General features: G+C 44.5%; 2 protein-coding genes, 2 non-coding genes and 1 pseudogene across 5 annotated transcripts; 1 reads left to right on the top strand and 4 right to left on the bottom strand.

Annotated features, from left to right (window-relative positions):
* Positions 1 to 28,263: 28,263 nt before the first annotated feature.
* Positions 28,264 to 29,850, top strand: LOC136539696 (uncharacterized). Its single transcript, XM_066531660.1, has one exon. It carries the CDS (start codon positions 28,353 to 28,355, stop codon positions 29,559 to 29,561), a length of 1,209 nt encoding a protein of 402 aa, XP_066387757.1. The 5' UTR covers positions 28,264 to 28,352; the 3' UTR covers positions 29,562 to 29,850.
* Positions 29,851 to 33,665: 3,815 nt separating this feature from the next.
* LOC136539695 (uncharacterized) lies at positions 33,666 to 37,856 on the bottom strand. Of its 2 annotated transcripts, XM_066531658.1 has the most exons (7): positions 37,646 to 37,854; positions 37,006 to 37,171; positions 36,592 to 36,732; positions 35,691 to 35,799; positions 35,478 to 35,539; positions 34,562 to 34,662; positions 33,666 to 34,043 (listed from the first exon to the last, which is right to left on the bottom strand). In XM_066531658.1, the coding sequence occupies exons 2-7, from the start codon at positions 37,096 to 37,098 to the stop codon at positions 33,941 to 33,943; spliced, it is 609 nt and encodes a 202-aa protein (XP_066387755.1). In that variant the 5' UTR covers positions 37,099 to 37,171; positions 37,646 to 37,854; the 3' UTR covers positions 33,666 to 33,940. The 2 variants fall into 2 exon arrangements, with proteins under 2 accessions (XP_066387755.1, XP_066387756.1); XM_066531659.1 differs by lacking the exon at positions 37,006 to 37,171 and having other exon boundaries at positions 37,646 to 37,856.
* A 5,044-nt stretch (positions 37,857 to 42,900) lies between these two features.
* On the bottom strand, positions 42,901 to 43,009 carry LOC136540961 (small nucleolar RNA R71). The gene has a single exon (XR_010780078.1). It is a non-coding gene; the product is annotated as a small nucleolar RNA R71 (small nucleolar RNA).
* Positions 43,010 to 44,407: 1,398 nt separating this feature from the next.
* Positions 44,408 to 48,329, bottom strand: LOC136539694 (uncharacterized; annotated as a pseudogene).
* Positions 48,330 to 53,370: 5,041 nt separating this feature from the next.
* LOC136540972 (small nucleolar RNA R71) lies at positions 53,371 to 53,480 on the bottom strand. The gene has a single exon (XR_010780089.1). It is a non-coding gene; the product is annotated as a small nucleolar RNA R71 (small nucleolar RNA).
* Between the last annotated feature and the right edge of the window lie 18,609 nt (positions 53,481 to 72,089).

The raw sequence follows: 72,089 nt of genomic DNA, 5'->3' as shown, positions 1-72,089 counted from the left end.
AAGGTGGCGAAATCGACCGTTACAAACTTTCCGAGGCACACCACAATCTCTCGGGTGCTCTTCGGCGATGCCTAACCATCTAGGACCAAAGAGTCCAAGAGTAACAAATGCGAATCACAAGATTGACAATATGCACAAGTGCTCAAGTGGTTGGATTGCTCTCATTTTGAATTTCTCTCAACCCACTAATTGATTTGGCAATTTGGATCACACACTCACTAAGAGAGGGTTTATGAGAGTTAGCAAGGCTCAAAAACGTGTATAGCAACCAGCAGAATCAGCAGCCTTCAAAGATGGAGGCTTGGGGGTATTTATAGCCCCCTTGGAAAAACTAGCTGTTTTATAGCCGTTGCCATACCGGACACGTCCGGTATGACTTACACTGCGCCAACGGTAACTAAGTTACAGTGACAATGTGAGGCGTCGAAACTCCCGATGAATGTCGAAACTCCCGATGAATGTCAAAACTCCCAATGACCGTCGGAACTCCCGACTCACGTCGGAACTCCCAACCCTCAGCATATTTGAAAACCATGTAACTGAGTTAAAGTATGTGAGGTGTCGGAACTCCCGACTAATGCCGAAACTTCTGACCATCGAAACTCCCGACTTATGTCAGAACTCCTGACTCTCAAGGCATTTGAAAACTAGCCGTTGGCCTCTGGTCGTCCATACCAGACACGTCCGGTATGACCACCACAGTGAACTCTCCAAGTCAGTTAAAGCGTGAGACGTTGGAACTCCCGACCATTGTCGGAACTCCCGACCATCGGAACTCCCGACGAACCAACCCGAGAACAACAATTTTACCATTGCTGGGCAAATACCGGACATGTCCGGTATTGCCAAACTAGCAAGGAATCAGTTAGCTCTTTTGTCTCTCAAATACTCAAAACTCACATGGGTTGGCTTAAACACTTATGAAACATTATGTATCAACATGATGCATCCCTCTTAGTAGTACGACATACCTATTAAACTCAAGATTAAAGAAAAAACAAATTTATACCATTTGAGTTGACCTCTTTTGAATTAATGCTGTCTCTTTCAATCTTCATCAAGTAAGGGTGCCAATATGTTGATATTGATCTTGTCACTTGAGCATAGCCATCTTGAGCACATGACTTGATTCCATTCATCAAATATGAATAACTCCAAATGCATCAAGTCACTTCAAACACTTTGTCTAATATAGATTTGATCCTCCACATCAATACAACCATCATAGCTTGATTAGTACCTCAACTAAATGCAAGTACTTCCTTCTTCACCCTAGCTAGGTTCTTCGGCCGCCAAGCCGTCGCTTGCCCTTCACCCTTGCTTAGTACCTCGAAGCCTTTCCTTGCTATCTTCACCATCTCAAGCCATCATGTCACATCTTGTGTTGAATCAACCATTCATTTGTATTATTATCTTTTTCATTTCAATTTAGCAAGCTTCAAATATGAGACCATTCCATATGCAATCCCTCATGTCTCATTAATTAATTCTTACGAGCTTGCTTTCACACAGTACATGGAAATCCCACAATAAATAAGCCTTTGCATGAATTCCATTTGCATTGTTGTCTTGTGCTAGGACTAGATTGTTTATACAACAACACATCATTTTGGCTTTCATTAAGTACCTGTGAGATAACCTATTAGCTATGCACACTTAGCAAATTGGTTAGACCTTTAATCACGTCATCATTCAATCATCCAAAACACACTCAAGGGCTAGATGCACTTTCAACTGTCCTGCAGGTGTGCAGGGTACGGTCCTTGGTATTACGGTTGACTTGAGAGCCTTACCTTATCTGCTCTGCTAGATTTCTTGGGTCCTCACCGAGCGAGCATCCCTGGTCGGTTGCTCCCGATCAGCTCTAACCATGGGCGATTTGGGTAGAATCGTCTGGGGGATTTTTTGACTTACCAGCGGGTGCGCACGAGCGCACCCGTTGGGTGTAGTCCCCGAGCCTGCATCCGACTGGTGAGTCAGTTGGAGGCTGAGTATCTTGGCACTCTTTCCTAGGGCCACAGACTCATGTGTTTCTGCTATTTGGGGTGTTTAGCCGTGTTTGTCCCGCCCATGGCCTACACGGTCGGTTGATTTTCTCGAGTCGGCGTCGGGCGACCTGAGCCCCTGAGCCTCGTTGGGTTCGGTAGGGGTTGGTCTAGTTCCGTGTGTTACCCCATTCATGGTTTCTGTAACCAAAGTGGCTGAGCTAACGTTGCTTGCCTCGATGGCTCGAGTGATGGGCTCAGTGAGCTCACTAACGGGTGCATTCGAGCGGAATTCGAGTCCATCGTTCGTAACAGGATCGACATAGGCCTCATGTGGCATTTCACTGCTCCTTAACCCGCATCCTGGTAGATGCCTAGGTCATTCCAGAGACTAACTCAGGTGGCTCGCTGGCCTTCCCTCGATGGGGATTCTATGAGCATGGCTCGAGGTTAGGATCAAATGAGAAGGTCGAGATGACCCTGTATGCTTCTGAGCATACCAGGCGAGGGCTGCTAGGGCTCATCGGTGTTTTCTCCCCTAGCTCTGTATGACACGAGGCAGCCTTGAGCCCTTCGTGGGCCAGCCTTCGAACCCTGGTCGGTCATTGCTCATGTTGAATGAGGCAACTACCGCTTCGTGACGCAACACGAAGCATTATGATGCATTAATTACATATGCGATGCTTTGGATGTATGGGATGAATGAATTATTGTATGAATGAATGTGTGAATGCGTGTATGAGAAAGGACGAATGAATAATCATGCATCAGAAAATAAAGTAAGAAGGTTTAGTAAAGTTACCTTGATGACTTGAGTGACGGGTTCGAGGAGCTCTTATCGGATATGTCCGAATGGGGTTCATGTCCGTCATTTGTGACGAAGTCGGCATAGCCCGCATGGGGCATCCCACTGCCCCTTACCTGTCTCTCAATAGTCACCTAAGCTGTCCAATTGACTCAGGTATCCCATTGGTCTCTCCTCGACGGAGGAGCCTACGGAGATGGGTGGCGACATGAGCACCTCTGAGGATGATGGAGACAGGGGTGTCGTTGCGACCTCGGTGGAGCGTCGTGTGCCTGCAGCCATGTCCGTCGGTGATGGGTGGGATACGGAGAGGCACAGTAATGTTCCTGCATCAAGGGAGAGTGCCGCGAGCTCGGACGCCACCGTTGAGCGAGAGGCAAAGCGGGCGTGGTCGCCGCGCCCTTCGGAGGCATCGTTGGCTTCGCCCCCCTGCTCCGAGCATGGTGGGGCATGCTGGCCAGTCAAAGGATCATGCTCATACCCCCGCATCTTTGGGGCTGGTGCATGCACGTGGCCCACAATGGGGAGATGCCCCGTTAGTTTCCTCGGCAGGCGCACCACAAGCTGATAGTCATGGTGACTCGCGGGCCAATCGGGAACCGGCCGAGTCAGCTCCTCCCTCGGTTGATGTGAGGGGGCACGGGTCATGACCCATGAGTGGTCCTCATCTAGCGGGCTCGTTGCCAGTGGGTCAGAGCTTTAGAGCCCTGTCGCTTTCATCTAGGTATGCATCTTTGTTCCTTTTCGATCTCACAGTTGAGTTCTTTGAGCGCGACTGACCTATACTTTTTTGACAGCGGCCAGGGACTGACGGGACTAGGCATCGCCCCACCTCCCATGTGGGAGGAGTGGAGGCCCAACCTACAGCGAGTCACGATGAGCAGTGGGGAAACCAGATTGGCGGCGGTGTGACCTTCCCTTTTGGGGGTCGCGCCCTCCTAACCAATCGTGAGTACGACGGTGGTGGTGATGGCCATGATCCCCGTGGCGACAACGGAGGTTGGGTCAGAGGTGACCCTTGTGATCCCTCCTCCAACAGCCATGGTGAAAGAGAGGAGGGAGACCGGGCTCCCTACCTCGCCCGATGGAGGAACACATGGCTCACCCTCCTAGTCAGAGTTGGAGGGGTCGGGAGGAGATGCGGCCTGGCCAGAGGCAGAACATCCACCGGCGGGCCACGGAGTCAAGATAGTGGAGATCCCCTACCCCGATGAGGTAGGAGCTAGGGTGGAGCCACCGACCATCCCGCCGTCGTAGGAGCTAGCGGTGGTCTAGTCGTCGCACGATGTTGCGGTAGCTAGATCTTCCAGCAGGTTGGGGGCGACCCGCAAGCTGGTGTGGCCCTACCCCAACAACTCGAGGAAGGCTCAGTTCAACCTTCATGATGAGGAGGAGGTGGTGCTCTGGCACTTCTAGGAGGAGAGAGGACTATCGATGGAGTCCAATCTCGCCCAAACCAAGGCAAAGCTCAAAGAGGCCTTGGAGCGGGTTGAGCTCGTCCATCAGGCAATCTTAGTCAACCTACCATGCATCGCTAAGGTAAGCATTCTATGTTTTTAGCATTTGTCCTCGACTCCTTGGTCTTCCACTAGTTTGTCTCAGCGTGCTTGCTTCTCGCTTTATGGGAGTTAGAGGCGACGTCGATCCACAAGTCCTGTTTCCTTCGAGAGTAACACGGTCTGATGGAGCGAGAAGCCACGATGCCATGGTGGGTCAATGAGCTTGAGCGCCATCTGGAATCTGTCAGCCATGAGTCCCAAGAATGGGTGACTGATGCGACGGGAGCACGGGCGATGGAAATGCTTGTGGCAGAATAGGCGACTGCTGCCGAGTGGGGACTCAACGTAGTGAAGGCCCACCTGGTGGAGACAAGGCAACACTCTAGAAGTCCTTGGAGGCTCTAGAGACGGAGCAGAAGGCCTAGTCATAGGTTGATCGAGAAGTGCTTCCACTCTAGGGGTAGGTGCTTGGGGTGGAGGAGTAGAACGCTCGACTGCTCGAGAAGGTCACCCAGCAAGAGGACAGGCTCTCCATCCTCGAAGGCACCTGCCTCACTATGTACCTGTTCTGCCTTTGGTTGATGTATTGGTTTTTTCTTTTCCTTTGCTTCTGAACTTGTTGTCCTTTTTTCTAGAACTAGGTGGAAAATTTGGTTCTCTGGAGCAAGAGCTGGAGGCAGCCAAGGCGGTGATCGATCGGAGCACAGAGGCACTAGCCAAGTCTCTCAAAGAGCAACGTGCTCTCAAGGGGAAGATCAACCAGATCTGCAACATTGCCTGGGTGGTCGTTTCTGAGGTGTTCGGGTCGGCACCGAGCACCAGCACGCCCGCTGTCTAGCTGGTGGAGGTCCCGAATGAGGTTTGGGCGCTCATCTCCGATGGGATGTTCTATAGGACGTCGGGGGTGCTAACCTCAGTGGCGATGCACCACTCGAGCCTAGACTTCGCCGCCATCTATAGAGGGTATGCCAATGGCTGGAGCGTGGATGCCATCCATGCGCTCGTTGAGAGCTTGGTGCCATACACACAGATGGTGGCCAAGCAAGTCTCCGTGCAGTAGGTGATGGAGGCTCGCCGTGCGAGCATGGCTGAAGGCGTGCGCTAGGAAGACATCATCTAGCCTGTGGATGGAGTGGAGACCAGGTCGGAAATGAGCATCGTCCAGCCTCTAACCAAGCCGAACGTCGCCCCATCGGCAAGTATATATGGCCATCGGGCTGACCCGGCATGCCCTGGCCCGAGCATGGGCCAGGCATGGCCCGCAATTTCTCGGGCCGGCACGGCATGTCGTGCCTACGGGTCGTGCCAGCACGGGCCTCGTGCCTGGCATTCGGCCCAAGCACGGGCCTGTGGGCTAATTTTCGGGCCATGCCAGCCTGACCAGCCCAGCAAAAATATCAGGACATGCCAGCCCACAGCCCGCAATTCTATAAACACACCAGCAAATTCAGCTCTAACTTCAGTTTTCAAATTTGGAATCAAATTTCATAGAAAACATAAAGGATAAGAGATCACAGATTCACAATCACAAGTTCACAACTAGACCGGATTCAAAGATAACAATTAACAACTAGACCATTGACCAGTGACCAGTCACAACTCACAAGTATGAAGTATCTTAACAGATTCACAACTCACAATCACAAAATAACAATGCACAAACAAGACTTAAAAAGATAATTGAGCTGTGTGCAATGCTGCCTCATTAAAAACCTTTCTAGGTAAAACTCACCCTTGTGAGAAACCCTAGAAAGGAAAAAAGAGTGCAGCACAGCTCTTATAATGATAAGTTCAAAGTTCAGATACAAATGTCACTCTCAGTTTCATCTCAACTCTCATCTCTCATCTCTCCTCTCAATCTCAAGTTCTCAACTCACTCTCATCTCTCATCTCTCATCTCTCAACTCTCTCAGAATAGAGAACACTAAGTACCAGCAGAAGTAGATGCAGAAGCCTCTGATGTACCAGCCGAAGGAGCCCCGGATGCACTCTGAATTTCTTCATCAAGATATTGATGCTCAAAGTAGCTTGCCAACTCTTGGTTGTCTATTGAATGCTGCAGTCTTTGTTCTCCCAACTCCCAATCCTTGATGCAAGCAAGCATCTCCACATGTTCTGGCAACAAGCATCGGTGCCGCTCTTCAAGTATCCTTCCTGTCAAGCTGAAGCATGATTCTGAAGACACAGTAGACACTGGAATAGACATTATATCTTTTGCCATTATAGATAAAACATGAAAGGTTAGTTTGTGGTCATGCCACCAGAGAAGCAAATCAAAGTCATTTTTATATGCAGTGACATTGTCACTGTCCAGGTAAGCTATGAGCTCACAACCAATAGATGCAGTAGATGAAGTTGGGGTAGGGGATGGACCAATAACACCAGAGGCTCTAGGGCCTCCAAATATTCTTCCCCAAGCCTGTTTTCTCTTACCAGTTTGGCCTGCAGGATGTGCATCCCTTCTATTCTTAGCTGCACCAAACTTGCTGTCATACTTGGCAAACAACTTATAAAGTTTAGTTTTAACAGATGCATAATATGAACTGTAATCAACACCAAGGTTTTCTTTTAGAATTACCAGGACATTAAACAGACCTCTCATCTTAGCTCTTGGATCAAGAATGAAAGCAAATGAATACAACAGAGGTATATTTTCCCAGTATTTAAGAAATTTTAGTTTCATCAGATACACAACAGCTATCAGATTTTGATCCTTTTCACTTTCATGCAAATGAGCAGAAATCTCAAGCAGATGATGCAAAACAAGAGGGCTAGTTGGATAGTACACACCAGAAAGAACAACCGTTGATTCATAAAATACTTCCAGGAATTCCAATACCTTTGCAGCTATATGCCAATGCCTTGGAGTTAACAATTCAGCCCCAAAATTAGCATTAATGAACACAAAAAAACTTCCTTATATGGCAGCAGGTGTTTAAGCATAAGGTATGTAGCATTCCATCTAACATCCATATCCAAACCAAACTTCCTAGGTCTTAAACCTTGAGCATTGCAGTAGTTCTTAAACATGGCAATTCTATGATTAGAAGAATTCAAGAAGTTAATAGCAGTTCTAAAATCTTCTGTGTAAGGTTTGAACCTCTTTAAACTAGATTTAACAATTAAATTTATGATATGACAAGCACAATGTTAATGAACAAGGTGATAAGTTCTTTTATTAGGATCAGAAGGTGTAGGGGCTGGATTAGAACCCAAGTATCCTGCAAACAAAAGTGTCAAAGTTTCCATTGCTTTTGCATTAGAAGAAGCATTATCTAGAGTAATAGAAAAGATCTTGTCAATCAAACCAAATTCCTCAATCACAGAACCAATTTTTTAGCAATGTTCTGACCAGTATGCTTCACCTTAATCAATCTCAACCCAATTACCTTTTTCTGTAGCTCCCAGTTAGCACTCACAAAATGAGCAACTACACTGATGTAGTCCTCCTTAGCATTACCAGACCAAATGTTAGATGTCAAACTAACAGATGAAGCACCACGCAAAATATGATTCTTAAGCATATTACGACGTTCAGTGAATAACTTACTTAGGTCTCTAGTGGTGGCCTGCTGGGAGACCCTAGTAAAAATAGGGTTATGAGCATGTTGAATGTACTCCTCCCATGCATCAGTGTCACCAATACCTAAGGGAAGATCAAGCCTAGCAATCAAGCGACACAACTCCTGTCTAGCTACATCAGGTTTATAGTCCCAGTTGCGCAAACCATCAGGATTAAGCGCAAGCCTAGACTGAACAGCAGCATGTCGATTAGTTTTTTCCATACATGATTTCTGGTGCTTCTTCAAGTGCCCAGTTCTAGAAATAGATCTAGCAGACAAAGTAGCCTTACACATTTTGCAAACAGCTTTAGTGCAAATTCTACTGCCATTCACATCCTCATAGATCTCATCAAAGTTAGCCTAGACATGAGATTTGCGCTTACCAACTCTAGTTGCATTACCAGAAACAGATGGAGCAGAGCTGTTGGTGTTGGAGCCAGTCCCAGCTGTCGTCGCCCCTTCACCACCACTGCCGTCCAGATCGATCGGAGCCTAGCTAGCTCCGAGATCGACACCGAACAAGGCAGCTGCGTCCTCTCGGAGGTCATCGTTGTCCTCACCCTCAGGGGCCATGCCCGATAGGACGACATTGTCATCTGCCATGGCAGTGACCGCTCTAGCCCCATTCCTCGACGGTGTGGGTGGCCACCGAGCTTGCTCTACGCCATAGCTAGAAGAGGAAGCATCGACTATCGACCTGCAGATCAAGAAACACATTAGATGACAGAATTAGATCAAGAAAGAAGATGCTAGGGTTAGGGTTAGGGTTTACCTACACAACCGGAGCTCGGTGCCGGAGAAGAAGACGACCCCCGCAGAGAAGACGATAGACCGTTAGCAAGGACGGCGAGCGGTGGAGGAGGGATGGCACTGATAGGAACACGAACTCACATATCAACAAGAGGGGAAGGGAGAGGGGGAGAGGAAGGAGATCAGGGAGGAGAAGGGAAAGGTTGGCCAGTGGCGAAAGGCAGATCAAGGTCACCAGAGTCAATGAGGTTGGACGCCGAGGAGATGGTGGCACGGCAAAGGCGAGGCGAAGATGAGAGCGGTGTGGGCGCTGCGTGGCGGGTGGAGTCAAATGGATTAGCCGATTAGGGTTAGGTGAGGAGAGGGGGCGGCCAGCGGCCATGGCGTGTCCCTTGTATATGAAGGCAGGGGCCAAGTGTGGGCTGATGATGGGCTAAAATAGCCATTGGGCTGGCGCTGGCAGGTAGCCGTTGGGGGGGGGGCTGGCTGCCTCGGGCCGCTGTCGGGCCTCCCTCCATTTCTCGTGTCGAGCCGTGCTGGCCCATGGGCTTGGGGGTCGCCCAAGCACGGCCTGAGCAACGGGCCGAGCTAGCCCAGGCCCGAGTTTCATCGGGTCGTGCCAGGTTTGTGTTGGCCTTTTTTTCATGCTTCGTGTCATGCCATCGTGCCTCGTGCTGCATGGCCAAGTATATCGGCAAGCGAGCAGCCCTTATCCTTGTCGACCATGCTGTCAGCCGATGCCACTAGGCGGCCACAATAGAATTTAGAGTAGAAACAGTTAGTAAATGTAAAGGATAAGTTCATGGGGGAGCCCCCGTGTGAACAATTTTTTGTATCCATGAATACTTCAGTTTTGTTTTGTGATGGAATCACTTCATATGGGGAAGTTTGTCCCATTTGTTCCTTGTTTTTACCCTAGCATAGCTTTGTTTTTTATCCTTTCTTTTTCACACCTACCCATTTGACCCATAGGCCGCAACCTTAAGAACCTAGGCGTGGCCCACGAGGCTCAGTTGCTCGTAACCGTAGGTCGTGGCAGGGTGTAATCGGTTGGGAGTTTAAAACAAAGTTACGTAGGGTAATTAAAGGAACGGACAACCCTTTTCATTTAGGTAAAAAGTATTTACTATATGATAGTAAAAAAGAGAGGTGGTATCGCATCCTCGTGGAGCCCCTAAGTGACCTAGGCTAAGAGTGCTCGGGCTGGGGTGCTTGTAGGAGCAAACATTGAATGAAAGAAGGCGGTAAGACCGAATTTTAGGGGAAGAAACAACGTAACTGTTTGATGTTCCATGTGTTGGTGAGAACGTTGCTGTTGTCATCCTTCAGTTGATAGGTGCCTAGTCGGATCACCTCAGTCACCGTATAGGGTCCTTCCCATGGTGGAGAGAGTTTGTGTTTCTCCTTGGTTGATTGGGTTCTTCAGAGCATGAGGTTTCCAACCTCGAGGATCCTCCCTCTGATTTTTGTTTCATGGTACCTGCGAAGAGTTTGCTGGTAGCGAGCGAAGCAGATGACGGTCATCTGGCGAGCCTCCTTGAGTAGGTCGACTGCATCCTGCTGAGCCTCCGTGGCTCAGTCTTAGTCGAAGGCCTTCACTCTTGGGGCACCGTGATCGAGGTCGGAGGGCAACACTGCTTCAGCTCCATAGGCCAAGAAGAAGGATGTGAACCCTGTGGATCAGTTCAGGGTCATTCTCAGGCACCAGAGGATCGCTAGGACCTCTGCAACCCATCGCCCCGCGTACTTATTGAGTCGGTCGAAGATGCGTGGCTTGAGTCCTTGGAGGACCATGCCATTGGCCCGCTTGACCTGACTGTTAGTACATGGATGTCCAACCGAGGCCCAGTCGATCCTAATGTCGTATCCATTATAGAAGTCCAGGAACTTCTTCTTAGTGAAGTTAGTTCTGTGGTCAATGATGATACAGTTAGGAACACCGAAACAGTAGATGATGTCGAGGAAGAACTTGACCACCTCTTCCGAGCGAATGTTGGTGATGGGCTTCGCCTCTATCCACTTGGTGAATTTGTCCACCGCTATGAGTAGGTGAGTGAAGCCGCCAGGGCCCTTTTTGAGGGGGCCTACCATGTCGAGGCTCTGGACCACGAATGGCCAGGTGATGGGGATGGTTTGGAGCTCCTGTGCTGGTAAATGAGTTTGCCGAGCGTAGAACTAGCATCCCTTACACCTGTAAACGACCTCCTCTGCATCTCACAGTGTAGTGGGCTAGTAAAAACCTTGGCGAAAGGCTTTTCTGACTAGTGACCTTGGGGCCACGTGGTGTCTGCAGATTCCGTCATGGACCTCAAAGAGGAGCTGTTCCCTTGGTCAGTAGGGATGCAATTCATGAGTATTCCTAATAGACTTCACTTGTAAAGTTTGTTACCGAATGTGATGGATGTCTTGATGTGTCGAGCGATCCATCGTGCTTTAGTCCTTTCAGGTGGGAGAACCTCCTCGAGGAGGTAGGCGAGTAGCGGCGCTCGCCAGTTGGCTTGATCGAGTGCTACCATGGCGTCGTCGGCGGGCGACATCATCACAGAGGCACCAAGGTTGGAGTCCCTGAGCACTAGGTTGGCATCAGGGTGTGTCTAGATCGAACCTTCTAGGACGCGGGCAAATGGCTTGTGAAGGTCATTGATGAAGACCCCATCTAGAGATGGAACCTGCCTGGCAGCCAATTTTGTGAGAAAATCGGCGACATCGTTGTCCTTTTGGGGGACATGATGTAGTTCGATCCCCTAGAATTTGTCCTCGAGCTTGCGCACCTCCTGGTAGTATGCTACCATATGGGGGCTTTTGCAAGAGGACTCCTTTATGACTTAGTCGACAACCAACTCTAAGTCATCGTGGATGTACAGCCGCGTAGCACCGAGCTCGATGGCGATACGCAGTCCGTTGATGAGGGCCTCGTATTCTGCGACGTTGTTTGAGGCCAAAAATGGAGGCGGATCGCGTAGTGGAGCCTGCTCCTATCTGGGGAGATCAGAATCACTCCAGCCCCGAGCCGAGTGCCATTATGGACCCATCGAAGTACATCATCTAGTACTCGTGGGTGTCATCTAGGGTCAAGAGTTGGACCTCCGTCCATTCGGCGACAAAGTTCACGAGAGCCTGAGACTTAATAGCGGTGCGGGGGTTATACTTGATGTCGTGGCCCACTAGCTCAAGTGCCCACTTGGAGATTCGTCCCACAGCGTCATGGCTGCAGATGATGTCTCCCAGCGGGAATGAAGAGATGACCATGACTTTGTGGTCGGTGAAATAGTGTAGGAGCTTCTAGGTCGCCATCAACAAGCCATATAGAAGTTTTTGTACCTGGGGTACTAAACCTTGGTGTCAGTGAGTACCTCCCCAATGAAGTATATGGGTTGTTGGACCTTAAGGTGGTGTCTCGGCTCCTCCCTTTCGATGACTAGGGCGGCGCTGAAAGCTCTAGTTTGGTTTTGGTGAATTGATGAAACCCTAAGTGCTAACCTAGTTTATCAAGTGTTCATGAGATAGGTAGCACATTTCAAGTGGAGAAGCTAATGAAGATCATAGCATGGCAATGGTGATGGCATGATGATGATCAAGGGCTTAAACTTGAATGGAAGAATGAGAAAAACAAAAAACTCAAGGCAAAGGTATAAACCATAGGAGCTATTTTGTTTTGGTGATCAAGACACTTAGAGAGTGTGATCACATTTAGGTTTGATAGCCGTACTATTAAGAGGGGTGAAACTCATATCGAAATGCGGTTATTAAAGTGCCACTAGATGCTCTAACTCATTGCATATGCATTTAGGATCTAGTGGAATGCTAACACCCTTGACAATGTTTGTAAAAATATGCTAACACATGTACACACAGTGATACACTTAGTGGTTGGCACTTTTGAGCAAGGGTGGAGAAGTTAGAAGTGAAAAGGAGTTAGTCATGAAGACACTGGCATCGGTCAACTGACCGGACGCTGGGTCTGAAAGCACCGGACGCTGGCTGCTTGCATCCGGTCGAACTGGTAAGACGACACAGTGCCTAGGGTTAATCACCGGACGCTGGACTGTGTCTGGTCAAGGTGGACCGGACACGTCCGGTCGAAGAAATACGCCTCGGGGAGCTTACTAGAAATGACCGGACGCTGGGGCTTCAGCGTCCGGTCAGTTTTGTCGGATCATCCAGTCAGCTTCATAGCCGTTGAAATCTAACGAACAGCATTTGAAGCTGGTGACACGTGGCGTCCATCGGGCGACCAGACGTTGAGGGCTAGCATCCGGTCAGTCTGACTGGAGCGTCCGGTCACCCCGTGTTGTGCCTAGTGAAGGGGTACAATGGCTCTATTTCGTGGGGGCTTCTATTTAAGCCCCATGGCTGGCTATGGCTCACATCTTTGGCCATTTTTCATTGACATAGCAACCTTGTGAGCTTAGCCAAAGTCCTCCCACTCATCTCCATCATTGATTCATCATCATAGTGAGATTGGGAGTGATCCAAGTGCATTGCTTGAGTGATTTCATCTAGAGGCACTTGGTGTTCGTGTTTCGCTGCGGATTTTGCTTGTTACTCTTGGTGGTTGCCGCCACCTAGATGGCTTGGAGCAGCGAGGATCATTGAGTAGAGGGTGGTGATTGTCTCTAGCTCCGATCATGGTGATTGTGAGGGGTTCTTGACCTTTCCTCGGCGGAGAGCCAAAAGGTACTCTAGTGGATTGCTCGTGGCTTGTGTGATCCTCATCTTGTGTTGGTTGTGTGGCACCCTATTGAGGGTTGACGTGTTAAGCCAATTAGCGCGTGAACCTCCAAGTGAGTGAATCACCACAACGAGGACTAGCTTGCCAGCAAGCAAGTGAACCTCGGTAAAAATCATTATGTTCATCATTGATTCCGAGGTGATTGGTCTTCATTGTTATTCATCCCTGTGATTGATTGATTTCTTCATCTACACGGTGGTATAACCGTCTTAATCACTCTCTTTATTTTATCGCAAACTAGTTGACAAGCTCTTTTGTGTAGCTAGTTGTGAGAGCTTGCTTGCTTGATTGGTGTGGCTCTTTAGTTAGCCTTTGAGAGCACACTAACATAGGGTAGTGTCGTAGCTATTGTGTGAATTGACACTATCTAAACTAGAATTATGGTAGGTGGCTTGCATTTTGAGTAGGCTAGCGCAACACTTGCTTCGCCTCATAATTGTCTAACCATTTTGTTAAGTGTTGTTGTAGAAATTTTTATTAGGCTATTCACCCCCCCCCTCTAGCCATTAGGACCTTTCAAGTGGTATCAGAGCCGAGGTCACCGTGATTTGAGGCTTAACAACCTTCGGTGTAAAAATGGCTCAAATCAACAACACCAAGAAGCCACCCCAATTTGATGGCACAAATTATCCCTATTGGAAAGCTAAGATGACAACATATATCAAGTCAATCAATAGTAGAAAGATTTGGAAGGTGGTAGAAACAAAAATTGAGATAGAAGATGAAGAGGCTCCCACCGCCGCCGAAGAATTGCTACCCCAAAACAATGACATTGCTCTCAGTGCCATCCATGATGCTTTGGATGAGAGAACATTTGAGCAAATCAAGAACATTGAGAGAGCTCATGAGGCATGGAAGAAATTGGAAGAATCATTTGAGGGCACCAAGGCAATCAAGGGTGCAAAGGCATACATTCTCAAGGATAAATTTGCTAGTTTCAAGATGAAGGAAGATGAGAGTGTGCCTGACATGTTCCATCGGATGGAAGTGATTGTAAATGATCTCAAGGCACTTGGTGAGAAGATAGAGGACAAGGAGTTCTCAAACAAGTTCTTGAGATGCCTACCCTCAAGATTTGGTACATTGGTCACTATTCTAGTAAGGAGTGGTTTGGACACCATGACACCAAACCAAGTCTTGGGAGATATCATGACCGATGATGCCTATAGAGATGATGATGAGAAGGAAGAAAAGAGGGAGAAGAAAGATGAGAAGAAGGAAGACAAGAAGAAGAGTGTGGCATTCAAGGCCACATCATCCAAGGGCAAAGCAAAGCAAGAAACATCAAGTGAGGATGATGATTCATGGGATGATAGTGATGATGAGAAGATGGCTCTCTTTGTCAAGAGGTTTGGCAAGTTCATGGTGAAGAAAGGCTACCGTGCAAGAAGAAAGAAGTCTTCATCCAAAAACAAAGATGAGTCAAGAAGATGCTTCAAGTGTGGAAGCAAAGATCATCTTGTTGCTCAATGCCCATATAATAGCGATAATGATGATGACAAGAAGAACAAGAAGAAGGACAAGAAAGAAATGAAGGAGAAGAAGGACAAGACATTCTTCAAGAAGAAGAAGGGTGGATCATATGTGGTCACTTGGGATAGTGATGCTTCCTCAAGTGATGAGGATGATGATAGTGATGATCACAAGACCACCAAGAAGAAGGTTCTTGCAAGTATAGCAATCAATGAGAAGCCTTCTCTCTTCGACTCTCCATCATGCTTCATGGCTAAGGCCACTAAGGTACAAACTTGTGATGATGGAAGTGATAATGAACATGATAGTGATAGTGATAATAATAATGATGAACCTACTAAAGATGAATTAATTGACATGCTAGAAGATGCTAGAGAACACTTTGACATCTCAAGAAGGGAATGCAAAAGCTTGTGTAAGGAACTAAAAGCCCTTAAGCAAGCATTTGATGAGCTCAATGCATCTCATGAGAGGCAAGAGGATGCCCATGAGAAGCTTTGCAAAGCTCACAAAAAGCTTGAAAAGACTCATTCCTCTCTACTTGATGAGCAAACTAAAAAGAAGCATGTTGAAACTTGCAATGTAGGTTTAACTTATGATATAATTGATGGATCATTATCTATGCCTATCATTGTTCCTCCAACTAACCCTTCTTGTAGCACTTCCACTTCCACCTCATCTAGTAGTGATGGTCTCACTTGTGATACCTCACTAGTGGTTGAGAATGAGAACCTCAAGAAGGAGGTAACTAAGCTCACTCACACCTTGGCTAAGGCTTATGGTGGTGAGGACCGCTTGCTTATGGCCTTGGGTAGCCAAAGAGCTTCTCTCTACAAAGAGGGATTGGGCTATACCCCCAAGAAAGGCAAGGCGGCCTTTGCTCCTCACAAGACAAGTTTTGTGAAGAACAATGGTTGGTTTTGCACTAGTTGCAAGCAAGTTGGTCATAGAGAGCATGAATGCACCAACAAAAGCAAAAATGCTAATGTATCCTCCATTAAGCTTAATTCTTCCTATATGCTTGTTAAGGGTACAAATAGTGTGAAGGCTAAGTTTGTTGGCAAACCATGGATGGGCTCAAAGAAGAAAGGCATTTGGGTGCCAAAGAGCTTGGTTACTAACCTTCAAAGACCCAAGCAAGTTTGGGTACCTAAAAAGAATTGATCTTCTTTTGTAGGTCAATTACAAAGACGGAGGAAGGCATTGGGTTCTTGATAGTGGGTGCACTCAACACATGACCGGTGATGCAAGAATGTTCAACTCAATCAACACCAATGGCAATGATGGCTATGATAGTATCACATTTGGTGACAATGGCAAAGGCAAGGTCAAAGGGCTTGGTAAGATTGCAATATCCAATGACATGAGCATATCCAATGTGTTGCTAGTAGAGAGCTTGAATTTCAACTTGCTATCCGTGGCTCAATTGTGTGATCTTGGATTCAAATGCATATTTGGAATAGATGATATAGAGATCATAAGTGTAGATGGCTCTAACTTAATCTTCAAAGGTTTTAGATATGAAAATCTATACTTGGTTGATTTCAATGCTAGTGAAGCTAAATTATCTACATGCTTATTCACTAAGTCTAGCATGGGTTGGTTATGGCATAGAAGGCTTGGTCATGTTGGAATGAAACAATTGAATAGATTGGTTAAGCATGACTTGGTTAGAGGCTTGAAAGATGTTGTGTTTGAAAAGGATAAGCTTTGTAGCTCTTGTCAAGCTAGCAAACAAGTTGGAAACACCCATCCTAAGAAAAGCATAATGAGCACTAGTAAAGCATTTGAGTTATTGCACATGGATTTGTTTGGGCCAACACAATACACTAGCATCGGTGGAAATAAATATGGATTTGTGATAGTGGATGACTACACTAGATACACATGGGTATTCTTTCTAGTGGACAAAAGTGATGTATTTGCAACATTCAAATCATTTGTCAAAGGCATTCACAGTGAGTTTGAAACAACCATCAAGAGAGTTAGAAGTGACAATGGTAGTGAGTTCAAGAACACTAGAATTGATGAGTTATGTGATGAATTTGGAATTAGACATCAATTCTTGGCCAAGTACACACCTCAATCAAATGGCCTTGTTGAGAGAAAGAATAGAACACTCATTGATATGGTAAGGTCTATGCTTAGTAAGTACAATATGAGTCAATCTTTTTGGGCCGAAGCTATCAACATGGCTTGCTATTATAGCAACCGCCTCTATTGTCACCGATTGAAAGAGAAGACACCATATGAGCTCTTGAATGGTAGAAAGCCCAACATTGCATATTTTCGGGTCTTTGGTTGCAAATGCTATATCTTGAAGAAAGGCACAAGATTGGGCAAGTTTGACAAGAAATGTGATGAATGATTCCTACTTGGTTATTCCACTACAAGCAAAGCATATAGAGTTTGGAATTTGGATAATGGTATTCTTGAAGAAGTTCATGATGTTGAATTTGATGAAACCAAAGGTTCACAAGTAGAGGATGAAAACTTGGAAGATGTTAGAGGCATTCAACTTTCAAATGCCATGAAGAACATGGACGTTGGTGAATTGAGGCCTAGGCAAGTGGATGATGATGAAGATGATCAAGTGCAAGTGCTCTCTAACTCAAATGTGCAAGATAATACAAATCAAATTAGTACAAGCGGCTCTCATGATAATGAACAAGATCAAGTGGCTAGCACATCATCTCAACCCAATGATCAAGCAAGTGCAAGCAATCAAGTTCCAATCCTCCAACCAACCAATGTTGCAAGAGATCATCTATTGGATACGATCATTGATGATATTTCTAGAGGTGTACAAACAAGATCAAGATTGACATCATTTTGTGAACACTTCTCATTTGTGACATTCATTGAACCAAAGAAGATAGATGAAGCTTTGAAGGATGTTGATTGGGTAAATGCTATGCATGAAGAGTTGAATAACTTCACAAGAAATCAAGTATGGGAGTTGATAGAAAGACCAAAGGTACACAATGTGATTGGAACCAAATGGGTCTTTAGAAACAAGCAAGATCAAGATGGGATAGTTGTAAGGAACAAAGCAAGATTGGTAGCACAAGGCTATACTCAAGTTGAAGGTCTTGACTTTGGAGAAACATATGCCCCAGTTGCTAGATTGGAAGCAATTAGAATCTTGCTAGCCTATGCTTGTGCCCACAACATCAAGCTCTATCAAATGGATGTTAAGAGTGCATTTCTCAATGGCTACATCAATGAAGAAGTATATGTAGAGCAACCTCCTGGTTTTGAAGATGATAAGAAGCCCAACCATGTATACAAGTTGAAGAAAGCTTTGTATGGTTTGAAGCAAGCACCTAGAGCATGGTATGAGAGATTGAGGGACTTCCTCCTCTCTAAAGGGTTTACAATGGGCAAGGTTGACACCACTCTTTTCATTAAGAAGATTGGAAAAGATCTATTTGTATTATAAATCTATGTTGATGACATCATATTTGGATCAACCAATCAAGAATTTTGTGATGAGTTTGGAAAGATGATGGCTAATGAGTTTGAAATGTCCATGATTGGAGAATTGAGTTACTTCCTTGGTCTTCAAATCAAGCAATTAAAGAATGGTACATTTGTGAGTCAAGGAAAGTACATTAAGGACATGATCAAGAAGTTTGGCATGATTGATAGCAAAGTCATTAGCACACCAATGGGAACCAATGGCAACTTGGATAGTGATGCAAGTGGAAACATGGTAGATCAAAAGTTGTTTCGGTCTATGATTGGAAGCCTACTCTATGTGACCGCATCAAGGCCAGATGTCATGTTTAGTGTATGCATGTGTGTAAGATTTCAAGCCTTACCAAGAGAAAGTCATTTGAAGGCTACAAAGAGAATATTGAGGTACTTGAAACATACACCAAATGTTGGTTTGTGGTATCCCAAAGGAGCAAAGTTTGAGCTAGTAGGTTACTCCGACTCAGATTATGCGGGATGCAAGGTTGAAAGAAAGAGCACATCAGGCATATGTCAATTGTTGGGAAGATCACTTGTTTCATGGTCATCAAAGAAGCAAAATAGTGTTGCATTATCAACCGTCGAAGCCGAATACATATCCACCGGTAGTTGTTGTGCACAAGTACTTTAGATAAAGGCCACCTTGAGTGACTTTGGAATCAAGTTCAAGAAAGTACCATTGCTATGTGACAATGAGAGTGCAATCAAGCTAACCAACAATCCGGTGCAACATGCAAGAACAAAGCACATTAATGTCCGCCACCATTTCATAAGAGATCACCAACAAAAAGGGGACATTTGCATTGAGAGTGTAGGCATCGAAGATCAACTTGCCAATATATTCACCAAGCCATTGGATGAGAAAAGGTTTTGCAAGCTAAGGAATGAGTTGAACATATTGGATTTCTCAAATATGTGTTGATGCACCCCCACTCATATGGCATGCCTCTCCTTCGAGCAATCCAAGGTAAAAATTGATTGGCATGGCATACATCCTTGCTAAGGACATGTTTAGTGCATCTAGTCATATCTTCAATCTTATTAGGACCTTTCAAGTGGTTCTATTTTATTAGGCTCATTCATGAAAATCAAATGATTTTGATGTCTATATGGTATCACTATTGCTTCTATGCTTGACTTGATCTAGTGATGGCATATAACATGTTTGTGGGTTTGCAAACCTAGTGTTTGATCTAGAAAATGAGCTATAAGTATTTAACTCAACATGGTACAAGATAACCCTTATTTGGAGGTGTGAAGAAGCTTGTCCTTGGATCAAACCGAGTTAAATATCTTTGGGAAATAATCTAGATTGGACCAAATTTGGGAAAATGATCCTCACCCCATTGATTGACATTGATAATCTCAACCCTACAAGTAATACTATCTATATTTAGAACCTTTGTGGTCATTGATGACAAAGAGGGAGAGAAACAAAGATAATAGTAGAAATAGTGAGAAATATCATAGAGAAACAAAGATAGTAGTAGAAATAGTGAGAAATATCATAAAGGGAGAGAACCATAAAGATATCTTGATATATGACATAGGGGGAGAGATATGACAAAGGAAAGGGATCAACTAAAATTTTGAGCACACAAGTAGGGGGAGCAAGCTCATGAACTTGTATGGTGCATTTGAATGTGCATTTCATATGTTTGCTTGCATGGCATAAGTTCTAAATTTAAAATATCCATGCTTGTGTGATGTATGCTAATTATTAGATTGAATGATGAAATGAAATCACTAGATAACTTTCATTTCCAAATATTTCTAAGTGGTATTGAGCTAACCATGGTGCTAAGGATGGTATATTGGTGCACTCCGATTGGTATCACGCTTCAAAGGTCCATCTTTTATACCTTAGCATCATGTGGTAGACATTAACTCCTATATTTCCTATCTAAGTATATGTGCAAGCTTCAATCCAAACTCTTAGCACATATGTAGGGGGGGCAATTGCTACCACTTGGGGTTCATGAAACTTGTCCATATCCTTTTACACATGGTAAATATGCTTGGGCAAGCAACATGGATTCAATTGAATTTTATTTCATATCTTTGTATAAGGGTTGTCATCAATTACAAAAAAGGGGGAGATTGAAAGCTCTAGTTTGGTTTTGGTGAATTGATGAAACCCTAAGTGCTAACCTAGTTTATCAAGTGTTCATGAGATAGGTAGCACATTTCAAGTGGAGAAGCTAATGAAGATCATAGCATGGCAATGGTGATGGCATGATGATGATCAAGGGCTTAAACTTGAATGGAAGAATGAGAAAAACAAAAAGCTCAAGGCAAAGGTATAAACCATAGGAGCTATTTTGTTTTGGTTATCAAGACACTTAGAGAGTGTGATCACATTTAGGTTTGATAGCCATACTATTAAGAGGGGTGAAACTCGTATCGGAATGCAGTTATCAAAGTGCCACTAGATGTTCTAACTCATTGCATATGCATTTAGGATCTAGTGGAATGCTAACACCCTTGACAATGTTTGTAAAAATATGCTAACACATGTACACACGGTGATACACTTGGTGGTTGGCACTTTTGAGCAAGGGTGGAGAAGTTAGAAGTGAAAAGAAGTTGGTCACGAAGATGCTGGCGTCGGTCAACTGACCGGACGCTGGGTCTGAAAGCACCGGACGCTGGCTGCTTGCGTCCGGTCGAACTGGTAAGACGGCACAGTGCCTAGGGTTAATCATCGGACACTGGACTGTGTCCGGTCAAGGTGGACCGAACGCGTCCGGTCGAAGAAATACGCCTCGGGAAGCTTACTGGAAACGACCGGACGCTGGGGCTTCAGCGTCTGGTTAGTTTTGCCGGATCGTCCGGTCAGCTTCGTTGCCATTGAAATCTAACGAACAGCGTTTGAAGCTGGTGATGCGTGGCGTCCGGTCACCCCGTGTTGTGCCTAGTGAAGGGGTACAATGGCTCTGTTTCATGGGGGCTTCTATTTAAGCCCCATGGCCGGCTGTGGCTCACATCTTTGGCCATTTTTCATTGACATAGCAACCTTGTGAGCTTAGCCAGAGTCCTCCCACTCATCTCCATCATTGATTCATCATCATAGTGAGATTGGGAGTGATCCAAGTGCATTGCTTGAGTGATTGCATCTAGAGGCACTTGGTGTTCGTGTTTCACTGCGGATTTCACTTGTTACTCTTGGTGGTTGCCGCCACCTAGACGGCTTGGAGCAGCGAGGATCGTTGAGCGGAGGGTGGTGATTGTCTCTGGCTCCAATCGTGGTGATTGTGAGGGGTTCTTGACCTTTCCCCGGTGGAGAGCCAAAATGTACTCTAGCGGATTGCTCATGGCTTGTGTGATCCTCATCTTGTGTTGGTTGTGCGGCACCCTATTGAGGGTTTGGCGTGTGAAGCCAATTAGCGCGTGAACCTCCAAGTGAGTGAATCGCCACAACGAGGACTAGCTTGCCGACAAGCAAGTGAACCTCGGTAAAAATCATTGTGTTCATCATTGATTCCGAGGTGATTGGTCTTCATTGTTATTCATCCTTGTGATTGATTGATTTCTTCATCTACACGGCGGTATAACCTTCTTGATTACTCTCTTTATTTTACCACAAACTAGTTGACAAGCTCTTTAGTTAGCCTTTGAGAGCACACTAACATAGGGTAGTGTCGTAGCTATTGTGTAAATTGACACTATCTAAACTAGAATTATGGTAGGTGGCTTGCATTTTGAGTAGGCTAGCGCAACACTTGCTTCGCCTCATAATTGTCTAACCATTTTGTTAAGTGTTGTTGTAGAAATTTTTATTAGGCTATTCACCCCCCCTCTAGCCATTAGGACCTTTTAGGCGCTCACCATGTGGTTGCTTGCCACGACATAGAGGAGGAGGGGTTCTCCCCATTTAGGGGCGACGAGGATTGGGGCTAACGTCAGTGACGCTTTGAGGCTCTCCAAAGCCTGTTGTGCTTCCTCAGTCCAGACGAACGCATCTGTCTTTTTGAGAAGCATGTAGAGAGGCATCCCCTGTTCGCCTTGCTAGGAGATGAACTGGCTCAGGGTGGGCAAACAACCGGTGAGCCTTTGTACACCCTTAATGTTGCGTATAGGACCCATGTTGGAGATGGCCATGATTTTTTGGGGTTGGCCTCGATGCCATGTTTGGACACGATGTATCCAAGCAGCTTCCCCTTTGGAACCCCGAAGACACATTTTTCGGGATTCAATTTGATGTTGAACCTTTGGAGGTTCATGAACGTTGTGGTCAAGTTTGCGATCAGGTCACAAGCTTGAGCTGTTTTGACCACTATGTCATCAACATAGACGGCGATTGTTGGTTTTGGCCGCTCGACTTGGTCAGGCTGATTTGATCAACATAGCAGGTCGATTTGATCGGCGAAGCATTGCTGCATGCACCGTTGATTGGTGGCGTCAGCGTTCTTAAGACCAAAAGGCATGGTTACATAACAGTACGAACCATATAGGGTGATGAATGAGGTTGCGAGCTGGTCAGACTCTTTCATCACAATCTGGTGATAGCCTGAGTAGGCATCCAGAAAGGAGAGGATTTTGTATCCTGAGGTGGAGTCGACTATCTGGTCTATACGTGGCAAAGGAAAATGGTCCTTCGGGCATGCCTTATTGAGGCCAGTATAATCAACACACATTCTCCATTTCTCGGTCTTCTTTTTAACAAGAACAGGATTGGCAAGCCAGACGGAGTGGTATACCTCCTTGATGAATCTGGCTGCCAAGAGTTTGGTGACCTACTCGCCTATGGCCCTGCGCCTCTCATCGTCAAAGTGACACAGGCATTGCTTGGTGGGCCTTGAGCCTGGGATGAGGCATAACGCATGCTCGGTGACCTCCCATGGTATGCCCTGCATGTCAGAAGGTTTCCATGTGAAGACATCGTGATTGGCGCATAGAAAGTCAGCTAGCTCGCATTCCTATTTGGCCAGGAGCTGAGTCCTGATCCGCACTATCTTGGTTGGATCGGTGGGGTCGATTCCGACTGCCTTAGTTTCCTTGAGTGGGTGGAAGGCAGTCGAGGAGGTTGGCTTGTTGCAGTCTAGGACTGCTAGGATCGACGATTCTTCGAGCCAAGGGAGCTCAGCTAAGTTGATGACGGCAGTGGCGAGCTTGTAATGCTCGCGGTCGCACGTGTAGGCATGCGAAAAAGGTGCTACCCACAGTGATGACGCCGTTCGATCCCGGTATCTTCAACTTGAGGTAGGTGTAGTTGGGGATCGCCATGAACTTGGCATAGCATGGCCGCCCCAAGATGGTGTGGTAGGACCCTAGGAAGTCCACCATCTTGAAGGTGAGGACCTCCAAGCGGAAGTTGGCTCGGTCGCCAAACATGATGGGCAGGTCGATCTACCCGAGTGGGTATGCCTACATCCTTGGGATAATGTTGTGGAAGGGAGAGCTCACTGGGCGGAGCTCTGACCGGTGGATGTGCATGGCATCGAGGGTGTCGACGTAGAGGATGTTGAGGCCACTACCTCCATCCATCAGCACCTTGGTGAGGTGATTCTTTTGGACAATGGGGTCAACGATGAGTGGGTAGCGACCCAGTCTGGCGATGTGGCAAGGATGGTCCCTCTAATCAAAAGTGATCAGAGATTCTGATCAGCTAAGGAAGGAGGGGACGACTATTTTGGCGACGCATGCCTCTCTATAGCGCACTTTGTGCTGGCGCTTAGAGTAGATGGTATCAGATCCCTCGAAGATCATGAGGCATTCCTCGAGGTCAGGAAAGCCATCCCCATCCTTGCTCGCCATGCCTCCTTTCTTGGCCGCCGCCTCCTTGCCCTTTCCTTCTTTTGGTCCACCGGCCTGTCGCAGAAAGCGCTTGAGGAGTTTGCAGTCCTTGTAGAGGTGCTTAACGGGGTAGGTGTGGTTGGTGCATGGGCTCTCCATGAGCTTGTCGAAGTGGTCGGGTTGGCCCTGCTGGGGCTACTTGCCCGCACAATCGGCCACGGCGACCAAAGCGGAGTTGGCCGATCAACGCCGATCCTTCTTATTCTTTTTGCCCCTTTGCGTGGAGGGGCCCTCGTCTTGGTCATCGTGCTTGGCCTTGCCCTTGTCCTGGCCTCCACTAAAGACCACTCGAACCACCTCCTCATCGGAGGCATGGTTCATGGCGACGTCGAGCAGGTCACGGGTGGTATGGGGCTTCAGACAGCCGAGCTTGTGGATCAAGGACTCACAGGTTGTCTCGGAGAGGAACGCGCTGATGACGTCCACGTCAACGACATCAGGAAGGGAGTTGCATTATTTTGAGAACCTACGGATGTAATCTCATAGGGACTTGTTGGGCTCCTGCTGGCAGCTCTTGAGGTCTTAGGAATTCCTAGGGCGGACATACGTCCCCTGGAAATTCCCGATGAAGATCCTCTTGAGATCCGCTCAGTCGTGGATGTTGTCAGGTGGGAGGAATTCGAGCCATGCTCTAACATGCTCCCCCACGTAGATGGGGAGGTATTGAATGATGAATTGGTCATTATCCACTCCTCTGGCTTGGCAGGTGAGCCAAAAGTCTTCGAGCCATATACCGGGATTTGTTTCCTCAGTGTATTTGGCGATGTTGGTTGGTGGTCGAAAGCGCTATGGGAATGACGCTTTTTGAATGCGACAGCCAAAGGCCTGTGGTCTCGGGCCATTCGGGCTAGGACTCTGGTCGTCTAGTCGGCGACCATGCCCGAGGGTGCATTTCCCTGCTCCCCTTGATGGTCCGGTCAGGGCCCGTGCCGCCTGCTTTCACTACCCCATGATGGCTGTCATCATCATGGCGGGCTTGACACCGATTGTTGATGACGTTGCGATCATCTCAGTTCGGCCTATGGCATTCGCGCACAGGCGGTTGGTGTGGAGCAGGCGCTGGGTCAGGCCGTGGTGCAGCTGTGTCCTCCTGTTCCACGCCGACGACTATAGTGGTGAGCGGATGGAGTGGTTCGACTAGTGCACCCCCATTCCCCCGGTGGAGAGAGAGGCCGCAAGTCGGTGACGCAACGCAGAGCTCTCCACCTGTTGAACAGCGTGGTTTCCACCAACGCCCAGAGGTTTCGGTGGATCGCCTGCTCCTAGGGGTCGACAGGCTCTAGAAGGCCGCATAGAAGCATCGCCGCAGCGGCTATGTTTTGGCCAGCCCAAGCGAACTGTGGGGGATCGTTCCCCCATCCATGATGTTGCGCTGGACCTGGTAGGCGTGACCCCAGGCACCGCTCACTGGGTTATGCGCACGTGGCTGCTGGCTCTGCCGCCTCTATCATAGCTCCTCGCCATGCTCCTACGCACACGCGAGGGCCTCTACATGAGGGTCCGAAGGGGTGTGAGTCTGTAGGAACTCTGCTACCACCGGCGACTATCCTGGAGCGTCCGCCATAGCGTACTCCTAGGACAGATGGTGGCTAGGTGCCACGACGTCGCCGATGCTAGAGCCATCGCTTTCAACCTCATCATCCATGAGGTCGTGGAAAGAGGCGGGAGCGTAGCCCGCCATCCCCACGAATTCGGATGTGAGAGGGGGCGGTGTCAGTATCTTTCAGAGCCCCCACGTGTACGCATTCATGGGGGACGTGAGGCCATAGGGGAACCCGTTGCATGGAGGTCGCGGTGCGGACAATGGGGTCCCTTCAGAGAGTCGGCGGAAGATAGTAAATAGCGAGTAAAGAATAATATGTACGTTACTCACAGTGGGGTTTGAGCCTAGCATGGGCTCGGTGCGAAGTGCAGGTGTCTCGTCATTGAGGTCGACGGGTGTCCCGGCCCCCATCGAAGGGACAAGTGCCTCCTCGCGGAGGCGAAGCACGCCGAGCTGGTCGGCGACGAAGTCCAGACTTCCAAAAAGAAAGGCCTAGGATGGCTCAAAGATGGGAGGAACCCACATCCCAACAGGTGGGAGTGTGGGAAACTCTAGTGAGCCGAAGCGAGTCGTATCGCTTGAGCCCGCCATGATGAAGATGGCGGAAAGGTGGGCCATCCGATGACCAAAAGCGTGAACGTTCGGTGTTCTCCCCACGGACAGCGCCAACTGTCGGTGCAAAAAGTGACCAACATGTAAATATTTGTAGTTTTGTCGTACATTGTGATCGGATGTGGCCTAACATTCAATGACATAGGGTTTATACTGGTTCAGGCAACGTGCCCTACGTCTAGTTTGAATCAGTCGGTGACTATTCCTGAGCCCAGGTGCTCAAAGTTTGCTATGGGGTTACAAACGAGTGGAAATAAGATGGGGGTGTTAGAGGTCCGGTCTGACCCTGGACTGAAGGGCCGAGAGTGACGGGAGCCCCTATATGCGTTAAGTATTGGAACGTGTGCTCTGTGTAGCTTTAGAGTTCTAGAGCCGTGAAACTGTTCGAGTGCTCAGAATATCTAAAGCTAGCAGAGAGGGAGTCCGAATGATTCGTTTTGTGTTGGGAGAGAGCTCAACTCCTTTTATAGATGAAGGGGACGACCTTACAAGTTCGAGAGAGAGAGAGTGTGTTTTCTAGTCTTGTTACCGACGCCGCCGGATACAAGATAGTTTATCGGCGCCCACAATACTGTTGACGCCAGATGCATGTGGCAGGCTCTATCGTATTCTTCTGGTATGGCAAATGTTGACGCCTACCATACTGTATGATAAATGTCAGCGCCCACAACATTGTTCGTGTTCTGACATGTCCAGAAGGTTGCAAAGTATCCTTGTGGCATGACCTGATAGTACTATCCTATAGGTATACAGGGTACGGTCCTCGGTATTGCGGTTGACTTGAGAGCCTTACCTTATCTGCTCCGCCTGATTTCTTGGGTCCTTACCGAGCAGGCGTCCCCGGTCGGTTGCTCCCAGTCGACTCTGACTGCGCCGGTTGGAGAAGAGCCGTAAGTAGAGGTTCGGTGTATTCTCGGTCGGAGAAGCGGGTCGGTGTCGAAAGCGAGTGTTGTCCCATCTTTGGCCAGGCCTTTCGGTTGGAGAAGCGGGTCAGAGTCAGAAGCGAGTGTCGTCCCCTCCTTGGCCAGACCTTCCGGTCGGAGAAGCGGGTCGGAGTCGAAAGCGAGCGTCGCCTCCTCCTTGGTCAGGCCTTCCGGTCAGAGACTGGATCACTCTTCCGGCGTGTTCGTTAGGTATCTAGGCCAGCTAAGGAGTTGCGCGTCGTTTGTAATGTCGTCTGCTGGACCGAGCTTTTGCTGGGAAGCAGCCCCATTAAAGACCCCGGATTTATGAACCCGACAGTATGACTGATAAGTTCAAGCGAACAGGGCCATTGGTTTTAGGCCTTGTTTAGTTTATCCCCTAAAGTTTACTCTATATCCCATCGAATGTTTGGACCCATACATTAAGTATTAAATATAGACTAAAAATAACTAATTGCACAGTTTGCGTCTAATTTGCGAGACGAATTTTTTAAGCATAATTAGTCCATGATTTGACAATGTGGTGCTAAAGTACATATGTGCTAATGACGGATTAATTATGCTTAATAAATTCGTCTCGCGAATTACTAGCAGATTCTGTAATTTGTTTTTTTATTAGTATCCGAACACTTCATACGACACCTCTGCATGACACTCGATATGACACCTCAAAATTTTACAACCTGAATTTAAACCAGCGCTCTGTTCGTTTAAACTTATTTGACTGATAAGCCATGACTAAAAGTACTAACAAATTTAGTGTAATACAAAAATACTATTTAAGTACGGCCTATGAGCTAAACACGGAGTCAAACAGCCTGTTCGGTTGGCTGGTTCGTATCGTTGCTGGTTCGTGAAGAAGTACTGCTGATGAGTTTATGTGAGAAAAAAATACTATTTCAGATAGAAATTTATCGTTTACGACAAGCTAGGTCCAAAAGAACAGGCTGATCGGTGACCTGTTACTCTATCACACCATCAACGGTCTGCTATCTGCAACAGAGGAAACTAGTAAAATGCGCTCCCCAAGAAAATAGTGAGTAATAAAGAATTCGAATAATCTCCCGGCTCCTGCACAAGCCGTCTAGCACTTCATCACTGCTCATAAAAAAGGGCAGCGGGATCTCTCCCCCTCCCCCAAAACCAAACCAGCTGCCTCCGCACCGCACCCACCATTTCCTCCCCCAAACCACCATGGACTTCTCCGCCGGCGGGAGCGGGAGCGGCGGAGGCGAAGGCCCCGGCGACGGCCGGGCGCAGGCGGAGCGCTGGCTGGAGATCGCCGAGAAGCTCCTCGCGGCGCGCGACCTCGTCGGCTGCAAGCGCTTCGCGGAGCGGGCGGTGGAGGCGGACCCGCTCCTCCCCGGCGCCGACGAGCTCCTCGCCGTCGCCGACGTCCTCCTCGCCTCCCAGTTCATGGGCCCCTCGGGCCACCCGGACCCGCTCGCCATCCTCCAGCTGCCGCCCGGGGCCATCCCCGACCAGACCGCCGTCTCCCGCGCCTTCCGACGCCTCGCGCTCCTCCTCGGGCAACGCAACCCGCACCCGGGCGCCGAGATGGCGCTCCGCCTCGTCAACGACGCCTACGCCATCCTCTCCGATCCGTCTCGCCGGGCCCCGCCGTCCGCCAATCCCGCCACTGGTACCCCTTCCTTCTCCCAGTATGCCGCCTTGGACGCGGCCGCGGCCGCTCCCGCCCCCGACCCGCCGGAGTTCTGGACGGCGTGCCCCTTCTGCTGCTACGTGCACCAGTACCCGCGCCACCTGATCGGGCGCGCCCTCAGGTGCCCCAACGAGGGCTGCCGCCGCGGATTCGTGGCTTCTGAGATCCCGACCCCACCCACCGTCGTGCCGGGCACTGAAATGTACCACTGCGCCTGGGGCTTCTTCCCGCTCGGATTTCCCAACGCGGCCGACCTGGGCGCAAACTGGAAGCCATTCTACAAGGTGTTCCCCTGGAACACGGCTCCCAGTGGCCAAGGTGGTGGTGGTGGTAGGAGCCACGGGAGCCGTGGTGTTAGGCAGCCACAGAATGACAGTGCTCGAGGTGGCTCCTCTAGAGGCAGGATCAAGAAGACGACGGCCCGCAAGAAGGTTGGGGCAGGGCCCAGTAGACGTCTTGGTGGTGGTGTGGAGAGTGGCATTGATTCTGAGATGCTCGGGCAGGAAGGCTGGGCTGGGGATGAGGACGGTGGAGATGGAAGGGCCGAGGAGGTGAGGGGAATTAACATAAATGAGGCGGCGCAGGCTACAGATGGCACTGGAAGGGTTAATGTTAGCGGTGCTGGCGGAGTTGAAGAATTGGGCAACTTCCATATTGATGTTGATGCAACAGAGGATATATTGGGGAATTTGCACAACCTGCCCTTCTTGAGGGTGGACAATCTTGGGCGGATGATTTAACTGTTGTTATGGTTTGCTGGGCTAGAAAAGTATTGTATGATTAGCCAGGCCAAAACAGATGTCTAAGGGACTGGCCCTTGCTGTTCAAGTGTTCATTTTATTTTAACTGTTACATCCCCTGTTATGTCATGTTGTAGCTGTAGACTTGTAGTCTACCTTGTACCTGTAGTTACCTAGCGACTTAGTGTCGGACAGGGCAAGTTTGTATCTCCATTAGATGGAGTTGCATGCCCTTTGCCTTAGCAAACAAACTTGCGGAGTTTTCTGGTGATGGAAATAATGCTTCACAGAGGTGTGTTGGTCTGGCAATGCTTACCATGCCACTTTTGGTCTCTTCCTGGCATGGTGACACCAAATGTTGCTGAGATCAAGTAAGTGAATTATGTTCTGCTTTCTGAGTTTGGAAATAACTTTCTTGGCTACAAAAGAACTAGTCTTAGTTATGATAACTTGTTGATTCGGTAATGATCATTACATTGTTCTGCTGTGTGAAGTTGATACTTTGGTACCTCTGATTTTTTTTAATAGCCTGCTTAGAGTTGCCAATGTTAACTAATGAGACATATTCCATTTCCCATTGATTCTGTTAACAATATTCGCACCACTTTTGTCATGATATATTGTGTGATTATTGTGTAGAGGTCATATATGTCTACATGTGAAGTGGATGATCCATTATCAGATACATATTAGTTCTCAAATTGTTGCTTGATATGTCATAGTTTAAGTTCGCTCCTACAGAAGATAGGATTCAATGATGACGTGTCACAAAAGATTAGTTGTGATTTGTCTATTAGTTGGATGAGATATTGTCTTGAATCGAAAGGGCCTCAAGAACAATACATCCAATGATGACATGTCACAAAAGATTAGTTGTGATTTGTCTATTAGTTGGATGAGATATTGTCTTGAATCGAAAGGGCCTCAAGAACAATACATTCTACTGCCCTTTATGTTAGTACCATTTCAACAGTGTATTTACCCATAAGAAATGGGTTAATCTCACAGCAGACTCTATGCTAAATAGTAAATACAAGTGCTTATCTTTCCTCTATCACTTAATCTTTGAAACAGATGCAGAACTTGTTCTAGATAATCTTCGCGATAGCATGGAATAGAAATCATTGACTTGGGCACTTAACGTAGCAGTAAATACAAGTGCTTATCTTTCCTCTATCACTTAATCTTTGAAACAGATGCAGAACTTGTTCTAGATAATCTTCGCGATAGCATGGAATAGAAATCATTGGCTTGGGCACTTAACGTAGCAAGGGGTTGATGATTTAAAGTTACTCATGTTCATTTTTGCTGAGTATCCATATTAATGCAGAAGGCCATAGTTCATTTCCTTGTCGTTATTTTTCACTGAGAAAGAACAAAACAGTGACTTCATTGGGGAGTTAGCATCCTGTTATCTAGTTTAACCGTGAACCTACTCTTGAAAACTGTGTTTTGGAAAGTCGCTTGCCTTGGTTTGTTCTATAATATATCGTCTGTGTTTATGTGCTATGGTAATTAAGAGTATTTTTAATTTAAAGCAGTTTTTTAAATGATGCAAAGGCAGATTGGTTTGAGACTGCACATCTACGGAATTCTTTTAGCGATCATCTTATCTTAGCCAAGCAGTAGTTAAGATTAACTGTTTTACTTATTGCCCCCCAAGTAGAACTCTTTGAAACTCGACCAAGTATTCTGTGGTTTCTTTGAGGTAGATAACTGTTCTGTTTGGCAACCCGCAGTGGGTTGTCCATACCATGCCCGGTTGGCCCAGCTTAGTGGGGATATCAGCAGCCCTAGCCTGAAGGGCGAATTCCTTTTGCTGTTTTTACCCTCTGTTTGTTAGGCCTTTTATCCCCATGTCTGGGAGAGAAACCTATGCAAAACTCTGCTATTAGTTTGCCAAGAAATGCTAACTGTAGTTGTTATGTTTTTTCAGCAATTTCAGGCTCAGAAGATTTTGACTGACTTATGCTATTTAAATCGAATGAAACTTGAAGGTCAAATCGTGTGACTATTTAGCTCGCTTACTCACATTCTGAACGGGACATGGTAGCCTTTGGATTTCGATATAGTATGGGCCCGTTTGGATCCTTGGAGCTAACAATTAGTTGCTATCTGCTAAAAGTTAGCTAAGGTCATGTTTGTATCCCAGTTAATGTTTTACCTACTCCCTCAGTTTTAAATTATAAGATGTTTTGCTTTTTCTAGATATACTCGTTTTACTATGTATCTAAATATAGTGTATATCTAAGTGTATAACAAAAATATGTATTCGAAAAATCAAAACGTCTTTATTTTGGAACAAAGGGAGTAGCTAACAACTATTCTCTCTGTTTTGAATTATAAATTGTTCTGGCCTTTATATGTATACTGTTTTTTTATACATGATAAAAGCTATGTATTTAGAAAAAAAAACCTATGTATCTAGAAATCCAACTTACAATTTAAAATGGAAGGAGTAAATATTAGCTGGTTTTCTCAGGGTAACACAAAGCTAAAAGTAAAAGGATTCAAACTGGGCCTATGTGATGTACTGATATTTTTTTTTTGAAACGGAAATGCAATTCCATTACTCTTGTCCTATTCGCTTGGCTTAGAAGCCGTATTTTTTCAGCCAACGAACATTATTTTTCTCTCACAACAAATCAGTAAAGGCATCTGTCTGCACGCTTGGCAGCAACAATGTTCAAGATACAATCTGGAGGATGAGCCATGATAGGGTCATCGTCCACCGCACACACACACCAAGAGCAGCTAGATCATGTGCCACTCTATTACAAGAACGATGGACAGCCCTGATTTTAAACTCCACACAGTTCAGACTCACAAGCTCTTTGATCTCCCTAATCAACCCTCGGGCCATGGAGAGGTCCCATCTCTGAGACTCCACTGCTTCCTGAACTTGCACGGCATCAGTTTTTAGATGAATTCTGGATATGCCCAAGTCAATCGCCGCTTGTAGCCCTTTAGACATGCCACTACTTCAGCTTGGAAGGGGTCCAAAATGTGGGAAAGTCGACCCCGACCAGCCGAGATCATATCACCGTCCTCATCCCGGATTATGAACCCCCCAACCGCCGTCCCCTGTCTCCCTGCGAAAAGATGCATCGCAGTTGATCTTCAAAAAATTTTGTGCCGGTCGCTGCCACTTTTGGACAGTTCTGGTCACCGTCCTGGCTTCCTTGGCGTTCTGTTGTACAAGCCCCCGTGACCCGTGTAGCATTCTATCAGCTTGACTATGACATAGTCTGGTCTTCGTTTGCCTCCTTGTCTGATTTTATTTCGCTCCGACCACCATGTCCACATCCCAACCGCCATTGTTAGCTGTGGAAGTTTTGGCAGTCCCAAAATGTACCGCACAGCTTCTCTTGCCGATTCAACACTGGCTAGATGTTCACAGTGTGATGACACGTATTGAGGTCACCCTGCTGCATTTAAAAAATAAGTGGCCTCCATCTTCTCCCTTCTCATTACAGACCACGCATCGATTATCAATATCCATTCCTCTGAACTCCAAATTAGACCTGAGCGGGTGACTATTGTGAGCAGCTCTCCAAAGAAAGTGCTTTATTTTATTTAGCAATCCATTTTCCAAAATACGCTTCCATAAATCTTCCCCAGCAGCAACCGAACCTGAGTGATGTACTGATATGGTTGGAAGCCTAAGTGTAAGTGTGGTTGAGATGACTGGAAATGAGCGCATTTTCTTTTACGCGAGCAATGGTACATGGTAGTACAAGTCTCTGGGCTAATTCGATGTAACACAGAAGGTAACTAAATTTGCAGCGAATTCAAACTTCAATGATATGCACAGAATTTGCTGCGAATTCGAACTTCAATGCTATGCTCAGAAATTAAGTCCACAGAAATGGGATGTAGTAATTCCTTCTTTGCTCTTCTTTTTTCCTGGGCGTGTTCGCTGATTGGTTTCTGGGCTGGTTTAGGCTGACTGGTGCTGGTTTATTGTGAGAGAAAAACACTGTTGGCTGGTTGAATAAGCGCAGCTGAAACCAACAAGCGAACATGGTGTTTATCACTTACAAAGAACATGGCATAAGTACATGGCTCTCTTTGATCCTCTGTATTGACGCTACTAGTATAATATGAAAATTCAAAAGCATCATATAGACATGTATGCTCGCGATCTTCAAGTACATATAAATGTCAACTCAATAAGACCAAACGAATCGCCTCACCATCACCACAGGAGTAACCACCCAAACATTTCTTGCAGCACCGTGGGCGGTCTGGAACGATAATCCTTGTAATCACGGAATGCAGCAAATGGCTGCTTATGCGATACAAAGGAATCTCTCCTATCCAATGCTTTGTTCTTTAACAAAATCATCTGATCGCAGCTGCAAGCCATATATACCATTCTAAATTTGTCCAGGTACACCAGCACGAGCCTGCAGTGTCTCGGTACGTTTGCTTTTTTCCAATTGTTCCACCAGCCAGTCTATGCCAGATTTGATCCCCCTCCTGCAAGACCAGTGTCGCATTAAAACAATATAACAGACCTTTAAATATGCACCCAGTAATCAATGGGTCATGTTGAAGGCTTCTCAGTTGTGTAGTACTCCATTCAAATATATAAACCATAATTTGTTTTGGAGAAGTCAAACACACTTTGACCAATATGCATGCTTAATCTATAAATTTGTACAATTAGATTCATATTTCAAAGTGCTTTCCACGATATTAATTTTGGAGCTAACATGGTATATTATGTTAGAAACAATTATCAAAGTTTGGTTTTGAAGAACGAGTCAAAACAAAATATGCCTTGTATTTTTGAACTGAGGGAGCAATTAGCAATAACAGTCAGCCCTAAATACGTACGCAGCGTATGCTTCAGCATGAGCATGAACAAGAGCCTCAATGTAGTTATTATGAGACAGATGTGTAAAATTTTTGCATGCTTGACTAAAACTGCCATTTCTTTAAAATTTCATGCGGAGTCAAATTTCCTCAGGAACCAGTTGGGTTTCTGTGCTCACCCATCATATGCACATACAGCCTGAAATGTATATGGCCTCTCATCCAGTTCTTTATGCAGAAATTTAGCCAATTCTTCATCATCAATGGCCCCAGGTAAATCCTAGACAAAGAAATCCAGAAACACGTTGAAACATGAGAACAATACGCAAATAATAAGTAAACAATTTGATAAAAGAATGTGGATCCAGTTTTACAAAAACAGACCGTACATATAGTCATTGGTTGCCATGTGATTTTCTCAGGCATTTTTAATTGCTTTAAAAAAGTCGTCATTGTTATATGTTGTTTGATTATGGAAACTCAACCATTCGTTGAGAATCCTCAATCGAGTGTATATGCGTGTTTGTGGGAGTTGCGACTGTACTGTGTATTTGGCAATTCTAGAATAAGGGATACCGACATGTGTGCATGACTGCCAAAAAGATATCTCAAAAAAAAAAATTATTCAAACTCCAATGATCTCTCACATTTTTCAGGACATGCTTTTATTGATAAATGGTCAAAGTTGTATGTTGGGCAATGAAAAAAACTAGAGTCTGACTGTTCTTTTTTTTTCTTGTTTCATGAATATGAAAATGTTTTAAACTGCATGTCAAATCGTCAAGGCAGTACATGTACATCTGTACATTAATGGGCCAAAACATCTGGTATTTTTTTTTCTCAAACACGCAGGAGACCTGTATGTCATTGTATTAAGGAAAACATCTGGTATTCAACCTCGCAATGGCCTATAGGCTCTTTACAATATAAGAATTTAGATTCGTATGCCTCACAGCATGTGCACATGACTAGAATGTTATTTTAACTACAATGCCGACTTTGTTTTAAGCACTGAATCTTTCAATCCTAATTATGTCTTACATAAAGAAAATTTATTCTTCAAGATATTACAGGAAAGTGGAAGTAACTCTTCACCTGTTTGTTTGCAATTATCAGTATTGGTGCTCCTCTCAGATGCTCATGGCGGATAACCTTCTCTGAAGTAAGAAATTTAGGTTAGGTTCTCTTAGATGAGTTTACATCTCGTTTACCAGAAGAGACAATGCATCTCAGCTATATCTTCTCAAAAGATCTAGCAATAGCAATAAACCAGTAGTTCATAATTAACAGAAACAAGAACTAGCTTACCCAGAGCAGATTTGGAATCTTCAAATGACGATGCAGTGGCAGCATCAATAACATACATTATGGCATGAGCCTCTTCATAGTATTTCTCCCAGATTGTTCGTAGGCCAATCTGCCAAGCAGGTAAGTGTGTCAAAAAACTGAACTTGTAGCATGGAAGCTTATAGTACTGGCATGTAGTGATATTGAAGTTAGCTTTACACTAATTCATGTAACAAAGAGAAGGTGGTTCTCTTCTACTAGTCACCCAATTCCTAACTATCGCATTTTATATACATGAACATAACATATAACTCCAATATGGGATGGTATCGCATGTTTCTACCATAATTTCCTCCATCAGACCTCAAGCAAATTAGTTCAACACACACACACAGTCACAAAGTTCCCGGAACGACTGGGTCGTGGAACGAGGATCGTGGAACGTGATATGCTTCGGAACGATCATTGAGAAAGGATTTTCTGGGAACGTACGTTCCCGGGACGTGGAACGTGGCACCGTACCACGTTCCCTGTGACTGTGCACACACATAGCACATTGTGAATGTTAGCCAACAGAGCATATCTTTGTTTTCAGTTCACGACAAAGATTCACTTTCAGTGTAACAATATAGAACCATTTAACAATGAAACTTCCATTGAGCATTCAATATAACTAAATTTTCTATTTCTCCCGGAACCCCAAACATGCTAGGTTAGTAACCACATCCTAGTTATTTGATTTTATAACATGCATTTCCCAGATATTAAAAACCCTGAGATAACACCGAACATGATGCCAATTCGATTAGCTACATAACATTCAAATATCAACCATTGTAGGGGGGGGGGGGGGGGGGGGGGACCATGGCAGCAGAGGCCTTTCTATGACAACAGAGTCCATATAGTGCGCTAGTAATCTTACCTGACCACCGAGGTCCCAGAAAACAAGTTTTGCCTTTGCATCTTCAATGCGTCCAATGTTTAGTCCAACTGTTGGAACGACACGATCAGGTGGAAGTCCTTCCCCCTTCAGATACATTGATTTCACCTTCTCGAGCAAAGTCTGTGACAACAGTTCCAGAAACATGTCAATATAGGTAAAGGAATCTAGAGATCACATTTTCAATCAAAGGTAAAGTGTTCACAATGCAATGCAGGTACATAGAACATCATGATAAGCAGAATAGGATCTGAAGCATGGACAGGTAAGGAAACTCAGGAATCTGTCGAGACTCGAGAGTTTATAAGTTTGAGTAAATCGACAACATGGACGATTATTGCGTAAATAAGTATGAATTTCTTGTCAAAAAGGAAAATAAAGGCCGAGAGCAACTACCGTCTTGCCAGCCTTGTCAACACCAAGAATAAGGACACGGAACTCGTCCTTGGTGAACACATACTTCCATAGACCATAGAACAAGGAGAACATTGCCCTAACCCGATGGTCCTTGTCACAGTGGTGTCCCCGCTTATCCGGCGATACCCAACCAGCACGTTACGTCCTGTAAAACAATCACACGTCACACAAATATTTTCTTCGATCAGTAAGCAACCAAAGCAAGAACGCCCAAATTGCGAGACACAAAACTAGAACCATCCTCACAGCACAGGTCTGCAGCATTGTCGACATTTGCAGTGCGCAAAGGACACAACGTGTCGTGGACACTCATCGTTCTCCGATTCTTACGTCCCAAATCGCAAGGAGCCCTTGATTTGGCGGAATTGTGGGCGTGAGAAGCCAGCCACACATCGAAAAATGCAACACCCTTTTAGCCCCAAGACACACGAGCGATTCAACCTACGGGGCACGGAACGCGTCGAATACGACGAGACTATCGCAACCAGGGGGCGCCCAATCCACAACGAATCGTATCGATCGAGAAAAGGCGAACAAGAAAAATAAGGAACACTCGAGATAACTGAACCATTGGCGGGAATAGAGAGGGGGAGGGGATGTGGAGATCTGGATCGCTCACCGAAGGGCCCGAGGATAGTCCGGCTCCGCGATCGCGCTGCTTCAGGCGACACCACCCGCCGTGTCGACTGCAGCGCGGGAGGCGGAGGGCGGGTTTTGAGCCGTCCGGCGGTGGGAGCGCGCCCACCGGAGTTAGGAACTGCGGCACTCGTCTCGCCAGTCACCGCTGGGCTTGGGTTCGGTTGACTCGATGGACACCCGCTCCGCGTCACGGACATGTGGGCCCCTGTTAAGAAAGCGCTTCTTCGCCGGTACTGCCGGTGCCGGTGGGTCAGGGGCGAGCGTGGTCAGACTTTAGAGACGTCGCGGTGGGCGAGTTGGCACCCACGCAGGACCCGAGGGGCCATGATCGGTGGGCCCTGCAGGGTGCTGGGACGGGGGGTCCCACCGCTCAGTGACGTCGTGTAAGTGTGATCGTGGTGGCCTCTCGTGGAGAAAGTCGGAGACGGGACCACCGTTTGAGTACTGCCAGTGGGAGTTCGGAGACCATAGGGTGACGGTACTGGTGGTTGACCCGCTAACACCGGGTAGGCAGACTTGCGCACGAATAGAGACGATTTCGTTTTGTGTCTGGATGCCCGCCATGCACTGCCACGCGCAGTGTGGCGGCGACTCACTTGTGGCGATAGAAAAGGCGCCGCCTAAACTGTGGGGTCTTTTTCACTGTGAAAGGCTGTGGTCCTAAAACAAACAGCAGCCATCCATATATGGCGTGCCGCAAGTTAGGCTGGCAAAGTATGGCAGCCATCCAAACACCCCCCAAAATCTTCTCCAACATCTTCATATCTAAAGTCATCTTCGCTTCCATCTCCTTCTTGAGTATACTTTTTTTTCGCAATCATACCTGATGAGATCTAATATACATGTATGTTAAGTCTTGGGTCCAATGGTTTCTGAATGAAGAAGATGTCCGACTGATCCCTTCAGGATCGTCCAAGGGCTTAGGGGCTATGCACGCTCTTGCGCACCCTCTGGTAAAGAGATCCGGCTGAGCCTAACTTGACCGCAGCTTTCGCCTGGAGCTCGGGGGCTTCCTGAGCCTTGGGCTTCTGATGTACGACGCGACCAAGCCCGGTCCTTGGCTCCTGCCCGGCTAACGACGTCAGCCAAGGCCTGAGCACAAGAAGAGAAGCCTCAGGCTACCGATGCCCATCGCTCCCTAGACGTGCCCCTGGCGTCGCTCCCTAGGAGTGCCCCTGCAACTGCTCCTCCGACAGGGCCACGTTCGGGGTGTGACACAAGAAGACAAAGCTTCCCAAGGCCTCCGGGGGCTCGGGGCTTGGGGGCTTCCGGGCTCCTTTGCCACCAAGAAGACTCTGGAAGGTCTCACCCAGGGGAGGCCTGGTCCAAGACGACACCATCTAACACGCAAAGTGTCATAACAGAGCAGCCGGACGACTGCCCAGGCTTCTTTGGCTCCAAGACACCTCGACGGTCCACGGCGCACCGCTGCAAGCTCCTTCTGGACTCCGACGCACGTAGACCATAGACTAGAACCCCCAAACCATCTTGTACCTGACCTATCTCATTATATAAGGGATAAGGTCAGACCTAGAGTGGAGAGGATCCCATTTCGATCATCAGACACTCCATTCCATCCCATCCGCCTCCACTCGGCTCCGAGAGCAAGGCAACCCGGAGAGGGGCACCGAGAGCCCCTCCTCCACCGCATCTCATCGTCTCCTTCCTCTCCGACGCGGGGGAAACTCTATCGACGGCAAGGCAATCTTAGGATTAGCACTGACCTAACTCCCTAATATATAGATATATAGAAATAGATATCTAGAAATAGAAACGAACTAATATATAGATAATCAAAATTGAAAAGAACTGTCTTTTCTATATACTTTCCCCATTCTATTGCTACCGTAGGTCTTATGCAATCGATCGGATCATATAGATATCCCTTCAACACAACATAGGTCATCGAAAGGATCTCGGACGACTCACCAAAGCACGAAAGCTAGTTAGAAAATGGATTCCTATTTGAAGAGTGCCTAACCGCATGGATAAGCTCACATTAACCCGTCAATTTTGGATCCAATTCGGGATTTTTCTTGGGAAGTTTCGGGAAGAAATTGGAATGGAATAATATCGATTCATACTAGAGGAAAAAGTTCTCTATTGATGCAAACGCTGTACCTAGAGGACAGGGATAGAGGAAGAGGGAAAAATCAAAATGAAATAAATAAAGAATAAAGCCAAAATCTTCTTCCTTTACACTTTGTTGTACCCCTAGATTTTGGGTGCTCTTGAGTATAAGGATTATCAACTGCTGGACGTAGGGACCGAATTGACCCGAACCAGGATAAACCGTTGTGTTTTCTCTGCGTGATTCTTGAGTTCCTGAGTCCACCCTAGCCACCGAAGACCCCGTACTCTAACATCAACTCGAACAACATGCTTGTCAGTGGTTTCAACCCCACAATAGCACCCTAAGTCACATTTTTCATTAAAGCAGAAGCTAAATTTTAAAGTTACATAGAAAACACAGGTAATCCAATGATTACCGGCATATTCCCACAGACACAAACTGAAACAGTAAGAAAACATGAGGGGGAACCCTCCACCTCAAACTCCAACCGACTAAGCCTATTACATGAATACAACGACGACGAGGCGAGCTTCTAGTAGCAATGGTGGCAAAGCATCTGCATAGGAAAAGACCAAGCGGCCTCGATGGCAAAGCATCCACCAAGGAAGCTAGTATGATAGCAGCGACAAAGCATCCATAATAGAAGAGACCATGGTGACCAAGTATCCACCGGAACTCAACACTACAACGGACAAAGTATCCACCCAAGCATGAACATATAGTAGAACGACGACCAAGCAACCACCAGAGTCAACGTGGCAAAGCATCCACAAGAGTGGTGGAGGGCATCACACACTCAGGAACATTTGCATGAGGGGTATCCCGAAGCGATGACATTGGCGGAAAGCATCCACCCGAGCAGCAACGACGGTGTTGATGGTAGTTAACAACCATTATAAACCATCAATAAAACATGAATAAGGGTATGAAAGCAATCACCAACAAAGGTCTAGGGATTTAAACTAACAAATTCCACGAGTTTTGGTGAATCTGTGATTTCTATAGGGTTTATCCAAAAAATCATCAAGATGGACCTAGATGTTAGAATTAATCGCGCTTATCCTCAATGAAACGGACGCCGGAAGACTTTAGAAGACACCACATCATGGTGGAGGGCGACTGGCTACTAGGTGGGTCTAGCTAGCTCCACCTACATTTCGCCCAGCCCCTAGGGCCCACTGTTAGCCTCCGTGTCACAATGTCAGTTCTCTACCGCCTCTTAGGTTGCATCTACACTGTCCTTTAAGTTGGTTTGATCCAAGGGCTCACGATGGATGCTCTAGCCTATATATACCAGCCCCTGCCACCCCCGAAGGCATAAGTCATTTGAGAAGGCAGAAACCCTAATCATCCTTAGAGCTTTACAGTATCCTAGGGCATAGCTAGTTAGGCTAGGTCTAGAGGGAGGCAAGCAGGTTTCGCTTGGATTCTTGATCGTGTTAAGAGCGTGGTTTGGTATAATCTTTGTACCCTCTCTCTTTTTATCTCCATTACTTTTATATGCTTGCTACAATTGTTATGACAACATTAGTATTCATCTCATTCATGTTCTTTGTTATAATGTTTATTGTCTACTTTGATTATATACTTAGTATAGCTAGATTATCATTATATCCATGCATTAGTTCGTATAGCGCTCACTCTAAAGTACATGGGGTGAGTGGTCGACATTGTGTAAGCATGGTACTTATACGTTATTAACCTATGGATACACCCTATATTTAGGGTCATGTGGTAGATCGCGAATGTGACACTCTGGTTGAGTCCTTTGTAGTCCACTCCCTGAATATAGGTTTGCAAGTAGGATGCAGTTACGACGAAAGACAAGCTCTGTTCTTAATCTTCCTTATTAATATCCCTTATGTGTAGATATGAAGTTAATCTTAGCCATGACTACTAGGTGTAATTGCACTAATCAACGTATGCTTTGACTTATAATTAAGAATGACTTAGGAATTATTCCTCTAATATTCTATCTGACCATGCTAATGCCATAGAAAGAGTACTCTGAGTGATTTATCATTATCGTTGATCAATACTTATCATATATATATAATATATATATATATATATATATATATATATATATATATATATATATATATATATATATATATATTATCCTATGACTTACCCCTGTTATGAGTAGAATATTGATTATGATTTACTTTTCCATCAATAGTATAAGTTATCAATACATGTCCATGCTAGACCTTCCCTGTGGTAAAAATATAAATAACGATACCTAGAATACTCTTGTGTGAAGTGCTACAATGGTATGCTATCTGTGCGCTTATAGATTTCTTTTCATTCATATATATATATATATTCTTTCTAGTCACATAAAATAATAAAGAGCTACTTAGTATTATTCTAGAAGTAATGTTAAGTAGTACAAACAAGCATCTCTGACACCATCATTAGAGATGACAAACTAGTACAAGTAATGCCAAGAGATGTAGGTATATCATAGGTGGCTATTTAAACAAGTGATAAGTTAATAAATACCAACAAACATTTTTGGCGCCGTTGCCGGGGAAGGTAGCTAGGCAAAAGAAGTATTGATAAACTTTTACCTATTGATGTGATCAAGAAAACTATCAACATCTGTTCAAGCAGGCATACCCTTGTTCTGTCTACTTTTTATATCTTATGCATGGTAATGTATGACCGGTTTTAATCTTCCTGACAAACTACATTAAGATCCAAAAGCACTACTAAAGAGAACTAAGGCTAAACTCAAGAAAGTTTCAGCTTTAGAGTCGAAAGACAAACAGATAAGGCGAAGCTTAACACCAGAATTTAAAGCCATGGCTGGCAAGACTCTGCTCCAACCACCGCCAACATCCGTACTAGACCAACAGTCAATGTTGGAGACAATAGATTTAAGCTTAAGCCGGCTCTCATCAACATGGTACAAGGTAGCCAGTTTTGTGGGAAGGCACATGAAGATGCTAGAGCTCATCTCCAACACTTTTTAGAGATCTGTAGCACTTTCACCATTAAAGGAGTAACCAAGGATGCCATACTACTTTGCCTCTTCCCATTTTCACTTTTGGGGAAGGCGAAGCAGTGGTTCTATTCCAACAAAGATAGAAACACTACATGGGATAACTGCTCCACTACCTTCCCAGCCAAGTTCTTTCCCATAGGCAAGACTAATGCTCTACGTGGGTGAATTTCAAGTTTTTAGTAGCAACATGATGAATCTGTCCTTGAGGCATGAGAATGTTTTCAAGATTACATATCAAAATGTCCTCATTATGGGATGGAGAGTTGGCTACTCATGTAGACTTTTTGCCACGAATTGACCTAACAATACCCATGAGACTATAGATGCTACTGCTGGAGGTGCTTTCCTATCACTCACACTCCTAGCTACAACAGCTCTTGTGGAGAAGATGGCCTCCAACCAAGGTTGGAACGAAGAATGCCTTCAAACCCAGTAAGAGAGGTGGAGGTATGTATCAACTCAAGGAGGTAGACATGTTGTCTACTAAGATGGACCTACTGATAAAGAAGCTTGAAGACTGAGCTAATGAAAAACAAGAAGTCATGCACATTCATGATTCCCGCATGACATGTGAAGTATGTGGAAACACTAGGCATTCAGGGAACAGTTATCCTAAAACCCAAGAGGATGTGAACTTTGTCAATAACTATTATCGTCCTCCACAGAATCAAGGATGAAATCAGCAACAGAGGCTGAGCTACCAAGGTAACTACCAAGGTAATTCTCAAGGTAATAATTTCAATAATTTTAACCAACCACCCTGAGAGAATTGATTGCTGGCCAATCCAAACTTATGGAGAGATTATCTAGAAAGGTAGCTACCAATGATAAAATTCTAGAGAACATAAATAACAGAATGAATAGCTTTGCTTCTGCCATTAAGAACTAGCATAGCTTTAATAAAATTATAGAATCATAAATAGCTCAGCTGGTGGCCGCTGTTCCTTCGACCGACAAAGGTAAGATTCTAGGGCAACCAGAAGATCTAGAAACTACAAATCTTGTCGATATTCACAATGCAACATATTATTGTATACAACCATCGATGGACAGGTGGATAGATTATACCTTGCTTGAGAAGAAGAGCGATCTAGGGAGACCTATCATCCCCATTGCTATTGGACCTCACATTTTTCAAGAAGCTATATGTGACTTTGGAGCAAGTGTCAACAACATGCCTAAGGTAATCTATGATAAAATTAATGGAGATACTTTATTGTACATAAACATGCATTTACAGCTTGCAGATTAGTCCCTCTGCTACCCCAAGGGAGTTCTTGAAGACACCATTGTTCGAGTGGGACAATCATATGTTACCATAGACTTTGTGGTTTTGAAAATAGGTGAAGATGAAAGGTCACCCATCATCTTGGGCTGACCTTTCCTGAGCACCGCAAAAGCCATCATCTATGTGGACAGTGCCAAAATCTGCTTCAAAATCAAGGATAGAAAGGAGAAGTTTTCTTTCAAGAATTGTATTTTGCAATCTTCCAGATGTCCACAGACGTCATACTTGCCCAAAGATACAACAGTTACTAGGAAGAAGAACAATAGGAGAAGAAGAAAGAACAAGGCTAGATAGACACTAGAAGAATCAGTCAACATGATCAACACACTTAGATCAGAGTACGACCACCTACTCCATATATACCATTCTAAATTTGTCCAGGTACACCAGCACGAGCCTGCAGTGTCTCGGTACGTTTGCTTTTTTCCCAATTTGTTCCACCAGCCAGTCTATGCCAGATTTGATCCCCCTCCTGCAAGACCAGTGTCGCATTAAAACAATATAACAGAACCTTTAAATATGCACCCAGTAATCAATGGGTCATGTTGAAGGCTTCTCAGTTGTGTAGTACTCCATTCAAATATATAAACCATAATTTGTTTTGGAGAAGTCAAACACACTTTGACCAATATGCATGCTTAATCTATAAATTTGTACAATTAGATTCATATTCAAGTGCTTTCCACGATATTAATTTTGGAGCTAACATGGTATATTATGTTAGAAACAATTATCAAAGTTTGGTTTTGAAGAACGAGTCAAAACAAAATATGCCTTGTATTTTGACTGAGGGAGCAATTAGCAATAACAGTCAGCCCTAAATACGTACGCAGCGTATGCTTCAGCATGAGCATGAACAAGAGCCTCAATGTAGTTATTATGAGACAGATGTGTAAAATTTTTGCATGCTTGACTAAAACTGCCATTTCTTTAAAATTTCATGCGGAGTCAAATTTCCTCAGGAACCAGTTGGGTTTCTGTGCTCACCCATCATATGCACATACAGCCTGAAATGTATATGGCCTCTCATCCAGTTCTTTATGCAGAAATTTAGCCAATTCTTCATCATCAATGGCCCCAGGTAAATCCTAGACAAAGAAATCCAGAAACACGTTGAAACATGAGAACAATACGCAAATAATAAGTAAACAATTTGATAAAAGAATGTGGATCCAGTTTTACAAAAACAGACCGTACATATAGTCATTGGTTGCCATGTGATTTTCTCAGGCATTTTTAATTGCTTTAAAAAAGTCGTCATTGTTATATGTTGTTTGATTATGGAAACTCAACCATTCGTTGAGAATCCTCAATCGAGTGTATATGCGTGTTTGTGGGAGTTGCGACTGTACTGTGTATTTGGCAATTCTAGAGTAAGGGATACAGACATGTGTGCATGACTGCCAAAAAGGTATCTCAAAAAAAAAAATTATTCAAACTCCAATGATCTCTCACATTTTTCAGGACATGCTTTTATTGATAAATGGTCAAAGTTGTATGTTGGGCAATGAAAAAAACTAGAGTCTTACTGTTCTTTTTTTTTCTTGTTTCATGAATATGAAAATGTTTTAAACTGCATGTCAAATCGTCAAGGCAGTACATGTACATCTGTACATTAATGGGCCAAAACATCTGGTATTTTTTTTTCTCAAACACGCAGGAGACCTGTATGTCATTGTATTAAGGAAAACATCTGGTATTCAACCTCGCAATGGCCTATAGGCTCTTTACAATATAAGAATTTAGATTCGTATGCCTCACAGCATGTGCACATGACTAGAATGTTATTTTAACTACAATGCCGACTTTGTTTTAAGCACTGAATCTTTCAATCCTAATTATGTCTTACATAAAGAAAATTTATTCTTCAAGATATTACAGGAAAGTGGAAGTAACTCTTCACCTGTTTGTTTGCAATTATCAGTATTGGTGCTCCTCTCAGATGCTCATGGCGGATAACCTTCTCTGAAGTAAGAAATTTAGGTTAGGTTCTCTTAGATGAGTTTACATCTCGTTTACCAGAAGAGACAATGCATCTCAGCTATATCTTCTCAAAAGATCTAGCAATAGCAATAAACCAGTAGTTCATAATTAACAGAAACAAGAACTAGCTTACCCAGAGCAGATTTGGAATCTTCAAATGACGATGCAGTGGCAGCATCAATAACATACATTATGGCATGAGCCTCTTCATAGTATTTCTCCCAGATTGTTCGTAGGCCAATCTGCCAAGCAGGTAAGTGTGTCAAAAAACTGAACTTGTAGCATGGAAGCTTATAGTACTGGCATGTAGTGATATTGAAGTTAGCTTTACACTAATTCATGTAACAAAGAGAAGGTGGTTCTCTTCTACTAGTCACCCAATTCCTAACTATCGCATTTTATATACATGAACATAACATATAACTCCAATATGGGATGGTATCGCATGTTTCTACCATAATTTCCTCCATCAGACCTCAAGCAAATTAGTTCAACACACACACACAGTCACAAAGTTCCCGGAACGACTGGGTCGTGGAACGAGGATCGTGGAACGTGATATGCTTCGGAACGATCCTTGAGAAAGGATTTTCTGGGAACGTACGTTCCCGGGACGTGGAACGTGGCACCGTACCACGTTCCCTGTGACTGTGCACACACATAGCACATTGTGAATGTTAGCCAACAGAGCATATCTTTGTTTTCAGTTCACGACAAAGATTCACTTTCAGTGTAACAATATAGAACCATTTAACAATGAAACTTCCATTGAGCATTCAATATAACTAAATTTTCTATTTCTCCCGGAACCCCAAACATGCTAGGTTAGTAACCACATCCTAGTTATTTGATTTTATAACATGCATTTCCCAGATATTAAAAACCCTGAGATAACACCGAACATGATGCCAATTCGATTAGCTACATAACATTCAAATATCAACCATTGTAGGGGGGGGGGGGGGGGGGACCATGGCAGCAGAGGCCTTTCTATGACAACAGAGTCCATATAGTGCGCTAGTAATCTTACCTGACCACCGAGGTCCCAGAAAACAAGTTTTGCCTTTGCATCTTCAATGCGTCCAATGTTTAGTCCAACTGTTGGAACGACACGATCAGGTGGAAGTCCTTCCCCCTTCAGATACATTGATTTCACCTTCTCGAGCAAAGTCTGTGACAACAGTTCCAGAAACATGTCAATATAGGTAAAGGAATCTAGAGATCACATTTTCAATCAAAGGTAAAGTGTTCACAATGCAATGCAGGTACATAGAACATCATGATAAGCAGAATAGGATCTGAAGCATGGACAGGTAAGGAAACTCAGGAATCTGTCGAGACTCGAGAGTTTATAAGTTTGAGTAAATCGACAACATGGACGATTATTGCGTAAATAAGTATGAATTTCTTGTCAAAAAGGAAAATAAAGGCCGAGAGCAACTACCGTCTTGCCAGCCTTGTCAACACCAAGAATAAGGACACGGAACTCGTCCTTGGTGAACACATACTTCCATAGACCATAGAACAAGGAGAACATTGCCCTAACCCGATGGTCCTGTCACAGTGGTGTCCCCGCTTATCTGGCGATACCCAACCAACACGTTACGTCCTGTAAAACAATCACACGTCACACAAATATTTTCTTCGATCAGTAAGCAACCAAAGCAAGAACGCCCAAATTGCGAGACACAAAACTAGAACCATCCTCACAGCACAGGTCTGCAGCATTGTCGACATTTGCAGTGCGCAAAGGACACAACGTGTCGTGGACACTCATCGTTCTCCGATTCTTACGTCCCAAATCGCAAGGAGCCCTTGATTTGGCGGAATTGTGGGCGTGAGAAGCCAGCCACACATCGAAAAATGCAACACCCTTTTAGCCCCAAGACACACGAGCGATTCAACCTACGGGGCACGGAACGCGTCGAATACGACGAGACTATCGCAACCAGGGGGCGCCCAATCCACAACGAATCGTATCGATCGAGAAAAGGCGAACAAGAAAAATAAGGAACACTCGAGATAACTGAACCATTGGCGGGAATAGAGAGGGGGAGGGGATGTGGAGATCTGGATCGCTCACCGAAGGGCCCGAGGATAGTCCGGCTCCGCGATCGCGCTGCTTCAGGCGACACCACCCGCCGTGTCGACTGCAGCGCGGGAGGCGGAGGGCGGGTTTTGAGCCGTCCGGCGGTGGGAGCGCGCCCACCGGAGTTAGGAACTGCGGCACTCGTCTCGCCAGTCACCGCTGGGCTTGGGTTCGGTTGACTCGATGGACACCCGCTCCGCGTCACGGACATGTGGGCCCCTGTTAAGAAAGCGCTTCTTCGCCGGTACTGCCGGTGCCGGTGGGTCAGGGGCGAGCGTGGTCAGACTTTAGAGACGTCGCGGTGGGCGAGTTGGCACCCACGCAGGACCCGAGGGGCCATGATCGGTGGGCCCTGCAGGGTGCTGGGACGGGGGGTCCCACCGCTCAGTGACGTCGTGTAAGTGTGATCGTGGTGGCCTCTCGTGGAGAAAGTCGGAGACGGGACCACCGTTTGAGTACTGCCAGTGGGAGTTCGGAGACCATAGGGTGACGGTACTGGTGGTTGACCCGCTAACACCGGGTAGGCAGACTTGCGCACGAATAGAGACGATTTCGTTTTGTGTCTGGATGCCCGCCATGCACTGCCACGCGCAGTGTGGCGGCGACTCACTTGTGGCGATAGAAAAGGCGCCGCCTAAGCTGTGGGGTCTTTTTTCACTGTGAAAGGCTGTGGTCCTAAAACAAACAGCAGCCATCCATATATGGCGTGCCGCAAGTTAGGCTGGCAAAGTATGGCAGCCATCCAAACACCCCCCAAAATCTTCTCCAACATCTTCATATCTAAAGTCATCTTCGCTTCCATCTCCTTCTTGAGTATACTTTTTTTTCGCAATCATACCTGATGAGATCCTAATATACATGTATGTTAAGTCTTGGGTCCAATGGTTTCTGAATGAAGAAGATGTCCGACTGATCCCTTCAGGATCGTCCAAGGGCTTAGGGGCTATGCACGCTCTTGCGCACCCTCTGGTAAAGAGACCCGGCTGAGCCTAACTTGACCGCAAGCTTTCGCCTGGAGCTCGGGGGCTTCCTGAGCCTTGGGCTTCTGATGTACGGCGCGACCAAGCCCGGTCCTTGGCTCCTGCCCGGCTAACGACGTCAGCCAAGGCCTGAGCACAAGAAGAGAAGCCTCAGGCTACCGATGCCCATCGCTCCCTAGACGTGCCCCTGGCGTCGCTCCCTAGGAGTGCCCCTGCAACTGCTCCTCCGACAGGGCCACGTTCGGGGCGTGACACAAGAAGACAAAGCTTCCCAAGGCCTCCGGGGGCTCGGGGGCTTGGGGGCTTCCGGGCCCCTTTGCCACCAAGAAGACTCTGGAAGGTCTCACCCAGGGGAGGCTGGTCCAAGACGACACCATCTAACACGCAAAGTGTCATAACAGAGCAGCCGGACGATGCCCAGGCTTCTTTGGCTCCAAGACACCTCGACGGTCCACGGCGCACCGCTGCAAGCTCCTTCTGGACTCCGACGCACGTAGACCATAGACTAGAACCCCCAAACCATCTTGTACCTGACCTATCTCATTATATAAGGGATAAGGTCAGACCTAGAGTGGAGAGGATCCCATTTCGATCATCAGACACTCCATTCCATCCCATCTGCCTCCACTCGGCTCCGAGAGCAAGGCAACCCGGAGAGGGGCACCGAGAGCCCCTCCTCCACCGCATCTCATTGTCTCCTTCCTCTCCGACGCGGGGGAAACTCTATCGACGGCAAGGCAATCTTAGGATTAGCACTGACCTAACTCCCTAATATATAGATATAGAAATAGATATCTAGAAATAGAAATGAACTAATATATAGATAATCAAAATTGAAAAGAACTGTCTTTTCTATATACTTTCCCCAGTTCTATTGCTACCGCGGGTCTTATGCAATCGATCGGATCATATAGATATCCCTTCAACACAACATAGGTCATCGAAAGGATCTCGGACGACTCACCAAAGCACGAAAGCTAGTTAGAAAATGGATTCCTATTTGAAGAGTGCCTAACCGCATGGATAAGCTCATTAACCCGTCAATTTTGGATCCAATTCGGGATTTTTCTTGGGAAGTTTCGGGAAGAAATTGGAATGGAATAATATCGATTCATACAGAGGAAAAAGTTCTCCTATTGATGCAAACGCTGTACCTAGAGGACAGGGATAGAGGAAGAGGGAAAAATCAAAATGAAATAAATAAAGAATAAAGCCAAAATCTTCTTCCTTTACACTTTGTTGTACCCCTAGATTTTGGGTGCTCTTGAGTATAAGGATTATCAACTGCTGGACGTAGGGACCGAATTGACCCGAACCAGGATAAACCGTTGTGTTTTCTCTGCGATGATTCTTGTGTTCCTGAGTCCACCCTAGCCACCGAAGACCCCGTACTCTAACATCAACTCGAACAACATGCTTGTCATGGTTTCAACCCCACAATAGCACCCTAAGTCACATTTTTCATTAAGCAGAAGCTAAATTTTAAAGTTACATAGAAAACACAGGTAATCCAATGATTACCGGGATATTCCCACAGACACAAATGAAACAGTAAGAAAACATGAGGGGGAACCCTCCACCTCAAACTCCAACCGACTAAGCCTATTACATGAATACAACGACGACGAGGCGAGCTTCTAGTAGCAATGGTGGCAAAGCATCTGCATAGGAAAAGACCAAGCGGCCTCGATGGCAAAGCATCCACCAAGGAAGCTAGTATGATAGCAGCGACAAAGCATCCATAATAGAAGAGACCATGGTGACCAAGTATCCACCGGAACTCAACACTACAACGACAAAGTATCCACCCAAGCATGAACATATAGTAGAACGACGACCAAGCAACCACCAGAGTCAACGTGGCAAAGCATCCACAAGAGTGGTGGAGGGCATCACACACTCAGGAACATTTGCATGAGGGGTATCCCGAAGCGATGACATTGGCGGAAAGCATCCACCCGAGCAGCAACGACGGTGTTGATGGTAGTTAACAACCATTATAAACCATCAATAAAACATGAATAAGGGTATGAAAGCAATCACCAACAAAGGTCTAGGGATTTAAACTAACAAATTCCACGAGTTTTGGTGAATCTGTGATTTCTATAGGGTTTATCCAAAAAATCATCAAGATGGACCTAGATGTTAGAATTAATCGCGCTTATCCTCAATGAAACGGACGCCGGAAGACTTTAGAAGACACCACATCATGGTGGAGGGCGACTGGCTACTAGGTGGGTCTAGCTAGCTCCACCTACATTTCGCCCAGCCCCTGGGGCCCACTGTTAGCCTCTGTGTCACAATGTCAGTTCTCTACCGCCTCTTAGGTTGCATCTACACTGTCCTTTAAGTTGGTTTGATCCAAGGGCTCACGATGGATGCTCTAGGCCTATATATACCAGCCCCTGCCACCCCCGAAGGCATAAGTCATTTGAGAAGACAGAAACCCTAATCATCCTTAGAGCTTTACAGTATCCTAGGGCATAGCTAGTTAGGCTAGGTCTAGAGGGAGGCAAGCAGGTTTCGCTTGGATTCTTGATCGTGTTAAGAGCGTGGTTTGGTATAATCTTTGTACCCTCTCTCTTTTTTATCTCCATTACTTTTATATGCTTGCTACAATTGTTATGACAACATTAGTATTCATCTCATTCATGTTCTTTGTTATAATGTTTATTGTCTACTTTGATTATATACTTAGTATAGCTAGATTATCATTATATCCATGCATTAGTTCGTATAGCGCTCACTCTAAAGTACATGGGGTGAGTGGTCGACATTGTGTAAGCATGGTACTTATACGTTATTAACCTATGGATACACCCTATATTTAGGGTCATGTGGTAGATCGCGAATGTGACACTCTGGTTGAGTCCTTTGTAGTCCACTCCCTGAATATAGGTTTGCAAGTAGGATGCAGTTACGACGAAAGACAAGCTCTGTTCTTAATCTTCCTTATTAATATCCCTTATGTGTAGATATGAAGTTAATCTTAGCCATGACTACTAGGTGTAATTGCACTAATCAACGTATGCTTTGACTTATAATTAAGAATGACTTAGGAATTATTCCTCTAATATTCTATCTGACCATGCTAATGCCATAGAAAAGAGTACTCTGAGTGATTTATCATTATCGTTGATCAATACTTATCATATATATATACATATATATATATATATATATATATATATATATATATATATATATATATATATATATATATATATATATCTTATCCTATGACTTACCCCTGTTATGAGTAGAATATTGATTATGATTTACTTTTCCATCAATAGTATAAGTTATCAATACATGTCCATGCTAGACCTTCCCTGTGGTAAAAATATAAATAACGATACCTAGAATACTCTTGTGTGAAGTGCTACAATGGTATGCTATCTGTGCGCTTATAGATTTCTTTTCATTCATATATATATATATATTCTTTCTAGTCACATAAAATAATAAAGAGCTACTTAGTATTATTCTAGAAGTAATGTTAAGTAGTACAAACAAGCATCTCTGACACCATCATTAGAGATGACAAACTAGTACAAGTAATGCCAAGAGATGTAGGTATATCATAGGTGGCTATTTAAACAAGTGATAAGTTAATAAATACCAACAAACATTTTTGGCGCCGTTGCCGGGGAAGGTAGCTAGGCAAAAGAAGTATTGATAAACTTTTACCTATTGATGTGATCAAGAAAACTATCAACATCTGTTCAAGCAGGCATACCCTTGTTCTGTCTACTTTTTATATCTTATGCATGGTAATGTATGACCGGTTTTAATCTTCCTGACAAACTACATTGAAGATCCAAAAGCACTACTAAAGAGAACTAAGGCTAAACTCAAGAAAGTTTCAGCTTTAGAGTCGGAAGACAAACAGATAAGGCGAAGCTTAACACCAGAATTTAAAGCCATGGCTGGCAAGACTCTGCTCCAACCACCGCCAACATCCGTACTAGACCAACAGTCAATGTTGGAGACAATAGATTTAAGCTTAAGCCGGCTCTCATCAACATGGTACAAGGTAGCCAGTTTTGTGGGAAGGCACATGAAGATGCTAGAGCTCATCTCCAACACTTTTTAGGAGATCTGTAGCACTTTCACCATTAAAGGAGTAACCAAGGATGCCATACTACTTTGCCTCTTCCCATTTTCACTTTTGGAGAAGGCGAAGCAGTGGTTCTATTCCCAACAAAGATAGAAACACTACATGGGATAACTGCTCCACTACCTTCCCAGCCAAGTTCTTTCCCATAGGCAAGACTAATGCTCTACGTGGGTGAATTTCAAGTTTTTAGCTAGCAACATGATGAATCTGTCCTTGAGGCATGAGAATGTTTTCAAGATTACATATCAAAATGTCCTCATTATGGGATGGAGAGTTGGCTACTCATGTAGACTTTTTGCCACGAATTGACCTAACAATACCCATGAGACTATAGATGCTACTGCTAGAGGTGCTTTCCTATCACTCACACTCCCTAGCTACAACAGCTCTTGTGGAGAAGATGGCCTCCAACCAAGGTTGGAACGAAGAATGCCTTCAAACCCATAAGAGAGGTGGAGGTATGTATCAACTCAAGGAGGTAGACATGTTGTCTACTAAGATGGACCTACTGATAAAGAAGCTTGAAGACCTGAGCTAATGAAAAACAAGAAGTCATGCACATTCATGATTCTCGCATGACATGTGAAGTATGTGGAAACACTAGGCATTCAGGGAACAGTTATCCTAAAACCCAAGAGGATGTGAACTTTGTCAACAACTATTATCGTCCTCCACAGAATCAAGGATGAAACCAGCAACAGAGGCTGAGCTACCAAGGTAACTACCAAGGTAATTACCAAGGTAATTCTCAAGGTAATAATTTCAATAATTTTAACCAACCACCCTTGAGAGAATTGATTGCTGGCCAATCCAAACTTATGGAGAGATTATCTAGAAAGGTAGCTACCAATGATAAAATTCTAGAGAACATAAATAATAGAATGAATAGCTTTGCTTCTGCCATTAAGAACTAGCATAGCTTTAATAAAATTATAGAATCATAAATAGCTCAGCTGGTGGCCGCTGTTCCTTCGACCGACAAAGGTAAGATTCTAGGGGTAACCAGAAGATCTAGAAACTACAAATCTTGTCGATATTCACAATGCAAGCATATTACTGTATACAACCATCGATGGACAGGTGGATAGATTATACCTTGCTTGAGAAGAAGAGCGATCTAGGGAGACCTATCATCCCCATTGCTATTGGACCTCACATTTTTCAAGAAGCTATCTGTGACTTTGGAGCAAGTGTCAACAACATGCCTAAGGTAATCTATGATAAAATTAATGGAGATACTTCATTGTACATAAACATGCATTTACAGCTTGCAGATTAGTCCCTCTGCTACCCCAAGGGAGTTCTTGAAGACACCATTATTCGAGTGGGACAATCATATGTTACCATAGACTTTGTGGTTTTGAAAATAGGTGAAGATGAAAGGTCACCCATCATCTTGGGCTGACCTTTCCTGAGCACCGCAAAAGCCATCATCTACGTGGACAGTGCCAAAATCTGCTTCAAAATCAAGGATAGAAAGGAGAAGTTTTCTTTCAAGAATCGTATTTTGCAATCTTCCAGATGTCCACAGACGTCATACTTGCCCAAAGATACAACAGTTACTAGGAAGAAGAACAATAGGAGAAGAAGAAAGAACAAGGCTAGATAGACACTAGAAGAATCAGTCAACATGATCAACACACTTAGATCAGAGTACGACCACCTACTTGCTTCACCATTCCTTGCAAAGAAGGATGATCCAGGCGTTGGACAAAGAATCTTCTACAAGACCTTTTGTGATATTTGGTCGGGTGTCAACATAATGTCCAAGGTAATGTATGAATACTTATTTGGTGATGAACCTTTGTTCCCTACATATATGCAATTGCAGATGGTGGACCAATCAATCCAATTTCTAGAGAGAATAGCTAAAGATGTCATAGTAAGAATACATGATCAATATGCCCCTACCGACTTCATGGTTCTGAACATGGGAGAAGAAGAAGATGATATGCTCATCATCCTTGGAAGACCATTGCTCAACACCATCAACTGTAATCATCTATGTTGAATCTGGACAAGTTCACTTCCAATTCACTAGAGGGAAGGTCGCTGCTATCTCAATAGTTATACCACTTATGAACAGCCAAAGAAGACCTATTCCAGGAGGAGACATCGATCATCCCAATGCTAAAGGAATCAACTCCCCAAGAATGAATGGGAGAAACCTAAAGAACCCTGTGAAAGATGGACCTACTCTACCTAAGACCCATCACAGATGAAGCAGGTGTGGAAGGAAAAGGTGGCAACATCCGAGTCACCATCACAAGAGGAGCAACCGTCAAGGTCTCCATCTCCGAGACCGACAACTGCACCTAAGGAATGAACAAGACTAGAGAAATGTCCTATCCAGAGGACTTAAAAATCTGAACCCTCACCGGGTGGTAACATCGGTAGTTATCCATATTTACTTTCTCGCATTGCATGAATTATTTTCACTTTAGCATATTTACTTTTCTGCATTAGCATTGCATTTAGAAAAGAAAAATAAAAAGTTTTTATCATTACATTATAAATCCTAAAGCCCCATGTGAACAAATCTAACGGTGTAAAAGCCCATAGGAATATTCACCATGGTGGAATAAAAAATAAAAAAAGTACCATACATACATATTTTCTACATGCATATAAAAATAGAAAATCCAAAAAGATATTAGAAAGACATTATGTTAAAATTCTATTGCTAGAAAATCTATCTAAACTTACACTGAACAACGAATCTCTGAATGGCTGACCGCTAACCCCTTATCCTAATCCGTGCCACAAGTTTTGGTGTTCTTGTTGGTATTTTACAGGATGACACTTGAGATCAAGAGCAAGTTCACCTGGTTGTCTTCACTCCACCCAAAGTATATCTTCCCGAATCAACCTCCGGATGGATGAGAAGGACATCTGCTGGCGAACCTGCTCTAAGAAGGATCATTCAACTTCAACATTCAACCACGACAATATCCAGCTTAGGGGAGAGCATCCCCCATGTATCTAGATAAGCATTACTTTTCCTTTACAATTATTAAGTTTGCTTCATGCTATTTAAAAAAAAGGCGCATAACAAACTAAAACAAAATAAAAATTTATCTTAGCTAGTTATATATATTAAGGTGTGATCTTAAATCTTGAAGATAAAATAAAAAAGTGTGTATCTAGTTTTCCGTTTTGAAGAGCTGAATAAATAAATAGACTTTGAGGATAATCTCTTATAATGGAAATGATGAGTAGTTGCTCTGTTGTAATTCCTTTCAAGTACTTAGTTTTCAGCCTTAAATTCTCCCGAGTTTTGGATAAAATTGCTTTGATATGAGAATTTACTCTGAACTTGAAACTCGTGGGTAGCATATGCTTGATCTAAGTCTAGATAATTGACGGATATGATATGAGAAGGTCTGACCTGCTGTTTATCATGTTCCAAGTGATACTTGAGTTCTAGAGATTTATCCTTTGAAAAACATAAAATGCTACATGATGAGTTCCTTGTATGACAAAGCTTGAATACCTACTAGAGCCATATATGATATTTTGATTAAGAAAACTTTCACTCATATATGTTGTTTGCTATTGCATTGAGTTTAGTCAAGATTTATTGACCCTTATGAGAGTGTAGGGTCGAGATGGCGGGCTAGAGGGGGGTGAATAGTCCTTTCTAAAATTAAACAAGTCGGCTAACCGAGATAAATGTGGAATTAAAACTAATGGTCTAGCCAAGACTACACTCCTCTATCTAAGTTCAGAAGCACCTTTTAAAGATCCTAATTAGGCAACAAAGTTGCCGAGCTAGCTAGAGCTCTCTTAATCAATTCTAGAGCAAGGTCACACAAACCTATGCACTAGTACTTTACACAACCGGGGGAGCTCCTACACAATGTAGCACCTTGTTTTAAGGACAACCAGATACACACCATATGTGTACCTAGGAATTCAATTCACACATATAGTTACAAATGAAAGGGTAATATCAAAGACAATGCCTTTATTGCATAGAGCATAAGTAGTTGTTACAAAAGACATAGTCTTACTTTACAGTATATACTATAACTCTATTCTTCTGGCGAAGCCTCCAACACCATAAGAATCATCAACTGGTTGATCACAAGCCTAACACCTCTTAGAAAACTCCACTGAAGAACCTCCATCTGGTACCCATCCGAGATTTTGCCAAAGTATTGAAATAAAACAAGCGTAAGCTACTATCGCTTAGCAAGCATAACATGAGGGGGTGCAGGCTCAAAAGGCTTGACACGGCTGAAACTACGGTAAGCACTTTTAGTTGGTCATATTTTATTATTAATCATAAGTTGCTACATTATGCTTAGGCTCCCAAATATGAATAATTAGAGATATCAACAATTTTAATCATAACCCAAACCATCTGAGTAACCAACTATTCAGTAAGGGTCTAGGCCGCTTATGACCATGAGCACGGCTGATATATCAGTTTTACACTGTGCAGAGGTTGTACACTTTCACCACAAGTCGTGTTACCCATATGCCCGGGTTTGCAACTCCCAAAACACTTCCAAGGTGAGCAGGCAGGGTACACTACGAAGCTTTTCCCCAGTCGTTCTAATAAGGAGCAGTCGCTAAGGATTCCATCTCCCAAGTGTTATGGAGTCATCTCCAAAAGTGTCACTGATACCCATAGCATAGTACACACCCTGGGGATGAGGCCCATACCCAGCCCGGTATGCCCCTCTTGCCCTTTTGGTAAACTGCTACAAACTAGAAAGAGCAAGGTACTAGACTAAGACCAGAGCCATGTAGTCCTCATGGTTGTACTATAAGTCCTGGGTTGTCACTTAAAGATGAGTCCTTATGGAGAGAAACTAGAGCACCCTAAGAAAAGGCCCAATGCTCTAGCCCCCTTGGTTCCATGTTGCTAAAACATCTTTTAATACCATGTTGCATATATCTTTAAGTGTATTTTTAATCAATATTAGTTGGAGCAAACTGAGCATACTACCCACATGCAAAACCCATAGGTATATCAAGGACAAGATAATCAATATCAAGGTAGGTAGACTCCAAGCAGTTCATTAACATATGCACATGAATTGAGATTGCATTAAAGTGAATAGGTAACAAGGAGCCTCATATTATACTTGCCTTAATTCAAAGTATCGCTGCTGGTCTTGATCTTCCAAGAGTTGCTCCAGATCACCAACCCAAAACTCACTGTCTACTCGAGATCAAACAGCACCACACAGGCATCCATACAATCATGCATAACAAACAAAAGCTATAGATTAGAACAATATACCAATCAACATAAAATCAAGATGAAAAGTTTGTAAAATGAATCTATGTCTTGCTACGATCACACAGACGCGAAGATCACAAACTTCGGAGCTAAAACGAAGAAGTTATGAATTAAACAAGATTTCCCTTAGTAAAATAATAGATTAAATCTAACCTCGAATTTTAAAAGTTAAAAACATACTTAACAGTAGTATGAACACATAGACAATGTAAATACGAACCTAACACAATTTGAACGGATCAAATCAGAGTTAAAACGGAGATTTTATGGCTAAAACAAGATTAGTGGCAAAACTATAAATAGGTGAAAATGTATTTTAGATATAAACCGATGAGACTACGCTTTCCAAAGAAGAAAACATATTGTTGAAAGGTGCTTTGAACTGCGGGTTCTATAAACAAAAATCTGAGGGTCTCTTTTGAAAGATTATGGGGACAGTGGGTTGAAACTCGAATATTTATAATGGCCTTTTTGCAAATTTCACCGCGAAGGGGTAAGTTCTAATCCTGGCCTTTGATTTTAGATCGGACGGCCAAGGCGGGTTGGGAAGCTTAGGCCGACCGGAACTGAACTCCGGCGTAGTGGCTGCCATTGATGGTGGCGAGACCTCACCGGAATCGAGTTTCTGAGCTCCAAACTTGATGGAAAAAATACCAGGAGATAGAGCATGGTAAGGCGAGCTCACCTAGGTGATTCTAGACATCGGGGAATGAACGGTGATGGCGTATGGCTCGATGGGGCGAGCAGCGGCTTCTTGCGAAGATCGGCAGCGGTGTGAGAAACACAGAGATCGGGAGAGAGAGGGAAAACATAGCCTACGGCTTTGTAACCTCTATGCGGAGAGCGGAAGGCAGAGCGTGACAACGAGGAGGCGTCCAGCAGCGGCGGCGGATGCGCTTTGCTCGTCGGTAAGATCCAGGCGTGGCGGTGTGGCTATCTAAGGCTAGGGAGGCTGCGCTAGGGTTGGCAGAGGGGAGCGACGCACCTGGGGCTACTATTTAAAGGGGAAGGATAAGTGTGGGGCACACGACATCCGGGCGAGGTTGGGGCGATAGCGGACTCTAGCGTGGGTCAGTCCATCATGGTCACGATGAAGGGGAAGAAGACGCCCCTGACACCTAGGTCCCGGCTGCCAGCAACAGAGGAAGAGGGGACAGCTCGGCTAGGTTGCTATTCAGCACTAGGCCACGGTGGAGAAGCTGGGCGGCCTCTGTCTTCCTGCTGGGCCATCCTGGTGAGATCGGCCCACGCGGCTACACTGGGCCAAAGCCAAGGAAAAAGAAGCGGGCTGCTCGGGCCAGAAGGGGTGGACGCAAGGAGGATTTTCTTTTCTTTTTTTTCTTTTTCCTTCCTTTTCAAACCATTTTCAAATGGGTTTTGAATTCCTGTTTTGAATTTTGAATCAAACCACTCAATACAAAAATAATATGCCACAACATGTAAGCACACTCATGTTGCTACATTATCATGAATTTTAATTTAATAAAAAATATTATTTTCCTACATTTCATGAGCACCAAAAATTCATAATTAAAGCATTTTAATTCTGTTTTCAAAACTGCAATTTTAGGGTGTTACACACAATCTAGTAAGTAAAAGCACAAAGCTCCTAAGCTCACTAGCAATGCTCAATAACAAGGCAATTAATGCCAAATTAGAGAGCACAAATTACTTAGCTACACAAACTAAGCAATGTGACTAACAAGGTTACTCAAACTAAATTAGTCAATCAAGGGAGCTACTTCTATGCTATACAAGCAAGAAGGTAACTAGCAAGCTACACAAGCTAACTAATTACAAGAGCAACTATACAAGCACAATGTAAATGAAGTAAATACAATCTTGTGTAATGCGGATGCAAACCAACAGGAAGACAAGGATGACATGATGATTTTTATCCCGAGGTTCACGTGCTTGCCAACATCTAGTACCCGTTGAGACCAGCTCCAAGGTTGCCACCGTCCTCTTGCTAGTGATGACCCGCAAGTCACACTCTCCCACGTGGAGTGCTTACCACAAGCACTAGCACTTGACCCAGCCGGACGACTTGTCGTCTTTCACGTCTTGCTCTACTAGAGCTGCTCTTCGTGGCTCCCATGGGGTGAGCACAATCCCCCTCACAATCACCTCTCCGGAGCACCGTACAATCTTCTTTGCATGCTTCGATGGAGACCACTACTAAGCCATCTAGGAGGTGGCAACCTCCAAGAGTAACAAGCACCACCGGCTTGCAACTTGATCACCTAGTGCCACTCGATGCAACCTCATGATGCAATCATACTAGAATCACTCACTCGCAACGGTTTCACACTTGTCACAAGCACAAGTGAGTTAGAGGCTTATCAACCCAAGCACACACAATGGCAACACATCCCCAAGGTGCTCAACTAGCCAAATGCCCGAGCTCCACCTCTATTTATAGCCCCCAAGCCAAATAGAGCCGTTGGAGCAAAGATCCCTTTTTCTGCGAGGGCACTAGACACGGCGGTGGTGGCACCTCTCTAGGGGTGGCGGTGCCCCTTCAATGGTCACATAATGGCTAGGTTGACTGGTCATGGGCACCAGATAGGGGTGGCGATGGCACCACCCTAGGGGGGTGGTGACCACTAGCCACTCACCCCAAAATACCCCCTCTCTAGAAAATAGTGGCGGTGGCACTGGACACAGGGTGGCGGTGCCCTGTCCGGTGACCAACTCGACTTGGCTGCTCTTGAGAATAAAGGGGCGATGCCCACAGTGGTGGCACCGGACACACCTTGGCGGTGCACACTACCACTAGCGGTGCCAGCCCCAGCACTAGCTCCTCTCGACCTCCTCTAGTCGGTCACTGCCATAGGGGTGGCGGTGCACCAGACAGTGGGTGGTGGTGCCCCTAGGGCACCACTCTGAGCCTGGTTTCACCTCTTTTCTTCACCTTTTGACTTCTCCTTTGCAAGTGTGCTAACACCACCAAGTGTTCACCAACTTGTGCATGTATGTTGGCTTTTCACAAATATTTTCCAAAGAATTAGCACTCTTTTCTCAACGCCACTCGATCCTACACGTATGCAAAGTTAGATCACTCAAGTGGCACTAGATGACCGATATGCAAGTATGTTTGCTCCTCTTAATAGTACGGCCATCTATCCTAAACCTGGTCATGTACTTCTCTACACATCCTTTGACCGGTGAAATAAAATGCCCTAGGTTATACCTTTGCCTTGCACATTCCGTTCCATCTCCTTCGATGTTGATGCAACACATACACCAACCAATCACCAAATGATATGATCCACTTCATATCATCATGTGACTATATTGGTTCATCGATCTTGACTTCACTTGCTCTTCACCGTTGCCTTGGTCCATCGGTGCCAAGTCATCACTCAACTTGCCCTTCACACTTGCAACTGGTCTGTTGAGCCAAGTCTTGTCTTGATCTTCTCCACCTTGATCACATGACTCCATGTCATGTCTCATATGCAATGAGCTCCTTCATCACATGTGTGAGCCTTGCAACAAATCCAAGCCATTTTCACCTCCATGCCATATGTTGCTCACACACATGTACCTATGGACTAATCACCTGTATATCTCACATAAACACAATTAGTCCACCTAGGTTGTCACTCAATTACCAAAACCAAACAAGGACCTTTTGATCTCCTCCTTTTTGGTAATTGATGACAACTCTATAAAGATATGGAAATTAAGCTTATTTCAAGCTAGCACTTCACACAAGTGTAAATTGCTAACTTGATTTGGATTTTATGCTACTTATCCAACATTTAAGCTCTATGTCAAGATTTGGATAAGCACCATAAAACCTGACTTGGTAGTGATAACTCCTCCTACATGTGTGCTCAAATGGTTTGGTTTGAAGTTTGCACACATGCATAAATATGAAGTTTGTGGAAGTGTTACCACTACTAAGTGGTGCTAAGGTGTATAAAATAACCTTTGAAGCATGATACCAATTGGAGTTGCACTTTTAACACCATCCTTAGCATCATGAGTAGCTAGACAACAAAAACACTAGAAATCCCGTGAGATCAACATTAGAAGCAAGGTACAAGTAATACTTGAGAAACATACCAAGTGTCTAGCTACTATCCTGTGCATGCTAGTTATTATATCATCATTCAAGTTCTATAACTAGCATACACCACACATGCATGCATATCAAATTTAAAAACTTATGCAATGCAAGCAAGCACATGAATATGCACATATCAAATGCAACCAATCAAAGTTCATGAGCTTGCTCCCCCTACTTGTGTGCTTCTCTTGTCCAAGAATTTTGATCCTCTCACATTCTTCAATGTTGCTCCCTCTTTGTCCATGTCCATGTCCAACTTCTACTTCTTTGTCTCAATCTCTCCCAAAGCTTTCATATCTTTGTACAATCTCTCCCCCTTTGTCATCAATTTCCATAAAAGGTATGCTTCTCATTGATGCAAAGGCTTGCATTGGGGTAGATGGTTTAGGCTTGAATCTTGCATTTTTTATGGACACCACTACATGTGTTTGAATGACACCACTTGTATAGCTCTTGAGATACCACACATAGAATCTTTGACCTTGATACCAATCGGTGGGACATCTCCCCCTAAGTCATTGCATGGGTCATCCATTTGCTAAACTTGAGCTCTTGTATGTGAGGGATGCATTCTTCATTTGATGATTACTTAAAGTTGAGGATCACTTGTGGAACCACCATCTTGTATGAATGATACCATGTGTAGAGATGTGATACCATGTTTATGATTGATTTGTCAATAAAAACCATTTCTTGAACATTTGCTATCTTTATGACTACCACTTGTAGGATATCACTTGTAAGTTGAGCTGGACACCACTTGTAAATTCTTAATGAAATACTTGAGTCTAGATGCCACTTGAAACAATCCAAACTAGATATCCATTTGCATTATTGTCTTGTGCTTGTACTCTGGGCTTTTTGATGGTACCCAAACTTGTTTGGGTCCTCTCAAGTTAGGGTACCCAAACTTGTTTGGGTACCAATTGAATCAATCCTCCAATGCCATGGTACCTACACACATTCATCCACTTTTTGATGGTACCCAAACTTGTTTGGGTCCTCTCAAGTTAGGTGCAATAGTGACCTTAGTAAGCAGGCAAGGCAGCCGGAGAGAAGGCTTGCACACCACCCCTCCCTCCCCTCCATCCTCTCCCCTCCCTCCACCCTTCGCTTCCACCTCCATCTCCTCCCATGGCGTTGCTCTTTGATCCAAGTGCGCTTCCATGGTGGGACTCTCGGACCTTTGCTTTGATCCGGGAATCAAGTATGCTTCTCTGGTCAAAGATCTCTTTGGTTGTTCAGTGAGTCCGACCTCTGCCTTCTCCTTGGGAGCTTTCCACCTCGTCGTGAGTTTTGGGAGATATTCCCTTCACCTCAATGAGGATTTAGTTGGTTTGATTTTGCAAGCATGCCTTGGTGGCATTGCTAAAAATTTCAATGATTTCCATCTTTCGTGTTGGATGTTCAGTTTCTCGGTTTCTTGCAAGAATGTTGGCATTATGATCTAAAACTCAAGAGCTTTTCTTGCAAATCTTTTGCTGCCTTTTCCATCTCTGGAGCGGAGGGGGTCCAAATTGGCGAAGATAATTTGATCTTTGGACCTTGGAGCAGGAGGCTAAATGGACAACCATTGGATCAAAATTTAAGAAAAGTTTCACTGAGGTTGTTCATTCTCCTCTGGCTCCTAAGCGCCCAGTCTTTCTTTGTTTGAAATATCCAAAAAACTATCCTACTAATTTTGGTTTTACCTCTATTCCTAAGAGGAAATTGGATGCTTCTTCACCTAAGTTTAAGAATGTCTTGGATTCTCATTCTTATGCTAGATCCTCTGCTAGAACCAGGCGTGTTCAACGCTAGGTTCGAAAATCCAAAATTTCACAACCGATCATTTCTAAGAAGGTGGCTAATGTGGCTTTGATTGAGGCATGATCTCAGGAAGTTTTGATGTCTAATCATTCAAATTCAAAAGATCTGAGTCCCCCGCTTTAGGCCACTTCCTCTACTAATTTGGCTCTTGGCCTTTCTAGCCCTGCTACGAGCCCGATTACTAGCCTAGCCCAGAGTTATCCATCAGAGATCATTTGTCACAACTACTTGGGCCCTAGCCATGTTAAGAAAGATTGCCAAGGATCGACTCGCTGCAATGCATGCTTCAATTACGGGCATGTTGCCGCGGTGTGTCTCTCCAAGTTTGGGAAGCAACGGTGTTATAGAGTGATTTCCCGTTCAGAAGACAAAGGGACCGATATGTTCTATTTATACTCAGGTGACCCTCATTCCCTTGGCCCCTCTATCCTCCCCAAATCCACTGTCTTACCTAGCACTCAAGAAAACCCTAGCGAAACCATGGCGAACTGGCTTGTCAATCCTCTCCCCCATGTCCCTGCTGGGTTCACGCTCCCAGCACCCTTGCAGAGGCCGATGCTCCATCATGAGGTCTACATCACTGGGTGCTACACCTTGTACAACGAAGACTTCATGATTGTCAGGATGCAGCCACCAGTGCACAAGGAAATTTTATTGATCTGAAGGCTACGCTTCGTACCTTCTTCCATGATATCCATCAGGTTTGCACCACAGAGATCCAACCATGTGCTTTAGGTGATGCTTATGTTTGATTCAACTATGCGTTAGATAGAGAAAGGTTCCTTGGCCCTATTTTCTGATTTTGGCAATTATTCAATGTCTATTATTAAGCATGATGAAGGAGAAAATGCGCGCTCTTTTGATTTGGACCGTGAAGCCTAGGTTTTGCTAGTGGGATTTCTAGAAGATCTTAAGGATTCAGTAGGTATAGCCAAGGCAGTGTCTGGTTTTGGGATCTTGATGCATTGGCATGAGCTAGATAATCTAGCTTGTGTGGTTACAAAGGTTTACTTTAATGATGATGCAAAGATACCTGACTCTGTAAAGGTGAATGCTGGCCTGCCACAGAAAGGGAGATCCTGACTATACCATGTTATGTTCTAAAGAAACAGAATGTCACTGAATTGTAGGATGAAGAAGCTTTTGTCACTATTGGTCCACTGACACCCTTAGCCTCCCCAACCTCCTCGTTGGATGGGGCATGTTCCACCTGCTAGGTCTGATGCCACACCAGTTGGATCGAATAATGGTGAAGCTATGAATGTAGATGCTGGGGGCCAAAGTCGCTGGTAGGAACACCTTGCTCCCCATGACACAGTGGCTATTGCCTAGAATGCAGTGCAAGCCCATTTTGCTGATGTGGAGAAAGAAGCTGAAACACAGAATGTGTTGAATGGCATTGAGAGCCAAGGCTTTGAAAGTGCGGTCATGCCCAATACTACTGCTAGAAAGTTCCCTATGCTTGATGCTGTGAAGGGCCCTTATCCTACTCTGAGATCTATCATTGTTGGCCCATCTACAGCCTCTAATCCACTAGTGACAGTAGCTCCATCTATTATCAGAAAGGTACTAAATTTCATTACCTCTAATCCATCTTCCAATTTCTTAAGATTCCTGAGCTTGTTAGATATTAATGATAACACTCTTATCCCTTCATATTTCAATGATCAACACCTTTTGATTCACTTGGCCCTAATTTTACATCCTCAGATTGGTGGTGCTGATGCTTTGGAAAAAATTGGGCTTGATTATCTAGAAGATTATGAGAATGAGGTGGATGCTGTTGATGATTTCGATGGTAACACTGACCTTGGAGGCATGGTAGATGAGGTTCTTGGTGATAATGCTGATGAAGTAGCTAATGGCATTGTTGTAGATGTTCCTAAAGGCAATGCTGGTTCTGAGGTGGATGTAGTAATTCTGGATGCACCACCTCCTGTCTTCAAGACCCCAAGGAAGAAGAGGGCAGTCAGGGTGAAGGAGAAGCTTGATGACAGTTTCTTGAGGCGCTAGTAGGAGAATCTCCAACAAACTCCAAGGTTTCAAGGATGTTGAAAGTGCCAAGAAAGCCAAGAAACATGCTGCAAATAAACATGAGCCTATCCCACTGGCCATGGTGCCCCATCCTAGTTGCAAGATTGCCCCTCACCTTCCAAAGGAAATCCTCAGAGGCATTGGTGAAGGCTTCCTCCAGATTCAGTCTGAGACTGTCTCTGCTGCTCTGCTGGAAAAGGATGACCTAGATGAATAGAAGCCCCATGATGTCTTATGGTGCACTAGTCCCATGTGTAGTGCACTTTTCTTTTGTTAGTCACTTGAACTCTCTAATCCAGTACCTGTACTAGACTAATAAGACCTATCAATGCTGTAATCGTTTTTGGAGCTCTGAGCATGTGTTTTGCTACTCTGTTGGTGTTGACTTTTATCCTATTTCCTATTTTACCTATCTGTGCATAATCTTCTGTATTAAGTTTATTCCCTGCCCATCTTTGTTCAGATTATGCCTTTTCATTGTCTCTGTCAATCTTGTGATATAGTTTGGCTCTTGGGGGCTCAAACTATTCATTACCTCTGACTGTGGTGCCCATGAATAGCAACAATAACAGATCGAGTAAAATCCTCTTTTGGAATGTTAGGGGTATAAATTCACAGGAAAAGTGGGATGCTATAAGAGATAAAATTTTTGAAAGTGCTTGTCAAGTATTGTGCTTACAAGAAACCAAGAGGGAGAGTTTTGATAACTTTTACATCAAAACGTTCTGTCCTAGGAACTTAGATGAGTTTGCTTACTCCCCATCTATAGGGGCCTCTAGAGGGATTATTATAATATGGAATAGCAGCTTATTTGATGGTAGTGTTGTACATATCAACTCTTATGCTATCACTTGTCAAACTTCTTTGCAAACTTGACAATAAGATTATCCATGTCACTAACATTTATGGTCCTGCTAGCTCTCCTCAGAAAATGGGCTTCATTACTTGGCTAATGAACTTTGACACAAGTGACTTTGATGATTGGGTCTTAGGTGGTGACTTCAATCTTATCAGATACCCTGAAAATAGAAACAAACCAGGTGGGGATCAAATAGAGATGAACTTGTTTAATGTAAGCTATTTTCAGATTTAGACCTTGTTGACATACCCTTTAGTGGTAGAAACTACACCTGGAGCAATATGTAGAATGATGCACTAGTTGGTGAAACTAGGACTGGATCTTCACCTCTTCTAGTTGGACCTTGTCCTTCCCTGCTACGTTTGTTCAACCATTATCTAAGCCTGTCTCTGACCACATTCCATATGTTCTTCATATTGGAAGTAGCATTCCCAAATAAAAAATTTCATGATTTGAAAATTTCTAGGTTGAGCACCCTGGTTTTATTGATACAAGTTAAACTGCAATAGAATTCATCTCCCTATCATGCTAATGCAGCTAAAACCATGTCAGCAAAATTCAAGCAGGTCAGAGCTGGACTCAAAACCTTGGAGCAAAAAGTTATCAAATTTGAGTAAACTCATTTATAACTGTAATTGGGTTCTACTTCCTCCTTGATGGGCTTGAAGATCAGAGAGAGTTGTCTAGACTAGGAAAGGGCTTTTAGAGCACTAGTTTAAAGTCATTTAAGCCACCCTTCTTGAGGCTAAGAGAGTTTACTAGAAACAAAGAAACTCTGTTAGATGGGTTAAACTAGGAGATGAGAATTACACACTTTTTTCATTCCATGGCAACCATAGCTCATAAGAGAAATTTTATTGTTTCTCTCACCAACACTGATGGGTCCATTATTACTGATCATGAACAAGAGGACTAATATGTTATGGACAAACTACAAAAATAGAATGGGTGTTAGCGAATTTACTGACATTTCCTATAATCTTAGCAGCTTACTACTAATGCATAATCTGGAAGATTTGGATGTTGATTTCACTAATGGTGATATTGAAGGAGTTATTAAAAATCTACCTAACAGTCATGCACCCGGACCTGATGGATTCAATGGACTTTTTATCAAGAAATGTTAGAACTTCATCAAGGATGACTTTATCAGATTGTTCAAGGATTTATGTGACTAACAACATTAATCTGTCAAGCATAAACTCTTCATTGATTACTCTGATCCCAAAAAAGGAAAATCCAGAGAATGTTGATGATTACAGGCCCATTTCATTGCTGAATTATTCCCTCAAGTGCATCACAAAGATACTTGTCTTCAAGACTTCAAAAAGTTATTATAGGGATAGTTCGTACCAACCAATGTGGGTTCATCAAGTGGAGAACTATACAAGATTGTTTAGCATGGTCATTTCAATGTCTACATTTATGCCACAAATCAAAAAAAGAAATTGTTATTCTAAAGATAGACTTTGAGAAAGACTGTGACAAATTAGAACATCGAGGTCATCATTCAAGTCCTTAGGCACAAAGGTTTTTCTGAGAAATGAGTCAGTTGGATACAAAATATGCTAAGCTCTGGTTCTTCCTCCATTCTTCTTAATGGAAATCCAGGAAAATCATTTAGTTGCAAAAGGGGTGTGAGGCAAGGAGATCCACTCTCCCCACTCTTGTTTGTTTTGGCAGCAGACATTCTTCAGTCTATCATTAACAAAGCTTGGCTCTCTAGGATTATCAAACACCCCATCAGTGATTCCTTTGAAGGTGATTACCCTATAGTACAATATGCAGATGATACCCTTCTTATTATACTAGGTGATGCAAGAGTACTTTCCAATCTCAAAGGTCTCCTTAGGTCCTTTTAGACTCCACTAGGATTACATGTCAATTTTGCAAAATCATTCTTGGTACCTATTAATATGAATGACAACAGGGCCACACAACTAGCTAATACTTTTGGATGCAAAGTTGGTGGTATGCCTTTCACCTATCTAGGACTAGCCCCTAGGGACTACTAAGCCATCTCTTATTGAATTCACTCCACTTCTTACAAAAATTGAGAGAAGATTATCAGGTATTAGTAAGTTCCTCTCTTATAATGGGAGACTCATCCTAGGTGAACTTTGTATTTTTAGCTCTTCCAACTTTCTACATGTGTAGTATGAAAATCCCTCCCCAGGTCATAAACAGATTGACATTTTTAGGAAACATTGCCTTTGGAGTAAAGGGGATATCAATAGAAGACGGAGCTACCTAGTTGCATGGGAATTTGCTTGCAAACCAAAAGATCAAGGTGGTCTAGGCATCATTGACATCTAGAGTCAAAATGAAGCCTTGCTGATGAAATTCTTGGAAAAATTCTATAACAATCATGACATCCCTTGGGTAAAGCTAACCTAGGTCTGCCTTTTATTCCAACAATCAAACACCCCCTCAAGCTAGAAGCCCAATTGGATCATTTTGGTGGAAGGACATCTTAAAGCTTTTCAGGAAAGTTTCAGAACCTAGCTATATGCTCAGCACACAGAGGTAACACCATAATGTTCTGGTCAGATAATTGGATAGGTCAATTGTTGAAAACTCAGTTCCCTAAACTATTCTCCTTCATAAGGAAACCAAAATGCTCCATCAGTTACTTCCTGAAGCAAGAAGATGATAGACTAATTAGTTTGCCTCTTTCTCAACTAGCTGCAGCTCTGTTCCAAGAAATTCAAAATTTGATACAAGCAAGAAATTGGGATGAAAATGGTAATGACACTTGGACTTATAATTGGGGTTCCCCTAGATTCAGTAGCAAGAAAGCTTATGGTGCACTAGTTAGCAACACTACAACCTCTCCTCTTTTCATATGGCTATGGGCCTCAAGCAATCTGGGATAGCACAAGTTCTTCTTCTGGCTTCTTCTTAGAGATAGATTGAATACGAGAAACCTCCTCAGAAGGAAAAATATGCATTTGGATAGCTACCACTGTGTCCTGTGTAATCTGAATTGTGAGGAAACTTGCTTCCATCTATTTTTTGAATGCCATTCAGTAGAGATTGTTGGTCCACTATCCCAATCAATTGGAACCTTAATGTCAGTGCTCTGGATATGATTATACAAGCTAGAGAAAACTTTGGTAATGCTAATTTTAGGGAAATAGTCATTACTGCCTGCTGGATTATTGGGACCACAAGAAATGGAGTCATCTTTGACAATGGATAGATCAACATCAACATTTGGAAGAGATGCTTCAAGGAGGAGCTTTGTCTGGTGTGCACCAAAGCCAAGCCAAACAGGCAGACCTCACTTAGTTTGTGGAGAGATAGCTACTCCTGACATGTTTTTCTCCTTTCATTTGGGCCTGGTTGCCTTGTACTTTCTCTCTTCTTGTGTTTTTGTTTATTCCTTTTTTGGTCATGTACATAAACATTCTTTCATTTAATGGAAAAACAAAAAAAATAGGTAGGGGACTCTCCTACCGACTCGGTCAAAAAGATAGGTGCAACATACTTAGGCATAGCCTTAGTATGAATAGCGGGATGTTTTGCAATTACAACCAATGAGGTACCATTGCCATCCTTTCTAAGCACATCATGATCATCAATTGAAATGGGCTTAGAACTATTACCTAGGGGACATGAATGAGCCATGTGTCTCCTTTCTCAGCATGAGTAGCACTTTCTCTTTGCTTGAGCCTTTTCTTCCTTGCTCATGTTGTGCTTCTCATTGCCTTGCTTCTCCTTGTTTGCTGAGCCTTCTTCTCAAGCTTGCTTGGACAACCTAAAGCTAGGTGGCCCAATTCTTCACATGCATGGCACTTGATGTGAGCTAAATCTCTCTTCGCTTTTTGATTCTTGCTCATCATCTTGGCATCTTGAATAAGCATTGGATGCCTTGCTCTTCCACCCCTTCTTATCTTCTTCTTTATCCCCAAATCACCACCATCTTCATGGTTGGACTTGTCATGTACTTGGGGCTTCTTTTCTTGGTCAACTAGTGGCTTTGGTTGTGGCTTCACTTGTTGCTTCACCAATTGCTTGGTTGGGCACATAGAGGTGAGATGACCCCATGTGCGGCACTTGAAGCACTTGACTTGCTTTAGCTTCTCTTCTTCTTTCTTCAACTTGAGAGAGCTCATTTTCTTCAATGGGGCAACCATTTGCAAGATGTCCCACTTCATGGCACTTGAAGCACATGAAATGAGAGAGCTTATCTTATTCTTGTTTCTTCATCTCTCTTTCATATCTTCTCTTGCCCCATCTCTTGCATTTGATCTTGCTCTTGTTGAAGCCAATGCCACTCATGTCACCGTAGCTTCTTTGAGTCTTCAACATATGCTCAAAGGTGACTCTTGAGTTGTAGCACCTCTCTAACTTGTTGGTCAAATTCTTCACTTTATTTTTGAGCTCATTGTTCTCCTTCAAAATGTTAGTTTCACAAGACATAGAGGAAGAACAAGCATCTAAATTTGAAGAACATGGCATATCTAGCAAACATAGCAAGAGGTGGATACATTCTTCTTGCCTACTGTTGTAACACGGCTTCGGTGGGTGGCGAAGGCCTCCGACAGTGAGGTGTCGCCAAGGCGTCTTCAACCATCTTAGGGTGGAGACCTGGCACAGACTAAAGGAACTTTCTTGGTGTTGATGCAAAAAGTGGATCTGCAAACACAAAGGGCTAATACCCGAATTGATATCCGAAGCGTGCCAGTTGATTTGACCTGTTAATCGACAAGGATGAAGATACGAGCACTTTGGTCCTAACAACAGCGATACGCCCGGAAGTCACGGCCAAGAGGTACTCACGCGAAACTCGAGAATCGCCGAAGGTCGCACTGAAGCGATGCAACTCGCCGAATCAATG

Source organism: Miscanthus floridulus, chromosome 2, assembly GCF_019320115.1.
Source record: "Miscanthus floridulus cultivar M001 chromosome 2, ASM1932011v1, whole genome shotgun sequence".
Classification (NCBI taxonomy): Eukaryota; Viridiplantae; Streptophyta; class Magnoliopsida; order Poales; family Poaceae; genus Miscanthus; species Miscanthus floridulus.
The sequence above is the reverse complement of the archived record's forward strand: the minus strand, read 5'-3'. Positions and strand labels throughout refer to the sequence as shown.

Bases quoted from the DNA above. Each gene is read 5' to 3' on its own strand.
- LOC136539696 (XM_066531660.1), top strand. From the start codon at position 28,353: ATGGACTTCTCCGCCGGCGGGAGCGGGAGCGGCGGAGGCGAAGGCCCC.
- LOC136539695 (XM_066531658.1), bottom strand. From the start codon at position 37,098: ATGTTCTCCTTGTTCTATGGTCTATGGAAGTATGTGTTCACCAAGGAC. The intron at 35,800-36,591 runs GTAAGATTACTA...CCTGCTTGGCAG, and splicing joins TCTGGGACCTCGGTGGTCAG to ATTGGCCTACGAACAATCTG. The intron at 35,540-35,690 runs GTAAGCTAGTTC...TTCTTACTTCAG, and splicing joins AGATTCCAAATCTGCTCTGG to AGAAGGTTATCCGCCATGAG.